Source organism: Panicum virgatum, chromosome 1N (assembly GCF_016808335.1).
Source record: "Panicum virgatum strain AP13 chromosome 1N, P.virgatum_v5, whole genome shotgun sequence".
In the NCBI taxonomy this organism is placed as follows: Eukaryota; Viridiplantae; Streptophyta; class Magnoliopsida; order Poales; family Poaceae; genus Panicum; species Panicum virgatum.
Genome location: NC_053145.1, coordinates 20,736,046 through 20,806,633, shown reverse-complemented (window position 1 = coordinate 20,806,633; position 70,588 = coordinate 20,736,046). Strand labels below are relative to the sequence as shown.

Below are 70,588 nucleotides of genomic sequence, written 5' to 3'. Positions count from 1 at the left end.
AACTTAGCATTATCTTTATTTCTAAATAGACGCTTCAAACATGGTATTATAGGCGAATACCACATGACCTTCGCAGAAACTCTCTTCCGGGGAGGCTCCCCCTCGACATCGCTAGGATTATCTTTTCTAATCTTGTAACGCAATGCACTGCATACGGGACATGCATCCAAATTCTCGTACTTACCTCAGTAGAGGATGCAGTCGTTGGGGCATGCATGTATCTTTTGCACTTCCAATTCTATAGGGCAAACAAGTTGTTTGGCTTCATACGTTGTGGTAGGCAATTCGTTGTCCTTAGGAAACATTTTTTTAACAAGTTTGAGTAATTCACCAAATCCCTTGTCGGATACACCATTTGTCGTCTTCCATTGCAGCAACTCCAAGGTGGTGCCAAGTTTCTTCAATCTATTTTGACAATCTGGGTACAACAACTTACGGTGGTCCTCTAACATCTTCTGGAACTTCAACCTCTCTGTTTCACTCTCACAGTCTACCTGCACATTGTGCAATGCCTGCCCCAGATCGTCGCTGGGATCATTTTTTGCTATATTTACTTCGGGCTCTTCCATGGGAATATCGTCATCGAATGCACCGAATCCAGCATTCCCGGAAAAGTGGTCGTCAAAATCTTCTTCTTCATTGTCTTCCATGGTAACCCGCTATTCTCTGTGCTTCGTCCAACAAATATACTTCTCCATGAAACTATTTGCGAAAATGTGGTTGTGTAGGATTCTTGAAGATGAGTAATCCTTGTTATTGTTGCAATGAACACACGGGCTGCACATAAAACCATTATGCTTGTCTGCCTCAGCCACAGACAAAAAATAATGCAGGCCTTCAATGAATTCGTTCGAACGTCGGTCAGCATTGTACATCCATTGCCGGTCCATCTGCATTTTAAAGAAATTGATTTGAATTCTTTACAAGTATCCAATAAATAAAATATATCAAACCTAAATTAAACTAAATGTAACAAAACATGAATAATTAACAGATCTGCAATATCCATCATACATCTTGATCAATTAAAGTAGTACTTAATCCATTACAGAACTTAACAAAAGAGTACTCAACATAAAACTTAAAAATTTGGACAACAACACATAGGTTTTCAACCGTCCTTGCGTGGGAACGCATAATGCTCTAACGGATTTCTTGCAGGCGCAAAAGAAGATGGCGGAGCTGAAACCTCCGAGTTTGGTGGTGACGAACCATAACGCCGCAATAAATCCTCAAGATCAAACGGAGGTTCCTCGTCCCTTGCCACGCATTCTCTATATTCTTTTTCCAAATAACGGAGCGCTGCCCTATGAAAAGTACTAGATTTCTTGGACCGACGACCTACTCTAGTTGTGCCCTTCTCTCCAGAAAGACAACGATCACCCCCACCGGCGCCACTCCCTCCAGCTGCTGAAGCCAGACAACGATCACCCCCACCGGCGCCACTCCCTCCAGCTGCTGAAGCCATATTTTACTGGAAAATACCTTTATTTTTCACAAAATTATAAATTCTTACCATTACAATGCAAATATTATTTACTATTACAATTACAATGATCAGATTAATAACTCTTGCAAATAACAATGAAATCATATAAAAAAGACGAAATCTTTATAACTCCTAATTATTTTGACACCCTTCAGTTCCAGGAGAACACTCTTTTCAATATCCAGAAACCCTCTAGAAGAAAAAAAAACTTTATTTCAGAAAATGTATATGTCGGTAACCTCGACCCTGCGGTGATGACACTGCCAACACCAATATTTACGATTGATAGGAACACAGTACTTGGCACAGGCAGCATGCTCATTGATATGCTCTCAGTGCAACAACGGCTATGCTGACTGTGCCAAATGCTGTGTTCGTATTAACCGCAAATGCTGGTGTTGCGACCAGCCCATTGGTGACGTTCTTATAACACATCGTGTATCCCCGAAGTGTAGTGCCACCACCGTTGAATGGAGATTAACGATGTATACTTGTTTCGAAATAAAGATTTTTTAAGCTTCTAGATAGTTTCAGTGTGAGCATGAACGAATACATCACTAGAGTGTCAAAATAATCCATTCATAATACAAAAAATTCAAATATACTCATTTCATTAATTCATTCATGAATACAAAAATTAACTATCTACAATATGGTCATATATACAAGTACATCACATGAAGTGTCTACACTCATTTTAAAAATTTCGACTATCCACATACTCATCTAAATCTAAAAGAAAATCACACCAACATATACAATCTAAATGTCCAAGAAATGAGCTAGCTACACATTTTCTCTATTTCTAAAGCATGAAATGAGCTATACAAGCCAAGGAAGAAGAGAAAAACAAGCCCCAAACCTTTAGCGCCGATGGATGGACGGGGGAATCAAAGATCTTCACAAATGTGGTGAAGAAATGAGCAAGAACTCCCCTCTCCCGAGCTAAGAACAGCAAGAACAAGTGAGCTGGATGGCTCGGGCGGGGGAGAGGGAAGGGGATAAGGGGCCAAGGCACCAACCGGGACAAAAGGGAGGCCTTTTATCCCGGTTGGTGGCTCCAACCGGGACAAAAGACCCATGTCCCCCCGCTGGCCCGACTAGTCGTTCGACCCAGGACAAAAGCCACCTATTGTCCCGGGCCCAAAGACAGTGGGGACAAATGGCCTGGAACAAAGACCTACTCTGTAGTAATGTAATTTTTGTGGCCTAACTGACTTGGGTTTTTCAAGTATCCCATGGACATATGATAATAAAAAGCTGGGCGCGCGGAATGTTAAAGTTAGGTTGGATAGAGCAGTTGTTACACAAGATTGGACTAATCGTTTCTTTTATGCTTCAATTACCCATTTAACATCCTCATGCTCTGATCATTGTCCTTTTCTTCTCTGTGTGCAACAAGAATAGGTAGAGCGACGTGGCGGAAAACAATGCTTCTATGAGATTATGTGGGAGAGAGATGCCTCCCTGGGAGAGCGTATTTCTCAAGCATGGGAGGGAGAAGCTACAAAGGGTGATCTCGGGACGATTAATGCTGCACTCAGGGGTGTAATGAAGACGCTGAAGGAGTGGAGGTCTGTACAGTTTGGCTCAATACGTAAAGAGCTGGAGCGGCTCCGTGCTCTGCTTGCTGAACAACAAGCTAATGGGAACGATGATCAAGCTGTAAAAGATACAATTAGAACAATGAATGAAATGCTTTACAGAGAGGAGATGCTTTGGCTGCAAAGGTCACGTGTCTCCTGGCTAAGGGAGGGAGACCGCAATACAAAGTTTTTTTACCAAAGAGCAGTGTGGCGAGAAAGGAAAAACAAGATCATGAAACTCAAAGGGGCGGACGGCAGCTGGTGTGCTCAGACCGGAGTATCATGATTCATGGAAGGTATGGTCAATGACTATTTTAGCAGCTTATATACTAAAGACCCTTCAGTTTCCCCGCAGGAAGTTGTGAGCTTGTTCGATCAATGCATAACAGCGGAAATGAATGAAACCTTGTGCTAGGAATTTTCAGGAGAGGAGATCAGTGATGCCTTGTTCCAAATAGGGCCTCTTAAAGCACCCGGGCCAGATGGGTTCCCTGCCCATTTCTTCCAAAGGAATTGGGGGGGGGGGGTGCTTAAGCAGGATATCATCAATTCGGTAAAAATCTTTTTTTTTTGCAGAAATAGTGTCAAAATGCTTAGTAAATAGGGTTAATTGGATCTATACCATTGCAATTTTGCAAGTTTACTGATGTACCATTGCAATTCGTCTATTTTGAACCATGCCATCACAAATTTACAACTCCTCAAAGCATACCACTACTTACCCATTCGATGTGTTTCTTAAAATTTATAGACCAAAATACCTCCATCTTCCTCTTCTCATCCCCTCTCTCTCGTTTCTACTCCCCTCTCTCTCCATGGCGCGGGCAGATCACAGCCACCGCACGCCCGACGGTTCGAACTCCAAGTCCGCGCCCTCTGGCCGACTAGCCTTGGCGACGTCCCCAGCGAGCTTGTCCTCTCCACATCCTCCCATCCCTCCCATCCCTCTCCCTGCTTCCTTCTTCCTCGAGCTGAGCCCCCGAGCTCAAGCAGTGGCTGTTGTTGGTCAATATCCACCAGCCACTCTTCGTCCCCTATCGATTCCTTGCGTCCCGAGCTTCCTCACCATGGAGGGTGTTGCGGGGCCAGGAATGAACGCAAAATTACAGGCTAGCCTGGAGTCACGGCGTCTGATGAAGTATGGTGGTGCCGCTGGACGCCGCCCGGCCGGGCTGGAATGTGCCGGAGGCTGGAAGTGCGCGTGGCCTGGATGAAGCACGGTGGCGCCGCTGGACGCACACGGGGCCGGGATGTAGTGAGCGGCGCCGGAGGTCGGACACCAGCGCCGCCACCCATCGCGGGCCGCAGGTGCGCCGCCCAGCGCCTCACCGCCGAGCGCGCCGTCAACCCTCCACCGCAGTGCGAGTTGGAGTGCAGCGCCCACGCCATGGAGAGAGAGAGAGAGAGGGGCACGAAGGAGATAGGGATGAAAGGAGGAAGAAGACGGGGTAATTTGGTCCATAACTAAGAAAACATCGAACAGGTAAGTAGTGGTATGCTTTGAAGAGCTGTAAATTTGTGATGGCACGTTTCGAAATAGATGAATTGTAATGGCAAATTAGTGAACTTGCAAAATTGTAATGGCACAGATCCAATTAACCCTAGTAAATAGGCTTCGACCACGTTGCTGGAAACTGTTATTTGTGAGAGTCAGAGCGCCTTTATTCCGGGTTGTTTAATTACTGACAATGCTTTGATTGCTTTTGAGTGTGTGCATGCTATTCAAAACCGCGCAGAAGAGGACAAGTTTTGTGCCTATAAGCTGGATTTAGCCAAGGCGTATGATCGAGACGATTGGAGTTACCTGCGACAAGTTTTGGTGAAGCTGGGCTTTCATCGTACATGGGTACAGTGGATTTTGGAGTGTGTTACCACTGTACGGTATTCAGTTCGCTTCAATGGTGTCCTTTTGCATAGGCGATCCGCTTTCGCCCTACTTGTTCCTTTTTGTGGCAGATGGCCTATCAAGAGTGTTGAAGCGCAAGTAGATGACGGGAGACTTGCAAGGATTGAAGGTATGCCGGCATGCCCCTTCCATTTCTCACTTGCTTTTTGCGGATGACAGTTTGTTATTCTTTAAGGCCACAGTTGAGCAGGCCTTGCAAGTAAAGACTATATTGGCAGAGTATTGCAGTGCTACAGGGAAGTCGGTAAATTTTGATAAATGTTCAATTATGTTTAATGATAAACAAGATGACAATACTGTTGCTGCAATAAAAAGTGTGCTGGGAATTCATAAAGAAGCTTTTGAAGCAAAATATTTGGGCTTGCCGACACCTGAAGGAAGAATGAAAAAGGAGAATTTTCAACCTATAACTGATAGGATGGCCAAGCGATGTCATGCATGGGATGAGAAGTGCCTGTCGAGTGCAGGCAAGGAAATTCTTATTAAGGTTGTCGCTCAGGCCATTCCTGTATATGTGATGAGTGTATTCCACCTCTCTGGATCCACCCATGAAGCCATGGCTAAGTGCATAAGAAAGTTCTGGTGGGGAGAAGCGCAAGGAAAGCGTCGGACACATTGGATCAGCTGGAATAAATTTACAAAGTCAAAAGGCGATGGTGGACTGGGTTTCAGGGATTTTAAGCTCTTTAATCAAGCTCTATTGGCACGGCAAGCGTGGAGGCTAATTGACAGGCCTGAATCCCTGTGTGCTCGGGTGCTGGAAGCAAAATATTTTCCTAATGGCCACTTGATGGATACTGCTTTCCCATGTAATCAATCACAGACATGGAAAGCCATAGTACATGGCCTGGAGCTGCTGAAAAGAGGTGTGTTATGGAGGATTGGGTCAGGAGAACGTGTAAGAATATGGAGGGATTCTTGGATTCCACGGAGCTGGTCGCTGAAACCCATAGGCAAAAAAAGCTCTTGCCGGCTCAAGTGGGTTTCTCAGCTTATTGACCCTACTAGCATGGAGTGGAAGGTGGAATTAATTAAGCATGTGTTTTGGGAACATGATGCAGAGCAAATACTAGGTGTCAAGCTCCCGTCCAAGCCCAGGGAAGATGTTTTAGCCTGGCATCACGACAGAAAAGGTTTGTTTTCTGTCAAAAGTGCATACAGATTGGCCATGGCTCTGGATGATGAAGAGAAGGGAGGGCGCCAGAGCAGGGTTTCAAAACCGGTGCTACTGTTCAAAACCGGAACAGTAGCACAAAAAATGGCTTTTGTATTTTTGGATTTAGAAACATAAAATATAAAAAACCGGACCCGGTTTACCGTCTCAGACCGGACCGGAAACGGGAAAAAAATCCGGAAACCGGCGGTTCCGTCCGGTTTTTGAAACCCTGCGCCAGAGTAGCTCAACAAATTCATGTGAAATATCATGTTGGAAGGCTTTCTGGAAGATACCTATCCCACACAAGATTCTTATTTTTGGATGGAGAGCCATCAACAATGGCCTGGCAACTCAGAGCAACAAAAATAGGAGAGGGATAGCCATCTCTAGTTCCTGCGAGGTGTGTGTGAAAGTGATCGGGTGCTCTAGCCTAAGAGGGGGATGGGGTGAATTAGGCACTAATAAAAACTTTGACCTATGGCTCCAACTAGATTGCACAAAATTTAAACTAAAACATGCTATTTAGATGTGCAACTAGGTTGTTCTAGTGTGAAACCCCTATCCCAAAAGAGTTTAGCAACCTATAGTTTTTTCTATCAAAAAACTATTATATGAAAGTAAAGGCACACAAATTGCTAGTATGAAATGCGGAAGCTTGATGAGCGGGATAGGAGATAGCAAACTCTTGACGCGGGTGTTTATCCCGTGGTTCGGTTAGCCACAAAGGCACACCTACATCCACGTTGTTGTAGCACTCACTAAGAGTATTGCTACTCGGCCACCAAGTCTCTTCCGTGAACACAATCACGGTCACCTTGGCCCCGGGTTCAACTAAGGAGCTTCTCCACAAAGGATGGGGGTCTCCACGTCCCCCGCACAAAGATGTCGTCGCCGCTCCACACCAAGTCGGAGGGTCGATGACGTTGCCGGCGAGCTTCACGCTCCAAGGTGCCGGCGCACCAAGCTCTTGAGTTGGTTCACTAGAAAACCACAGCACAAAGGCTCAAGGCCTTGCAATCTCACTCACTAAGAGCTAATCTAGCACTCACACTTTACAAAGCTAGTGCTAAAGACTAAGGATATGATCAATGGGCTCTTGTATGGCTTGGAGATGATCTTGGGTGTGTGTGTGACTTCCTTGGACTCCAGCAATCTTCAAATGGCCGGGGTGAGGCGTATATATAGGCCACCAAATCTTGTAGCCGTTGCTCCAACGGTCAGCAGAAATCTGCGTATCATCAGATGAACTGATGCATCTGGCTGAGGTAGCGTCGGTTCTTCCAGTCACTCATAACCCGAAGTAGCCGTTGAACTTATGACAGCTGACACGGTGATCACCGGTTGAACCGATGCTTTGTACCGATGCATCACCGGTTCATCCAGTGCTTAAGGATCTTCTCCTGGGCGCTGACGTCATTACACCGATGCAATACTCCGATGCACCGTCAGTTGAACCGGTGCTGAAGAAACTTCTCCTGGGCACTTGATATCATCTCTGGTACACAGTACGCCCAATGCACCGATGCCCTTTCTTGGACCGTCGGTTCAACCGATGCCTATAGACTGACTTGGCTTCGATTCCCTTCTGCACCAAATATCATAGCGTCGGTTCTTCCGACAAGCGTCGGATGCACCGATGCTTAGGCATCGGTTCTTCCGGTGCTCCTGATCCGAAGAGCTTTCAGGGCGCTGCTACGCCTATCTTCTCTTGTCTTTGTCATCACTTGAACCTAAACGCCTGAGAATGGTCATATTAACAATCATATTAGTCCAAGTGTTGTGTTGTCATTCGATCACCAAAATCACTCGAAATGGCATAAATGGTGCCATGTTCGTTTCAGTATGGCATGGAAACGAAATCAATCATGCATGCATGCTCTCGTCAGGTGCTCACATGCAGGGGCACTCAGGCAGAGGGGCTCTCGTCAGTTTGCCGGACGAGGAGCAGTTCAACTCCCTCTCGTTGGGAAAGCTACTGTGCTGGATTTTGGGATCTGGGGATTGATGTAGGAGCCCGAGTTCTCTTGCTGTTCTGGAGGACTTGGTATATTCAAAATAACTTGACACATACTACAGATAAATTATCTGTAGAGGGATCGGCCATGTTCCTTGCTAAGTATTGGACAGAACTATGCAGCATCCGGCATCAGAAGAACTAGAGACGTGTTTAGAAAATTAGTACTACGCATTTATTATTACAATTGCAGTAGTACTAGAGACGTGTTTATAAATTAATTACGATTTAGAATAGAATTTGGCATATGCAGTATAGAATTTGAGTGTCATCTCGTAGTTATGAATACTTATACGTTGTAGTTGAATTACATACTTAGTTTTTACGGATTATTGAATAAGGTAGTGAAGTAAAGAGTATAATTCGATAAGTATTCTGTGATATACAGATATGTCGAGCAAGATGCAGTTTCAAGTATTTTATGGTGACTACAATGTTTTGTATGGGCCAAATGGAGTAGACCTTTCTGTCTTTAAGTGCACATCTAGCGCCATAGATAAACCTCTGGAAAGGAGTTTTGGTTCCATATGTAAGTGGCTGCAGCGTGGGTTCCGTGTTGATCCGTTGACACATGTGATGACCGTCCAGACTCTTGTTAATTGGGAGGTAGAAAGTGATTTATGGGAATTGATGATGATACACAGCACTGATGACTTGCAGAAGTACATGCAAGCAGCTCTAGAACGTGGGTGGCCTCTGGCCATTCTTGTTCAAATCCGGGAGAAGACACAAAATGAAATCCGACATGATGCAGATCAAGCAACTCCGAGTATTCGAAGAGAGACCAATTATGTTGAGAAAGATGAGTCAGAAGAGATAGAGAACAAAAACATGGGACCACAGGGCCTTGCTGATGAGGGAGAGAGGATACATAGCATTGTGGACGAGATAGAGGCAGAAGACCAAACCGCAATAGAGATGGAAGAATATGAGGGCTCATCTGATGACGAGCAGTACTCATTGCCAAAAGAGTGGAAGGAGCATGGTTTTGGCAGTCATGTCGCAGAAGACGTACGAAATCAGGAGTGGGAGTACAGAGGGAATGAGGTAGTGCAAGGTGCAACATATCCAAACATTGAAGCCATAAAAGATGCTGTGAGACTATGGGCAATATCATTGAAATGAGAATTTAGAGTCGTAAAGTCTGGCAGTAAAGAATATGAGGTGAAGTGTGTGAATGATGGATGTCCATGGCGAGTACATGCATTCAAGGGAAAATGGAAGTCGAATTGGAAATGTTCCATTGTGACAGAGCACACTTGTTTACTGTCAGAAGTTCTTCCCTCGCATCGCAATATATCATGCGACTTTGTTGCAAAGCAAATATATGGGTTGATTATGGACAACCTAAATTATGAGCCAAAAATGATTGTTTGACACATTGAGCAGACTTACCAGTACACCATTAGTTATTTGAAGGCATGGCGGGCTAAACAAAGGGTGTTCGAGATGCGGTTCGGCACATACGAGGCATCATATGATAACCTACCTCGTATGTTATCCCAGGTTGCTGCTAGAAATCCTGGAAGCTTTTATGACACATACCTCGTACCAGCCGTGACTAGGGGGCAAAGAATTATGCAACGAGCCTTCTTTTGCATAGGTGCTTGTGTTAGAGCATTTCAGTGTTGTCTTCCGGTGATCTGCATTGATGGCACATTTCTGACTGGACGGTATAAAGGTCAGATACTCACCGCAATCGGGGTAGATTGCAACAACCAAATAGTTCCGCTCGCATTTGCATTTGTTGAGAATGAGAACTTAGACAGTTGGTATTGGTTCCTTGAATGAGTGAAGGTTCATGTTGTTGCTGCACGTCCAGATGTGTGCCTTATTAGTGATAGGCATGCAGGTCTGCTGCAATCAATACTGAAATTGCAACGTGGAACTGCGATAACGCCTCCATTGTGGCCCGATGTCCAAAACATGTGGTGCATTAGGCATATGGGTGCAAACTTCTATGACCACTTCAAGAACAAGGATCTTAAGAACCTATTTAAGAGATTGTGCACCCAAAATCAACAGAGAAAATTTAATGCATTATGGCAGATGCTTGATCAGTTGACTGCAGAGCTAGTGAAGGTAAGGGCATCAGGAACAGGCACGAGTCAGGCTGCAGAGGCTAGAGATTCAATGGAGAAGCCATTTTCACACTGGATTCGAGGTGCAGCTAAAGAGAAATGGTCATTCCTTTATGATACCAATGGAATACGGTATGGTATTCAGACAACGAACCATGCGGAGTGTTTCAATATGGTTATGCGTTCTTATCGTGCCTTTCCTCTTGTGGGAATTATTGAGTTCATCATGTATGGGTGCATGAAGTATTTCAGAGAGTGTTATATGGCTGCAAGCATAAACATCAGCAACTCCCAAATTCAGTTTTGCACAAGAGTGACACAATATATGCAAGAGAAGATTGAAAAGGACAAACTGCACCGCGTCATATCGACAGGTACAATGGAGCATAGATTTGAGGTTCTATGCAAGGATAGAACTGGTCGTGGTATCCGTAGAGATAGGGTGGTACAGGAGAGTTTGATTACAGTAGATGGCAAAGCCTTCTGCTCCTGCATGAAGCCTAAGTTATTGCATTTGCCATGCTCGCATCTCATTGCGGCATGTGCAGAGTCTGGGTTGCAGCCAGGAGTATTTGTTTCACCTTACTTCAGCAAGGAAGCAGCTGTATCCACCTAGGGACATGAGGTATACGGGATTGGAATAGTGGGGCCTTTCATTCAGGATAATGAGAATAAGATGTTTATTCCTGATCCAGCCACTAAGAAAGGCAAAGGCCACCGTCAGACACGTCGTATTCGGAATGGTATGGACGAGTCCGAAGCAAGCAAGGCACAAAAGCGTTGCAGCCAATGTGGAGCATTGGCTCACAACTACAAGAAGTGTCCTCAGAATGCACTTCACGATGCTGCTGATGTCGGTCCTTCCGGAAATCCCAGAGATGGAGCACCTCCTACGTTCAGACGACCATCGGCGAGAATTGCTCGTGGAAGGCATTCGGTGTCATGATCCACAATTGTATCGAACATATCTATAATATGTAGTAATCGTGCGTCCAGTTTGTATGGAACATATCTGTAATATATAAATATCGTGTGTGGAGTTTGTATCGAACCTATCTGTAATATATAGTAATCGTGCGTGGAGTTTGTATCGAACCTATCTGTAATGTATAAATATTACGCGTCCAGTTTGTATGAAACATATATGTACCTATGTGTTCTCATATATTTTTGAATGCAGATATGGAGATGGACTCCTTGCTAGACCCAGTTATCGACTCGAGCCACAGGTCTTAGTTTGCAGCAGTTGAGCGCCGAGCCCTAGAGGTGCTACGTCCTCATCCACCCGGGGAGGCGATCTCTATACACCACGATTGGTGTGACAGGTATGTAATGAAATATTATTTTTTATCACTTATGTATTCGTCGGTATTCCTTTGTTTCGAAAATTTTGTTTATTGCAGGTTACGTGAGACCGGTCTACTGACTATGAGCCGTCTTGTCGAGGGTGGGGCCTATTCAGCTCGACCGATCCCTCCTGATGGCGCTCGTTGACAGATGGAGGCCGGAGACACACACATTCCACCTCCCGTGTGGGGAGATGACTCCTATGCTGCAGGACGTGGCCTACCTCCTCGGCCTCCCTATCGTCGGGGAGGCTGTAGGTCCGCGTGTGGTAGCGGCCTCGTGGAAGGATGACCTGGAGGCCCGTTTTGCCCTGGTTGACCACGTGGAAGAAGCAGGTCCGATCAACCCGCACCCGCGAGCAGCAGGTCCTTCGAAGACCTGGTTCCTATAGTTTACAATATGTATTCATTGCATATTTAAATTTAATTGTTACAATTCACATGTTCTATTGTCAGTTGAAACCATTAATCTTAATTGTTTATGCAGCCTGCCCTATTGGCTGCGGATGCCGACGAGTACAATGTGACCAGATCGCTGGAGGCGTACCTACTTTGGTTGTTTGGTTACATCATGTTCAACAACACTCATGGCAACTCGGTCGATAGGATTCTCCTTCCGTATGCGCAGGAGATTGCGGATGGGGACGAGGACGTACCGCCCTACAGCTGGGGTGAGGCGGTACTTGCAGCCACTTACCGTGGACTCTGCGACGGCTACATGAAGACACATGGGAACGCTATCCTGACAGGGTGCCCACTACTGCTACAGTTTTGGTCGTACGAGAGGCTAGCCGTTGGTCGGCCCATGGTCAGCCACGAGCCTTACCACGGGGCCATGTACGGCGACGAGGAGGACGATAGGCCCACTATGGGAACTATCTGGATCTGGCGTCAGGTACGTTCGCAACAAATCTAATTTTGTCATTCATTGTTACATGATGCATTAGCGTACTTTTAATTTTACTTATTCGGAATGCAGAGGTCCTGGGCGCATGCTCAGGTTAGACACGCATATCCTGAGTTTGTTTCGGAGCTCGACATGCTGGCACCCGAGGATATTGTCTGGGAGCCTTACAGCCCAGAGGCTGTGGCTACCCGTGCACCAGCAGGCCTGTCTTCGCACTGCTCCGCGAATGCGAGCCTGTGGCTTACTACAGCCGTCCTGGTTTATGACATCGCGGTTGAGTCATATTGCCCCTGGAGAGTCAGGAGATAGTTTGGGCAGCGCCAGGAGTTTCTGGTGCCCACCGTGTTGGAGCGTGTCAGTCGCCAGGACCACAGGTAATTATGAATGAACTTGGCTCATACATTCGTGTCGAATCTAACTATTCTTCGTGGTCCACTTTTGTAGGTTGTCAAGGAGTGGCTTGTCGTGCTCTGATGATTGGCTCACCACGATGCAGCCGTGGCTGGACCAATGGGAACAGACAGACGAGCACTTGGTCCATCCAACAGGACCACACACAGACAGCTCCTTTAGGGCTTACCTCACCTGGTACTTACCCCGGACTCGGGCTCGTCTGGTTTATGTTGACACTCACCCGCAGCCACACCAAGCGAGGCCTCAGGATGGCTATGCGCGGCACCACGTGGAGGCACTAGCTGGCGTGGTTAGTCTCTTAATCATATTTGCATATATATATATTAATATTCATAAGATAATTCATGTGTTTCTAACTGTTCCTTTACTGAATGGATGCAGTTTCGCTTTTGCAACATGATGGAGACGGACTGCTCGATTTACCTGACGAGGGTACGTGCCGGATCCCCAATGACCCAGTTTGAGCAGACAGAGACATGGTCGAGGTAGCGTGACCAGTTGCGTCAGGTAGTGCACAACTTGGGAAGCCGTGTGCAGTACGAAGACAGCCACGGGTCGTCCCAGGCCTCGTCGTCGTTCCCGTGTCCGCCGACTGTGCATGGGCCAACGTCGCAGTTCTTCCCAAGTGCAGGTAACGTAGATATCTCTTTAAAATTAGATCAAGTGTTCCTACATATTTACTAATATCACAAACAGGATACGATCCAGCTACTGCGTTCGGCCATACTGGAATGTTTAGAGGGACAGCACCAGTTGGCGGACCGTATCCAGGGATGGTACCGGGGCCACAGATACCGGCCTACACAGGTTAGTTTATATTTCGTATTCCGGTTTCTACATGTCATGAAGAAATACACGAGCGTACGCTAATATCCGCATTTTATGCGTAGGATTCTACCCCGATGCGGGCGCCGGACCTTCTTCTTCCTCCTTTCCACCAGATAACGAGGGCTTCACCTTAGACGACCTCGACAGCTTGACTCCAGACGAGCCTGCCGTGCAAGGTGACCCCGATGTCTTGGGGTATTCACAGCTAGGAGGAGCACCACTTGGGATCTCTCAGCAGCAGACACCGCAGCCCCTTTCGCGTCCTGAGCGACAGGTGAGGTCTCCGGATGTTCTCACCTACTCCGAGGGCCATGTCCGTGCCCAGCAGAGGGCTAAGAGGGTCCGATGCCCTAGGGGTGGTTAAATATATCTGATATTTGTATCTCTGATGTTTATTTGTAATGAGATAGCTGTGGACCGCTTATTTGTATCCGATGTTTATGATTGTGCTAGTTTACTTGTCATTTGTTTCTATAGATACTATTGATCTGAACTTGTTATGTTTATGGGTTCCATAATGCTCGTGAAATAAGGGAAGTTCTGGCAAATTTTTTCCGTGATTTAATGAAGGACAAGTTAGGTGCGGTAGGAGTTAGCGGCCGAGATCCCGCCGACGATGATGACGACTACCGCATACAGTGTAAACTTCGTGACACGCTCGAATAGCTCAAAATAGGAACCATAGTGTATCTAGCTGTGAGTACGAGATCACAGGTTGCCACTGCTCAGCACGGCGATCACGGGTTTCCCAAATGTCGCATTCTTTGCCTAGACATACGTGACAAAAGACGACAACCCAATAGCAGTGCCCTTCCACCATTTCAAAAAGATGTGACAGCACGGCAACCACACCAGCTCACCTTCAAAGCAGTCTCTCTTGCGAGGACAACGGACCTGTCATTCTACAGCGAAGGTTTGTGGCGTGTAGTGGGGAAGGCGGCATCTAGGCGCGATCGACCGAGCCGCAGCAATGCAGTGCTGTGAGTCTGCATGCACAGAGATGCATCGAGTAGTCATTTCGAGAATCGAATCTAGCCTTTTCAGTGTTAGGTCAGCTAGCCTCTTCACTGTGTTGTCATGTAGGCTTTTTAGGTATTTACACTCCACACTCCGGGTACCAGACCTTTGTGCGCATACAAATACTCCGAAGTTTGTGAACTCCCAGCAGCACTCAAACACCAAAGCTCATTGTATACCCAATGTCTGGAGGTGGGTCTAGCGGGAAGAATTACAACAGTTTTGGGAAAGGAAAAGGGGGAAGAAAGGGAGACCCCATAATATGGGAGGGGCCTCTTGGACCTGATTCCTTTCCGGAACCAGTTTCTGAGTTTCCGCCGCAGCACAAGAGTGAATTTACCAATGAAAATCCTCTTCGACAATATGATAACCGTAGAGAACCGTGGCCAAAATGCAGACATAGTGAGGATTGCTTAGTGCAGATGTGCACCGACGGGATGGATGGCGGTCGGCGTTTCTTTAAATGTCCACACGCATAGGTAATACTCGGTTATTTCATTTCTTTCTCTTCAATGAGACACCTTACATGAAATTTGTTTTGCAGTCTTCCGATGCTCCAGAAAACTGTGGTTTTACTAGGTGGGTCGATGCTGCACCAATTGATTCTGTTCAGGAGTTCATCGAGTACCTCCAGATAAAGATGTTTGATCTGGAATGCAAAGTGAACCATTATGAGGAAGTGAGCGAGGGAAACAAAGTCGACGAAGATGATGATACCAGCAATGCTGCCGGTTCACAGGATGAATCATGCACTATTTCTTACTGCAACTGCCCTTGTCACAAGAAGAAGGGCCCTGCGCCTCCGGCACCACCGCGCTGCACCACCTGCAATGGGTGGATACTGCGGAGAACACTCAACGCAGTTTGCTACGTGGGGGTACGGCTACTAGGACTACCCTAGTGCTAGTGACATGCTGCATCGTTGTGTTTGTTGTGTTTTTTTTTTAAAATTACCTAAGGCATGTTAGGTTAGTCCAGAATCTGTTTACCGTAGTTTGCAACGGGTTCTGCCATGCCACTGCATGTGTGATGTGTGTTTCATTATCGTTGTATTGTGATGTAAACTTGATGGTTCATATTATGTAATGCATTTCTTAGTTCTTATTTCTTATCGTTATATTAATTAAATGTGTGCTTTTTAGTATTCTAGTGACATGAAAAGCTCCGAAAATATTAAGGACAAGTTCAAAGATTTCATAGATTTCCGGCTACAACTGCAAATTAATGGTAAAAGTTACAACACACAGAGTCAAGCTCTCAACTGAAAACATAAACAACTAATTGCAGTGGCATGTGCACGCGACAAGGTAATTTCTTGTTGCATCTAAAGTCTAAACCTACCATGCCTTATGGAATGTAAAATGCCAGGATTATATGGTACTACTCTACTGAGTGCACCGAGGATATTTGCCCTTCCTAATTGCTTCGGGCCCGGCTTTCTTCGCACGGCATGCCCTATCTCGCTTTCTCTCTTTGTCAGCTTCACGTTCGGCCGCCGCCTTACGATCCACCTCCTCCATCCTCTTGCAGATCTCTTCTTGCTCTTTCTTGCGCTTCTCCTCTTGTTGTTCCTCGTGCTTCATTTGGCGCCAACGTTCTGCAGCCCACCTTGCTTGTTGTTCCACAAAGTCCTTTGCCTGCTGCGATTGCACGGTGTCGAACCACTGCATAAAATCACAAAGAGGCAGAGGAGACTTTGTCCAACAAAAGTTAGAATCATAACTCAATGTTAGGTCACAAAGAAAAATAGCGTATGTTGTCCTGCTACCTTGGCCCGGTCTTTGCCGTATCGATTAGGTGGATCATATTTGTAGTTCTCACACATAAAGAACCTCATGCCGTAGTCATCTCCTAAAACCTCAGATTGCATGAAATTGCATAACGAACCGCAGAAGCACATTGGCACATCAATTCCTTCGGGTACGGTGGCTACACACTTACTCCACGGAATGTAGGTTGATCCTGACGAAGACATTGGCGCTATAGTATGGTGTGCCAAATGACGAACAATGATTTAAATAATGCACATATCGTATACCAAATCGATGCGTGAAAATATAGATACTATCATAATTCTATTGTCTTATGCTGCAATATCAATAAGGTATTGTCATAATTCTATTCTAATGCATAATTAATTTAAAAACAAGTCTGTAATAGTACTCAAATTGTAAAACTAAACGAGTGTTCTAAAGCACCAAATCTAATTCAGCTAATCCGCTAATTAAATTAAATTGTTATACAATATCAACGGATTCATACAGAAGTTACCGGTAGATCACAAGTGCAGAATTCGGCAGAGCTTCGCCGCTTTTCTTCTCCTCACCCCTCTTTTTTTCCTGAATTTTTAGGCTCAAATGACAAGGGAATGGCGGCCAGGGCTTATATAGGGTGAGGGACCCTGTCGCCCCTGGGGGGCGATAGGCCCCCTTGCATTTTTTTTGCCAGGGACCTCGTTGCAAATTTGAAGAAAAAAATTACACTTAGGGCTTGTCGCCCTATGGGGGAGCGACCGGGGGTAGTTTTGAAATATTTCAAAACGGACATATATTTTTGAAATTTTGATTTTTTTTAAAATATAAAAAAGAAAAAAGCGCCTGGCTAGGGGCTTTAGCAAGGCCCCAGCTACGCAATCTCATTCCGGGCTTGTGCAGGCTGTCCAGCGCTTGCTGAGGCCAACCGAGCAGATCGCGTCGTCTCGCTCCCATCTCGCATCTCCCTTGTCTGTTGCTAATGGTTCTTTGCAGCCGCCCCCCCCCCCCCCCCCCCCTCCCCGCCTTCTTGCCGAGAGCGACGGGATCTCAACAGCATTTCTTTCCCCTCCCTCTTGCAAACCTTGAAGCATCGTCTGCTGCATGCCGAACGCATTGCATCGGTGGAGGACCCAAACACGAAGACCACGACGTCCACTCTGGTGGAGTGAACCATGATGGTCCACGTAGGTGGATCGACTGAGCCATCCAAAAAGAAAGAGAGAGGGAGATGTATAGGCCTTGGGAAGGACACATAGCCCTGCACTCTCTCGTGGGCCTGCAAAGGACAGCTCGTGGGCCTGAGTATGCAGCACCAGCACATGGGCGTTCACCACGTGCAGTCGAAGGGAAAGGCCCAAAATTTTCCACGTAGCCAACCTGCTCACCACGTAGCCAGCCGCCACCAGGTGTGTCTCGCCGGGTCTTTACTGCAGCGCTGCGAGGGCTACCACAGGCCATGTCGCCATGGAGGAGGGCCATGTCGCCATGGAGGAGGACCACGCCGTCGTCGGGGAAGAGGGCTACGGAGCCGGCACCCGCACCGGGCATGGGATCGCCGGCACCGACGTCAGCAACGCCCACGACACTCTGCGATAGAGGAAGGAATCCCAGAAGGATCCCCTCCGCTGTGTCTGTGTCTCCCGGTGGTGGCCCGTATAGATTGGTGCGGCGTCGAGGTGCGTACTGAGGAGGTCGTGCCATCCCCTCGCCCACGCCATCGCGGTGGCACTCTAAAGTGTGGTAGAAAGAACGATTTCGCACTGAAGGTCGCCGCGGAGCCATCGTCGATGATTGCCCAAGTGAAGAATCTGGGCAACCGCAGCTTTCCTAATTAAGGAGAAAGAGAAAATTTATTTTATTCCATACCTGAGGCTTGCTATGCAAATCCGGCGGCATGAGCACCATCGGTAGTGATGATGCCGGTCACCAAAATAAAAGCAGCCCTTACAATAAGCAGCCCTTGTTTCAGGTACACATTTATTTATTGAGCACACCACCGATCGATTATTAATTGACGGAAGAAAGCAAAACTGAGTGACAGAAGGGATCGAGGCTCGCTCATCGTAGGACGATCGTACACACACGTACGTAACGCGACGAAACGTGATCTCACTTGGAGGAGCACACAACACACTACCGAGCAAGCAGGACCTGCTGGTACGCGAGCACCTTGTCGACGTCGTCCGGCACGACGCCCTTGGCGACGTCGGCGGCGCGGAACCGGTCCTCCCACGCGGCCAGCAGCGGCGTCTTGGCCGGATCAATCAACCTGCGCCCGATGATCTTGCCGAAGGCGCCGAACCACCCCAGGTACCCGCCGAGCACGAGGTCCACGAAGCCGATGCCGTCGCCGCCGAAGAAAGGCTTCCCCTTGGAGCAGTCCCTGAAGGCGCCCTCCAGGGTGTCGAGCGCCTCGCCGGCGCGCGCCACGCCCTCCGCCCACTCGTCCTTGTTCTTATACCTGAACACCATCACGACCCACGCCGACCTCACCTTGTCGTCGATGTACGCCGCCCAGAACCGCGCCGTCGCGCGCTCGTAGGGGTCCGACGGCAGCAGCGCCGGCGTCCCCGCCCACAACTCGTCAATGTACTGCAGGATGATCTGGGACTCGTTGATGGCGCGGCCGCCGTGGAGGAGCACCGGCACTTTCTTGTGCACCGGGTTGGAGCCCACGAGGAGCAAGCTCTTGTTGTACAGGTCCTCCTCCACGTACTCGTAGGACAGGCCTTTCATGTTGAGCGCGATGCGGACAGGGATCACGAACGGGCTCGGCCACACGCCCAGCACCTTCAGCTCGTCGCTGGCTGCGGCTCCCGCTCCCGCCATTGGCAGCTCTAGCTAGCTTTCGGTTCTGTGCTCGACGAGATGCACCGTGCACGCAGAGGATGAGGATCGGGGGTGTGTGTTTTGGCTCTGTGTTGTTCTGCCTGCTGTAAGTGTGCCAGAGCCAATGGGCTTTATATAGGAAGAATGTGAGCAGCGAGCTGTTGCCTTTGGGTACGTTTTACTGTACACGGGAAGCTTCGTTTGAGACTTGTGCACGAATTCTCGATTGCATCTGTACCTGGCCGTCTTGACGGGTATGTTGCGGCTGCGGTGATACATGCATGTGCGTCTGGGAGTCGTGATTTCGACAGCATGGTCGTTGCTCCAGTGGGCCTGTGGCTGCTACTGTTACAGGAGCAAAAGTAGATTTCGACGGCTCTAATTATGGTGAAATCCGGTAGATGCCTTGTTGGCCCGCCCCAGCAAAAGTAGCAGCCACAGGCCCACAGCTGCCAAAGTGCTAACAGCATTTCTTTGAAAAGTACTAGCAGGCTAGCAGCCACAGAATGGTCGTCGTCCTTTCATGGACGAAGGTGCATGCTCTTCCCGCCCTTTTCTTTACCAGTTTAGGAGGTGTTTAGTTGGTAAAAAACTTTGAGTGTAGTACTTTTCGTTTGTTTATCATGGGGTAACTAGGCTCAAAAGATTCGTCTCGCAATTTACAGCCAAACTATGTAATTAGTTATTTTATTTATCTACATTTAATGCTCCATGCATGCGACCAAAGATTCGATGTGATGGAGAATCTTGAAAAAAAATTAGGGTGAAAAATTTTGTGTTCGGCTACTGTAACACTTTTCGTTTGTTTGTGGTAAATATTATCTTACCATGAGATAACTAGGCTCAAAAGATTCGTCTCGCAATTTACAACTAAACTATGCAATTAGTTAATTTATTTACCTATATTTAATGCTTCATGTATGCCACCAAAGATTCGATGTGACGGGAAATCTTAAAAAAAATTTTGCAGAGTGGCCATTGGTATGATGATAAAAAGTTAAATATCCCTGTGCAGCCAGGAGGCCACGGTGTGCCGCTGTGTCTGGCCGCACCCCTGTGGTGGATGTCGGCTCCTGCTTGAGGCGGGTTTGGCGTGGCTTTGGGCAGAACTCTTGCGTTGGATCGGGTAGGGGCGGCAACTACACGCTTTACTACTCAACTAGTGATAAGCGCGCGCTCTCGCGCGCTGTGTGGCACCACATCACAGCAAGGCAAGGAAGAAAGTCTCACGTACGTGATAGGCGCGCGCTAGTCCATGGAGAACCCAATCCTTGCCGCCGGGATGATGATGCCCCTGCAGACGGTGGCGCGTTCCTCGCCACGCTGCGCCGCGAGCGCAGGGCGGAGGCACCGCCGCGTGTTCCGTCGCTTTTCTTTTCTATTTTTTCTTCCATTTTGCTTTGCGTGTGTGAACAGAGACTACCATGGCTACGATGGGGCTCTGCTGCGTGTGTAAACAGAGACATCTTCCACTGCTGCGGTGTGGATCAAAACTCTGACTGACATTGCTTCATTTGAGCTGAACTGGACTGCACTACAATATGCCTTGCCCGGTTGCACTTCAGAGGTTGGTTAGCTCATTGTATTCATAAGTAGTGAAGTTGGGGTTGGGGAAACTTACCATGTAGCAAAAATGACCAACATGTTACTAAGTTCAAATAAGATATTTGTTTCTGGTAATATTTCAACTAAGAAACATGTTGGTTGGTTGAAATCTAGTACACATTACTCACTAATTTCTATTACCGTCTGGTGTTTAGGCTCTGCCCGCTGTCGAATATTTATTTGCAAACTAATACAAACAGCAAACATAACTGCGCAAATGACCATATTAGTTCCTGAGCAGAGATGAATTCTGTACAGATAATAATATTCTAATTGAACAGATTGATCACAGGCATTGTACATTTGTACACAAAGTAGAGAGACATGACCCTGTGATTACTGATTACCCACTCATATTTTTTTCAGTTTCCTCTGCATCTATGTTACCTCACTGCAGAACAGAAGTTCAGAATTACAAAAGTTATGCCAGTAAAGGAATTATTAAGCGTGGTCTACTCAGGCAAACAATAAGAGATCCAAGCACTCTACAAAAGTCACAACTCACAACTAGGTAAGCTTCTGAATCAGCAGATGTATCACAACCATACTGAGATCTTTTCAAGTCAAAGACAGGGAAGGAAATACATACACAAAGTGGATAGCGGTCATACAGTTAAGAGATCATCCATCAAGATTGTCGTCATCCCTCAATGCTGGGAAGACCGGAGGCCAAACCATCATGAAGGGGTTGATATCCAAGAAGCGCCCGTCACGCACCTTCAATTCGTCATACACTTTCTCGCTCCTGCTCTTGAGATGCATATGCATGAGAACCGCACTTGACCTCAGCCACAGGAACACAAGCTCCAGATTATCATCAACTGCCAGCACCAAAACATCCTCACGACGACGGCACGCCTCACGCACAGGAACTCTGTCATGCACCAGCGCCCAGTCATGGGCATCGCTGCTGGTCGTCGGAAGCTGCCAGATGCTGAGCAGATCCCCTTCAGCGTGGATGAGGAACAGCATCGAACCCTCCTCGCCACTTGAGAGCGTGAAGTTGTCCGTGCTCACTCTTTCCGGCAGCTGGAGAAGAGAGCCCTCCGCGGCGTTCATATCCAACCGGAGAATACGCCCAGACTTGGTCAAGCTGTAGATCTTGCCTCGGACTGGTGGAAGCGTGTACGCGATTGGAGGCAATGTCTCCGGGAGATCTATCACCGCAGTGCGGCGGACGACCCAGGCGCCAGATCCTGAAGCGAGCAGATCCACTTGGAGCTTTGCTTTCGTACTCGTACCAAGAGGCAGCATCAATACCGCGACGGCGCCGCCGCCGGCGGCTTTTTCGGGGAGGAAGAACCATATCAGACTCCGCTTCGGCGCCGGCGGGAGGACGGTCTTCCCATGCGCAGGGCGCAGCGGGCTGAGCACCGCGTGTCGGCAGGCCGTGGGGTCGAAGTCCGTGACGAGGAGGCGCCCGTTCCGGCAGTCGCTGATGAAGAACTGGCCCGCGGCTGCGCCCGCGCGGCGGATCGCGGTGGCGAGCTCCGGGGCCCGCGAGACGGGCACGAACCGAGGGGCCCGCGCGCCCAGTTCCCTGAGGTAGAAGCCGAGGAGCGCGGGCGGGTGGAGGCGGCGGAAGCGGCGGAGGAAGGCGGGGTCGGAGGCGTGCCGGAGCCAGCGCCTGGAGACGAGGGCGGCGCGGACGAGGGTAGTGGGGAAGGCGAGGCGCAGCAGGATCTCACGGAGGAGGTCGTCGTCGCCGAGCACCGCTGAGATCGCGGCCGACGGCGGCACTGCGGTGGGCTTCGTGCTCTCCCTCTCGGTTTCCATCGCGGCCAGGCTTGAGCTAATCGGTGCCGGGATTCGGAGAGCGGCGGCGACGAATTCTTGAGTACAGCAAGGAAGAAGACGCCGTGCAAATGAGGGGAAGAGGAAGCCATTGTGTTTCGCATTCTTCTGTGCTGTGTTGAGACAAGTACGTGTTTAGCTTTCCACCGCGAAGTTTGTTTTTCCGACTTCAAAATTAATGGCAAATATATCCTTGTGTTGCCACAGTAAATGATCTTATATATTATAAATATTATTATTCGATATAAATTTTCGTATCTTTCTATATTTTTATTGTACTAGTAAAATGTACGTGCTGCCGCACGTATTTTGAAAAATCTTTAAGACTGGTGGATCCATCATACTTATAATTTGATTATTGTGATAAACTATTGATCCAGCCTATAAACTATTGATGGAACCTATAATTTGATTATTGTGATAAAGAAAACTTGAATCAGATGACAATTCTTCTACACAAAACTATACAAAGATTAGTAGTTTAAATTTTTGTTGCCCCAAAAGTAAAACCTCACTAATATTGCAAACTTGCACATAGTAAGATGTGGGCCCTATGTATGATCACTAAGTGGCTTTCTTGAAGGATGGGATTTTTATTCCTACTGGCAATATGTAGGAACTATAAGAAAAAAGGCAAAAAAAAATTCAACAAATTCAGATTATTCTAGCTTTGTAGTACACTTGATCTAATCTGAAGGTAGTTGTAGCCTTTTCTTACTCATCTTCCGAACCCCAATCCTGAAAGTTTCCATGATTTTTCAGATTGGAAATATAAAACATAGAGAATGGCATATTAACTGCAGATATAGTAGTTTGTTTCCGTGGATGAGTGTAGCAGATTACTTCATCTTGATTGTAGGAATATAACATGACATCTTAATCTGAATTCATTAAATCCTAAATTATCAAGCACATTACTTAGGAAGGCACACTCTGTTGCTCATGAAAAACTGAGGATCCATGAAATTATCATGATATGAAACCGAGAAGATGAGAAGTATTATTAACAAATTTCATTCAGTCAACTTACGTGCCTAACCAGATTTCTAGACCCGAAGAAAAAAAAAGGGCAGAAATTACCTGTTCATTTGCAACTCAGTAATCCACAAGCAAGCACACAAGCAGCTCTAGCTTCCAGCAAAGCACGAGAGCACCACGAGCTCCTTCTCTGCAACAAATCAGCGGCACGGGTGGCAACAGCTCCGCCGGCAGGATGCTGCTGGGTGGCGAAGGGTCATGGCAACGCGGCAGCAGGCGAAGCGGAAGGCATCCCCTCTCTCTCCCCCCATGCGCCCCGCCCGCTCCGAACACCTCTTCCCCTCTAAGCGCCGGTTGGCCGGCTGGCGCCTAATCGCCGCTGTAGCCCATCCGTCCCCCTCTTCCCTCGTTCCTCTCGACGAGCAAGGCTCGCTGGCCGCCTCCGAATGCGCAGGTGGCTCGCCGCCCTCGGGCCAGCCGGCGGCTCGCCGCGCCCGAGACGTCAGCCCCCAAATCCGCTGCTTCTTGCCACATCCGAAGTCCGCTGTCGGCTCGCCGCCCTAGGGTCGGCCGCACCTTCTCCTCACCGAGCGTGCCACCGTGGGGGCCCCCTCCTAGTCCTGAGTCTGGGCGATGGCAGAGGCGGGGAAGCACGGCGTGCTAGGTGAGTTGGGGGAGCGGCACGGGCGGGACAGCGGAGCTGCACCGCGCTGCAAGACCGGGCGATGGCGATGGCGATGGCGATGGTAGGGAAGCGGCACGGGTACGCGGGCGGGTACGGTGGACAGGCGGTGAAAAAAAAATTAAGTTTTTGACAGAAACTCCCCAACATGCGATTTTTATGGGTCTCCACTCCTTCCCAACTCCCTCGGGCCTGGCAGGTGTGTCCGGTGTGAGGAGTAAGACGAACCCAATATGGATGAGAAATGTTTTCAATTGATTTCGATCAATATAATACAGAAGATAGATTCAGATCCGTTTAAGTCAGTATTGTGTTGTTCGGTTCTCAACTTCTTATTATACCCAATGCATAGATTCAAATCCGTTTAAGTCACAGTATTGTGTTGTTGTTCGGTTCTCAACTTCTTATTATACCCAATGCTCAAAAAAATTCTTATTATACCCCCACGGTGGGTGATATATGTTGGATCAAACTATAACTTTTAGTCGTTGGTTATAGACACGTGTTTAGCGAAGTTTATACTATAAGTGAACAGTATGAAATTAAAGGTTGGTACTTCGCCGTTCCAAATTTTGGTTAGTTTTGATTTTCTCTCTCTATATTTACATTTTTGCTACAGTGATATTTTGCTAAATATACACTCGATCTACAATTAGACATTCGGAATTGAGGAATTCGCAATAATCTTGAAGGAAATTGATGTAGTCAATTGTTGTCACGTGCACATTTCCTATCAGCTCCGTGTACACCATTGCCACGACTCAAAAATTCTCTGACTGTATTTTTTTTCCTTTCTATCTACCAGATCAGATAAATGGATTAGATGTAAACCTATGTAAATAGATTCGGCTTGAGCCCAACGGACTAAGCCTAGCCCAACCCTAATTTAGGGCTTTATTTTATTGAACCAAAACAATAACACTATTTATTTTTTGAAAACGTTCAACTTACTCACTTTAAATATAGCCAAATCTAAATAACCTCCTAAACTATAACTTGATTCTATTTACCCCCTGAACTATACAATTTAGTTCACTTTACCCCAAATATAATTTATCTTTTTTTATTTTCCATGCATAAGTTAAATAAAATTCAAATATTGCATGATAGTATTGGGCATCACAGTGCATATTAAAAAAATTAGTTATAATTATTTTATTATTATTTTTATATAATTAAAAATTAAACTCCAATGATTAATTTATTATTAACTATATAATCTATTAAAATAATAATAAATAATTATGATATATTTTCTAGCATATGTTATGATGTGTAATGTTATTTCTAGAATTTCAACTAAAAACTCCACCTATGCATTGAGAAATAAATTGATATTTTTTATTATCCAGCGCATGAAATGCTTAGATCTAAGACGACACTGTAGGTAGGAGGCATTCTATTTACGTCAATATTATTAAATTGGTATACGTTATCTGTACCGAGCATGTGTGTTGTGCCCTTGTATTTTCTCTCAGCTTTCTCATGTGTGGTATTTTAGTTTTGGGAAAAGTCCGGTTTACACCCTCGAGTTATCGCAAAAATCTGATTTTCAATCTTAAACTACAAAACCGTATAAGATAAACCATTCAACTATTGGAACCGGAGAAATTTGACCCGGTGGTTGCGAAGGTGGTTTTGTATTTATAAAAAAATTAAAAGGAAATATATCAGGTGCAAACCAATCTCTCTCCGTGCAAACTCCAATTTGAGCCACCGGATCCACATCCAAGGGGCAAGGGGGAATTGTGTAATTTTACAATTAACCACCCACCCTTAAATTAGGTAATTACACTTTTGCAAATCCCCCTCCCACTCCCTCTGCGAGAAAATTGGTATTTGATACCTCTCACAAGTGGGCTTCGCCGAAATGTACCCTTTAGAGTGGGCTTCGCTGGAAAGGGCTTATCAAATGGGATCAAACTGCTAGAAAGGACTATAGGGATTTTGTAACTTTATTTACACAGGTTGAGTCAACATGAGCATACAACATTACTACTTTGCCCCTGCCCAGTTTGTAACCGACCGGATCCCTTCTTAACGTTATTTTTTCCCGTTTGGACGTACAGGTGTTGTAAAAAAAAAAGAAAGAAAGGCCAAGCGGCATCCTGGACACCTCCAGATGCTAGCCGCACATCCCTGTCCTCACAAAGCCAATTTTTCTGATTGATTGGAAACCTGGAATTTGATATAGGTGCAAATTGTCATTGAAGAACATAGACTACTTGTTCAATTCACATCTCACATAGACAATATGTGAACAAGAACATACGAAAAAGATACATGCACAGTGAATGCACAAATATTTTTAGTTCTCATTTCACTTGGTCTTCAACTTCCTTGGAATCAGCTTTTTTGCTGGTGATCTCTTGGGGGGTGAATTTTGCATGGTTGCCTGCTCACCTCCACCTTCTCCCATTAGCATAGCAAGTCGACTGCAAAAGTGATATTGTCAGACATATTTCAGCTTTTAATTACATCAACACAACATCAATAAATTGATAGTATTCCTAACCTTCTAGTCAGCCTGTGGGGGCTGGCTTGCATTATTGACTCTTTAGTTGGCTTTGATGGACTTCGGACAGCAACAATGTTTTCCTGGGCATTTGGGGCTGCACCATTGTCATCTATATTTGCTTCATTTTCATGTACATTTGGGGCTGCACCATTGTCATCTATATTTGTCTTGGTCTTTTGCTTTTTCTGGCTTGGTACTTTAGCTTTGTCACCATACTTGGTGGTGTTCTTTCTTGGCTTTCTCTTCCTGCAAAATCAATTAAAATGGTTGTAGCTAGTTTGGCACAGCAATGAATTAAAGAGATGTATTGTGTACTTGCCTTTTCTTTGTGCCATTAAGTCGGCACTTGTAGCTAGTTTCACCGTGACCCAACTCTCCACATCCGTTGCACCTTCTTTTGCCTCTAATCATCTTCTTTTTAAATTTGTCAGCCTCCTTGGCATCCTCCTTGTCAGCCTCATTAGCAGCCTCCTTGTCAACCTCCTTGGCAGCCTCCTTGGCATCCCTTTTTCCTTTGCTGCCTCCACCCTCTAGGAAGCCTTTGATCCTCAGTTTTCTGTACCTTCCTGCAGTCTTTTTATCTAGTGGTGCTCCAACCACAAAAGGCAAATCCACATTTGGCCAATGCGTCCGGTCAGGCAATGGCTCAATTATTGTATAGTATGCATTTTTGAATCTCTGAACTGAGTAGTACTCATTCACAAAATCCTCCAATTTCACATCCAAAGCTTGTTGTGCCGTAATCAAAGCTAAAGCATGCTGACAAGGCTTACCAGTGTGTTGCCACTCGAGACATGTGCACTCATTCAAATATGGCTTCACAACATGCCTATTATGAGTTGTGGTGCTGTCCCATACCTCAGCAACCAAACTATCAGCCTTCACAACATACAAGTGTCCTAATCCTCTTGTCTTCATTTTTAGTTGATGCAGGACAGCGGGTAGTATTTTCCCATGAAGCTTTTCTGCAATCCTTCTCCTCTTGTTCCACAAAATCATTATCATCTCTCTAATCTTGTCTGCAAACTCAACAACAGGAAGGTCCTTCCAATCTTTAATCCAATTATTAAAACATTCGGCAAGATTGTTGGTAACATAATCACATTTGATAGCAGGGTCAAAGGCACTCCTCATCCACTTTAACTTATGATGATCGTACAGCCAATGCAATATTTCAGTGGAAGACTCTACAACAGAATTGAAGAAATACTGAAACACTTGAACTCTGTACGCTCTTGCTGCAGGATACATTTTTGAGTAAGCATCCCCACCCCACCTCTTTATAAAATTCTGCATTAGATGTCTAAAGCATTCTCTTTGTTCAGCATTAGGAAACACATCCTTAACTGCCTTTTCAAGGCCTTTGCATGCATCTGTGCAAATAGCAAGTACAGGAATATCACCTAAAGCATTATGTAACTGTGTCATGAACCAAGTCCAATTATCTGTTGTTTCACCATCTATGAATCCAAAGGCAACTGGATACATCCAGTTATGGCCATCTATAGCAGTGGCTGCAGCTAAATGTCCATTCCACCTACCATTGAGTGCTGTTGAATCTATGCTGAGATATGGCCTGCATCCATTTCGGAAACCCTCTATGCAAGGCCCCAATGCACAAAAGAACCTATGGAAATACACGTTTTCATCTACCTGTTGAATGCCAATCTCGATGACACTACCAGGTGACCTCTTCATGACCTCAGCCTTCCAATTAAACAACATCTGAAAGCTGTCCTCCCAGCTGCCATATAACTTTTTCAGAGCTATTTGTCTTCCCTTGCAAACTGTGTCATAATGAATTACACATTTATGGTCATCTTGTAGCTTGTCCCTCAACTCTTTAGGTCCCATATTTGTATGTTTTCTAAGGATGACAACAGCCTTTGAAGCTACCCAAGCACTTGTAGGTGTAGTAGTCCGCCTCCTTGCACTGGATGTACAATTGTGTCCAGCAATCAAAGTTGTCACCTGCAACCAATAACCAAATGAAAACAATTAACAACAGCTCATAACTCATAACTAAACAATAAGCACATTGTAATCAGTAAATAAATACCATTATAGTCTTCCGATCTGGCTGTCTGTTCCCAATAAGATGCCATGGGCATCCTTCAACTCTACAGTCAGCAACATATTTTTTGGGGCATGTTTTAACAATTTTTAATTCAAATTCCTCATTTATCGCAAACTGTCTTACTGCCAACCTAAACTCCTCCATGGACGGGTAAACGGTACCCAGATCCATGCTAGGCTTGTTTGGGTCATATAAGATCATCCTCTCCCCTGGCATGTCATCATCAACAGGAATGGCGGCACCATGTGTATCTTCCATAGCAGGAGCTTTTCTTTTATCACCATCAGCACTAGCTGCTGCGACAGCCTCCTTAGCAGCCTGCTCGGCCTTATCATCCTCATCCCTTAAACCCAAAAGCACATACATCTGGTCTTCATCAATGAGTTCCATCCTTCCCTCTTCTTCATCTTGCCTCTCAACAATCTGCAGTGTATCCCAATCAACAAGCTGTCCTTGGTGTGGGTGTTCCGCATTTTGGAAAGTATTATCACCACCACTACCACCACCACCATCAGCAAGAGGACTCACGACAGCTAAACTAGGCTCAGGCTCCCCATCGAGCCTGGATAAAATATTTGATAAGTAAAATGAAGTTAGATGTCTAATTTCCATAAATTTTATGTGGAACTACTCAAGTTATCTGCTACTATAGTAATCTATTGCATGTTACCCACCTTGCAGACACAGAGATGTTTTCTGGATCAGATATCTCTGAAGAAAGTAGTTCAAGCCAGTTGAATTCCATGGGCCTCCAAACTCTAGGGTTGATGAGCACAGCGGTCGGATTCATAGGTCCTGGCAAATTGAATCAAATGCACAAAATCAAAGCAAATCTGAGTACACACCTCAAGATCGAAATGAGTTCAACGCGCCATGGCCGCCGCCCGCGTGCAGAAGCGCCACCATGCCGGAGCTGCGGGCCCAAATCCGGCAGGACGAGCGCGGCGCTGCAGGCCCAAATCCGGGGCCGGACACGCGCGCCGGAGGCGGAGACAGGGACGGGCCGGGGCGCTGCCGCGCCGGGCGAGGACGGGGCGGTCGGAGAGGTCGGCGCCGGCGCAGCAAGCGGCGGCCCTCAACTCCCTTTCTCCTTTGTTGCGAGCGCACGAACGAGACTACGAGAGAACAGAGCCCCGTCCAACAAAACGGATCTCAAGCTGGTCAGGGGCAAAAGAGTAATATCCCATGTTCATGTTGACTCCAATGATATAAAAAAAATTAGAAAATCCCCAGAGTCCTTCTCGGCAGTTTGGTTCTCTTTGATGTACCCTTTTGAGCGAAGCCCACTCCAAACGGGACATTTCAGCGAAGCCCACCTTCGAGAGGCATCGAATACCAATTTTCTCCTCCCTCTGCACCCCCCTTGGATGTTGATCCGGTGGTCTAGATTAGAGTTTGCGCGGTTTGCCCGGAGATGTTGGTTTGCACATGATATGTTCCCAAATTAAAAAATTCTAGTGAGATCTATAAAATTAAAAGTAATTTATTTTAAAATAGAAAAATATGAAATTAGTATCAATTTTTCTAAAATATAATTTATCTATTATTGCATTATTTGAATCTTATTTATTCAAAAATAATAGGCATAACTACAAGCAATCAAATACTATGAACATAAAAAAATGGATACGAATAAATGATAAAGTATAGTGCCAATAGATAGGTTACATTTTTAGAAAAATTTTGATACCTATTTTATATTTTTTTATTTAAAAGGAATTACTTATGAATTTTTTAATTTAAATTTGAATATTTTAATTTTCATAAAATGGAAAACCACCTTCAAAGCCACCTAAAGGGCAAATTTGCCTGGTTTCGATAGTTGAATGGTCTATCTTATACGGTTTTGTAGTTTAAAGTTGAAAATCTGACTTTTGGGATAGTTCAAGAGTGTAAACTAGATTTTTGCCTTTAGATTTTAGTAGAGCATTCGTGAACAAGAGTAGGTTCCACGAATAAAAAAGTTGCTAAATAACCTGATGGAATGCAATGCAAGTTATCAAAGTATAGATTCCTCAAAAAGTTATTCAAGTCTATCAGAATTTCTATTAACTGACGTATAATTTTTTTTCATATAGTGTAGTGTCGTTCTGACATTTGCTTGTCTTGTGGGGGTGTCTCCAAGAGGCATCCTACCTGTTCGGTGGATATATATTGTACACAATACATCAATGAGAATCAATCATTCCTATTCTACTCTTACTTCTAACAGAGACCACCCCATTATATATAAGATTATGGATTAATTGTCTCCTTAGCACAAATACTTATGCGTGATTTTTTCCAACAAATGCCATGTCGTTTTCTCTAAGAAAAAACATATACCTCTCATATACTACTATTACCTGAAGTTTCGTCAGAAAAAAAAGTGATCTGAACATTCATTAAAAAAAAAGGTGATCCAATAGGGTGGATCCCTTCCTACTAGGCGAAGCATAGTACCCGCGCCTGCATGCTTTCCGAATAGACTCTATGGGGAACATGTAGCTTATTGTAATGCTGCTAAATGCAATAAATTTTTTCTTTGTTTGTTCAATATCGAGGAAATTGACAGTTGTATGGGAAAAGAATCAACCGATTTTCAGTTTCAGAAATTTGCACTACTGCTTTAATCTCAACATTCAATTGGCTATGGAAAAAAAGCTGAAATTCTAAAGAAAATCCTCTGCTTACAGACTACAGTCAAAGTAGGGAATAATTTTTTGCACGCTATTGCAAATTTGCATGATCCTGAATGTGACATTATCAGCGACATAGGTGAACCCGTGTGCATTGATACATAACGCCGATGGAAAATAAGGGATTATATATTGTAAATTTCTTCATGGACAAAGAAGGAAAGTGTCCCAGCCAGCACGGACGAACACCCCGGATATCCTGCTGGCCGGGCCTCACGGACGAGAACAAATAACGTAATCGACATGGCTGCTTGCCGTTCCGGCGGCAGAGATGGGCGGCGTGCGTGCACTAGCAGACCACCTTGCAGAAGCACTTCCTGGTGGCGCCGTGCATCTTGCACTCGCCGCTGGGGAAGTTCTCAGACTTGCACACGCTGGCGCAGTTCTCGCTGCTGAAGCACATGCCCTTGAACGTGTGGCTCTGCGACAGGCAGTGCGTCTCATCTGCGACCACCCTCGCAGTCACCGTCTCTGCACGCAGTTCAAATTAAAGATCTGATATGGTAAGGTATATATGTAATAAAATGACTGACGAATAAATATAGTACATTGATCGTGAACACCAAGAACTGTTTAATGGATGGTCACCACCTGTGGCGGCGACGACGAGGAGGACGACGACGAAGAGGACGGGTGCGGCCATGCGGCGAGACAGCGCCATCTCCTTTACCCAAAACTGAACGATCGACAGACACTGCAAGCTTGATGTGGAAGATGGACTTAATTTGTGGGAACCGGGGAGCGATGGGTCTATAAAAAGGGCTGAGATTAGCCAGCAGTGTTTAATTTTGGAAGGGATAAATATAACAGCGGGGTTACGGACAGTCACAGAATGCACGGCTGCTGCTGCTGATCAGGGATGGCCGTTCAATTATTATTGGCTCCTCCAGACACGGCTGCTGGGTTTTCAACTGTGGCCATTCAATTAATTATTGAACGACGGTGGAGCTATGAATGCTAGCTTGCTTGGGCAAGTATACGTCAACAGCTGCACGCGAAGTGTTCAAATAAATTTGTTAAATTTTGAGAAGATGGGGGAAAAGATGAATGAGTTTATGTCACTGCACAAACATGCATACCGTTGTTACATTGTATACAATAATGTAGCCAGTAAGCCACATGCATACCATTGCATGCTTTTGGCCGCAAACACAGCTAGAGAATTGATCTCTAGTACCGATAAGGAACCCCTCCTTAGTACTGGGCGTCTGCTAATTGACCTCTAGTACCATTCAGGAACTCCTCTTTAGTATCGGGCACCGGACCGATACCGGTTGTTCGATACTAAATGAGATGTCATTTAGTACCGGTCAAAATGCCCGACTCTAAATGACTTTGCATCCAAAAAATAAAGAAAAAATTGGGGAAACATACGGGAGGCCCCGAACACACGTACTTTTGCAAGTCATGCGTAATATGCACATGCGCGGTTCGCACGAACCTTACTTACCATCTCACCAACATAGCACATGGGATGGAGGTAGATATGCTTTCCTTTTGAAGTAACCCGTGGAGGACCATTTAGTACAGGATCAAGACATGAATCCGTACTAAATGGTCGCGCCATTTTAGTATCAGGACAAAACACCAATTGGTACTAACAAAGTGACATTTAGTACCGGTTGGTGGGCTCTGAGGACCGGAAATTTCTCCACGAAGTATGGGGGTCTCTACGTCCCATGCAGAAAGCCGTTGTTGCTGCTCCACACCAAGCCAGAGGGTCGAAGACTTGCCGGCGACAAAGCTCCAAGCAGCCGGCACACCAAGTACAAGTTTTGTTTACTCTAGAAACAGTGCACATGACAGCCACTACTGCTGACGTTGATGCGCCGACAGTTGCACCGACAGTGTATCGGTTTAACTGGTCCTGAGGGCTTGTTCTCCTGCACCTTGACATGCTCTCTGGACAACATCAGTAATAAAGCACCGACGTCCCTTGTCTATAGCGTCGGTTTAACTGGTCGCTTAGGTTTTTGCTGCTTATTCTTCTAAGTGTTGCACCGACGCCTCTAACTGACCCGACGGTTTAACCGGTGCAAAATGACTTCTTGTTCACTTGGCTTATCAAGGCACAACCCAATACACTGACGCACTATATTCTCATGTTGTCGGTTTAACCAACGCTACTGGGCTTCTCTCCACTTGATCTCCAAATGCACAACCAATGCACCAACCCGTTCATTTTCTATACCGTCGGTTTAACTGACGCCCTATCTTCTGCTGACAATTCGACATTTCTTGTTTTGCTAGGGCTTTGTACTTCATCCTTGGAACCTAAGATCATTCACTCGACACACTTGTTAGTTCCATGATCATATTGTCAGACAATCACCAAAATCACAAAATTGTAGCCTAGTGGGCTATGTTCTTCCTGTGTATATCTGACATGTGCAGAGAGAAATTGGGGGGGTGGGGGGGGGGGATAGAGAGAGAGAGGGGGGGGGGATGTGTTTTGCTTCGTGTGTGTACCTGTGTGTGTGAGAGAGAGGGGAGATTTTGAGAGCTGTGTGCTTAACTGCTTATGTGTGTGTGTGTGAGAGAGAGAGAGATGCATTTGGTATTGATGTAGTTATTTTCATCTAGATTATATTATTTATTTAGCTTTTAAAATGATTTCCTGCTTAGTCATACCAACATGATATGTAATTTGATTCATGAAAAAGGATTTCATATTACCAAAATAAAAATACTAGATTTGAATTATATTCCATTAGACTTATTTCCGGTTGGAAATTAAATTGGAATTTGAGTATCAGGAATAGATCCCTAAGTACCTGCAAAGAAGGAAGAAGACATACTCCTACTAGGATTACTATGTAATCCTATTAGGACTCCTACTTTATATCAGACTCGTAATTCTGCCCCTGAAGTATATAAAGTAAGGTAGGGGTACATAGATCTGCAGAACAACCTCAAGCTTAAACGAGGGCAAAATGGCAACTTCACACAATACAAATCACCAAATATGGCGTTGGGTATTACACTAATCAGCGGTGCGAATCTGTCAAAATTTTAAGTTGTGTGCACCATTAAGTTTCTAATATTGGCGACACCCTGCCTACAAAACCTTAGGGTATTCTTCAGTAGCTTGGCGGATAAAACACCGGCACCGAGGGCTGTTGACGGTCGTTAAGTGCGAAACATGACCGTCAACTATACTCATTAAAGAAGGAAAACTATACCTCTTACTCGTATATTTGTATCACTAACCTAGCTTCACAGTTATTTTTGAGAATTTATGTTTTCAGGAGCACAAGTCCGGAATAAGATGAAAACACGATGAATATGTAGACAGAAGACACAGACGATCGTGTCCTGCGTAACATGAGCAAAGGAGGCCCACAAACAAGACCAAACCGACAAACCAAGCCCCGGCACCGACCATCTGACATCAGGACCCACCAGGCAGTGTACCAGAGAAGTTCGGTGGCAAATGGCGCCAAGGGGGGGGGGTCGGCGGACCCCACCTGGTAGCCACTGAGGCTGAGTTTTGGCGGGAAGCTTGATCCTATCCTCTAGAGGTCGGTTAGGCATGTTTCCATGTATAGATTTGGCGGGAACCGACCTCAAGCACTATATAAGGGGCCTCCCACCACTCTCTCATACACACACCAGTTGAAGGCCTCTCTCTCTACAATCTCTTGTGACTTGTACTCCTTAGGGTAGTGGAGCTAGGCTCGTACTTCATCTCCTTAGCGAATCCAGTCGTCCTCGGGGTCGGCGAGCAATCCTCGGCCTCTGGTATGGCTTTGTATTCCGACTTTCATTATATTATTCATATCGAGTTCGTTCTTGGTTATCTTGCTATGTTCTTAGCATGCTTAGCCTTGATCTGTGCTTCATCAAGTTATTCTAGTTGCATGTTTAGACCAGATGATCAGGGAAAGGTTATCGGTTCGTTGTGCTTTCGGGCTTCCCTTAGCATCTTACCTGTCCATCCGAAGGGTGGGGGATCCGGGGTGCTAGGGTAGTGACCTCAGATGCGGGCATGGTGCCCGGGTATGCGGGATCCTTTGGATATGACAGTGCTCCATGGTGTGATTGGGGTAGAACGCAGGTAGTGACAGCCCTGTCGGTCCGCCGGGAAGCTGCTTCTCGGTTAGCGTACTCCCCGACGTTCGGGTACAGTGTAGGAGTTTATGCAAAGATGAAACGGGACTGGATGTTCTCCAGTGCGGGTCATTCTCCCCGATGTCCCTAATTTCTCGAGACCTGCAGCTCTAAGCAATGTGGCTAACATAACTTATCCGCTAACATGAATAGTATTCTAGGAATCTTTGCCTATGCTCCCACTAACCTTAGGATTGCTTGTTAATTTTTTATTCATGAGAGTTGGCTGTTCTCTATGTGTCACATTACCCCTGATTATCATTCATTTATCACTTACCCCTGTATAGTCAGTGGTCTTCGTCTTGCTTCATACGTGTCATGGTTATGCAACTAAGTAAATACACTTTACACAACCTAGCCATCCCTTGGGAAAATATAAATAACAATACCATGAATACTTCCGGGTGAAATGCTACAACGGTATATCCGTGCGCTTGCCGATTTTTCTGTAAACATTAAGACATACCAACACCAGCATTTCTGGCGATGTTGCTAGGAACTAACCACTCCTAGTGGCGACGCTAAGAAATGCCAAAAAGGGCCTATTTGGAAAAGAGTATTTTCAAAGGAAAACAAGGAATGGATTCCTTAGGAAAGTTTCTGGTTTTGCTGAATCCCTCTTAAAAGGCTCGTGCTCCGTCACACACATAGGGGAAAAAAGCATCCGAAGAAACCCCAAAAAATATTCACTACTATAAAGTAGAAGATCGGTTGTCGGTACCCTGTAGCAGGGATACCCACTCTTACTGCAGTAAGGCAGGACTCGCGTAGTCATCCGTAACTATGCCATAAGGGGCGGAGGAGCCGGGCCCCACAGGTCAAGCTCTTTCCTCACCAGGCTAACGGCCCCGGACCCGCTCCCCGCTCTGGGAGGGGTCCGGTGACGCCACGTGTCCCTGAGGAAGGGAAGCTCCGAGCCAACAACCGAGGGCTCGGATCCCCCATAGGGGTCCGGGACTTCCTCGCGCCCGTCCAGACCTCCCGCGCGCGTAGAACTAACATACCACCGGGGGGGGTCCTAAGCCGCCACGTGTCCCGCAGGCGCGGGTGCGGGTCTTCCGCTGGAAGACTCGCCCACCCACCGCATTCAATGCGGGAGGTTGAGGAATGCTCTGCCACCGCGGCATGCGGGGCAGCCTTTGCTAGGTCTCACTGTAGACCGCGTATTACCGAGGTACACAGTGCAGCCGCCTGCACCGCGGCCATGCAGAGCCCATCTACCGCATTAAATGGATACGATGGCACATCACTTTTCTATCATGCCGCCTACGCTGCAAGCTACATGGCCCGTTCAGCTACGTTACAGGCGACGCCGCACGCTACACCCTGATGCCGTTTCGATAAGACAAGGTAAAGCACGCCGGTCGGAAGATTCCCACGGACAAACCAGGGAAATCCAGGAATCAGATCTTCTCCGCCTGTAACGACATAATGTATGAACAATATGTTATTTTATACTATATCGTTGGGCCCACCTGTCGGGGACCCAACGGCCATGTACACACCTCCCTTGAGATATAAAAGGGAGGCGCTCGCTATACACAACAAGCTCTCAAGCACTCGGGAGAACAAGCTCACCCAGACTCAAGCAATACAGCACACAGTGGACGTAGGGTATTACGCTCCGACGGCCCGAACCACTCTAAACTGGCTGTGTTCATTGTGTTTTTCCAGGAGATCAAACTAGTCCTAGCTAAACCCCGAGTACTCACCCTCTGGGCTTAGGCGGGTGCATTCCGCCACCCGGCTATGGTTTGCCACACCATGACATTTGGCGCGCCAGGTAGGGGGCATAGCTGGTCTCAGTTCATCGCTTGCTCGTCTCCATGGTTCGGGTGGACGACGTGGAGATGACGGAGAATGTGGCTTCATCTGCGCCACACGCCTCTCGCCTTCCTGCTCCAGGGGCAACCGTGCCCGTGGAGCAGCCACCGTCGGCGGCGGCGCGCGCTGCACGTCGGCAAGAGTCAGGGCGCCCGTCAAGGGCCTCCTCACAAGCTGCGAGCAGCGGAGTGCTGGCGGCGGCTAGGGAGTTGCTTCGCAACCCTCCGGCTGCTGCAGCCTCGCCAGATGCCCTGAGGCAGTGGCGGGATGACGTTGACCATCTCCTCCATCTGGCTCAGGCCTCCCCCAGTTCTGCAAGGACTGGGCAACGACCTCCGCCTGGTAATGCGGTGGTACCCTACCACCGGCGCCAGGGCGGTGCGTCGGCGTCCGTGCGCTCCCCCACAGTGAGGGGTGCGTGAACAGAAGACCTGCGGGCAGAGCTCAACCGCAAGCGCGCGGGTGAGGACGCCCGCATCTCCGTGGAGAGGGCGCAAGAGCGCCGCCTCAACATTGAGGGCCGCAACCTCAATGCCAACTTGGACGTGGTGGCACCCAAGCCTCCGGTGAACGCCCGGATACAGGCGGGCACCCCGATGGCTGGGCTGGGCTGCGCTGCACTGGCAGAGCACCTCCGCGCAGTGGCATGGCCATCCAAGTTCCCCCCGCACCTGCCGGAGAAGTACGACGGTACCACTAACCTGTCAGAATTCCTGCAGGTGTACATTACCGCCATCACAGCAGCTGGTGGTAACGATGCCGTCGTGGCGAGCTACTTTCATGTAGCCTTGACCGGGCCAGCCCAGACTTGGCTCATGAATCTTACTCCTGGGACGATTCAGTCCTGGGAGGAGCTCTGTGCGAGGTTCACTGCGAACTTCGCCAGTGCATACCAGCAGCATGGTGTGGAGGCTCACCTCCACGCTGTGAGGCAGAAACCCGGAGAGACGCTCCGGGCCTTCATCTCGCGCTTCACCAAGGTACGGGGTACCATTCCTCATATCTCTGACGCATCTATTATCACTGCTTTCCGCCAGGGGGTACGTGATGAGAAGATGCTCGAGAAGCTGGTGACGCACGAGGTGGAAAGCGTTACCACGCTTTTCTTCCTGGCAGACAAGTGTGCCAGGGCCGCTGAGGGCCACACATTGCACTCAGCCCCCCAAGACGGAGACGCCAAAGCTGGTGGCTCCGGTGCTACCGCCCAGGACGGTGGCAAGAAGAAGAAGAACAAGAACCGGAGTCGCGGGGAGCCGCAACCCGGTAGTCCAGCTGTTGCAGCAGCAGGACCAGCTACTGCGGCAGTGGCTGGGGGCTAGAATGCGCATGGCAAATGCCCGCACCCACAAGGTGGCAGCGAAGGTTCATGCCCAGTGCATCCCACCGCTCGCCACAGCGCCGCTGACTGCCGCGAGATCCAGAAACTCGCAAAACGGGTCAGTGGGCGGTGTGAGCAGTCCTCCAAGGACGGCTCACCCCCTCCTCGCCAGCGGGCTGGCAAGGAGAAAGCTTTCCACAGCGAGGACGCTGCCGGGGAAAAGGAGCTGGGGTACCAATCCGCTCGGGAGCTGAAGGGCGTGTACCACGACGACAACTCCAACTCTGACAACAACGACCGCCGTAAGAAGCTGTACGTAATGTACGGTGGAAGCTGGGAGCTTGTCTCCCGGTGGGACGTGAAGACCCTTCGCCGAGAGGTCCTTTCGGTGAAGCCGGGGGTCCCGAAGGTGGCGCCGCACCACAGGTGGATGAACACCACCATCTCTTTCGGGCCGTCCGACTGCCCGGTGAACATGGCTGGGGCTGGTGTACTACCTCTGGTCACCACCCCTGTCATATCCAACGTCAGACTCTATCACATGCTGATAGACGGTGGGGCTGGCCTCAACGTCATCAGCTATGCAGCGTTCAAACAGCTGTAGATCCCGGAGTCCAAGCTGACTCCCTCTCGCCCATTCTCCGGAGTGGGCCCGCATTCGGTGTTCCCTCTGGGGAGCATCACCTTGCCGGTCACGTTCAGGACCGAGGAGAACTTCCGCACAGAGAGCGTCCAGTTCGATCTTGCGGAGGTGAACCTCCCGTTCAATGCCATCATTGGCCGGCCGGCTCTCTACCGCTTCATGGCCATTTCCTATTACGGGTATTTGGTCCTGAAGATGCCTTCCCCTGCCGGTGTCCTCACCGTGCGGGGTGACCGCACCGTTGCCGTCGCTGCAATTGAGAGACTACATGCTCTGGCGGCAGAGGCTGCATGTTCCGAGGAGGACCCATCCACCTCGCAAGCCAGGGTGCCTGCAAAGGCACCTAAGGTTCAGTCGTCTGATCTGGACAATGTTCCCGTGAAGACGGTGCAGATCGGAGCGGACTCCTCCAGGACCACCCGCATTGCGGGAAACCTGGAGGAGAAATAGGAAGACACGCTCATCACTTTCCTCCAAGAAAATGTCGACGTGTTCGCCTGGGAACCGTCACAGATGCCCGGGATCCCCAGGGAAGTGATCGAGCACAATCTGAGGATCTACCCCGACGCCACGCCGGTGCACCAGAAGCCTCGGAAGCAGTCCGTGGAGTGGCAGAACTTCATCCGTGAAGAAGTCCGCAAGCTGCAACATACTAGCTTCATCGAGGAGGTCCACCACCCCGAGTGGTTGGCCAATCCGGTCGTCGTCCCAAAGGCCAACAGGAAGCTTCGGATGTGCATCGACTACACCAGCCTCAACAAGGCATGTCCTAGAGACCCCTATCCTCTTCCACGTATCAATCAGATCGTGGACTCCACCTCTGGGTGCGAACTTTTGTCTTTCCTAGATGCATACTCTGGTTTCCACCAGATTTAGATGTCTAGAGAGGATAGGAAGCATACTGCTTTTGTAACAGTGGATGGGCTTTATTGCTATATTATCATGCCATATGGTCTGAGGAATGCCTTACCCACATTTATACGAGCTATGAACAAAACCTTCTGTAATCTAATTAGAGATATTGTTGAGGTGTATGTTGATGACATTGTGGTCAAGACTAAGGTAGGGTCAACACTAGTTGAGGACTTGTTCCTTGTCTTCGACCGACTGCGCTCCACGCGCACGAAGCTGAATCCCGAGAAGTGCATCTTCGGTGTCTCGGCAGGGAAGCTGCTGGGTTTCCTGGTCTCACATCGAGGCATCGAGGCAAACCTAGCCAAGATCAAGGCGATCGAGGCGATGAGGCCACCTGGCCGCATCAAGGACGTCCAGAAGCTTACTGGATCTCTCGCCGCTCTTAGCCGCTTCATATCGAGGCTGGCTGAGAGGGCCCTCCCCTTCTTCAAGCTATTGAGGAGGTCTGGTCCATTCTCTTGGACCGAAGAGGCTGAACAAGCCTTCCAGGAACTGAAGCATCATCTCACCTCACTGCCAGTATTGGTGGCTCCAGATCCAGGTGAGACGTTGTTTCTGTATCTTGCTGCGTCTGCAGAGGCGGTTAGTATGGTGCTGGTCGCCGAGAGGATGGAGCAAGCTCGCCAGGGGGACACCAGGGTCTCCCCAGCAAAGGATGGTGAGCCGGACCCCGGACATGGGGGTCCGGCGGCCACTCCTCTGTCTGAAGTTCCGGATCCCAGACAAGGGGGTCCGGAGGAGCCTCGTCCCAGTGGGAACCCAGATCCATTGGGGGCCCAAAGACCTGACGTGGTGGATGAAGGCGAACCGGACCCGGTCGCCAGGGTCCGGACCATCCAGAAGCTGGTCTACTACGTCAGTGAAGTACTCCATGAGGCAAAGGCCAGGTATCTTGAGACGCATAAGCTTATCTATGCCATACTTGTTACGCCATTACTTTCAGGCACACCGAGTGGTCGTAGTGACCTCTTACCCGCTAAGAGCGATCTTGCACAACTCCAACGCCACGGGCAACATCGCCAAGTGGGCAGCAGAGTTGGCTGAGTTCCAACTGGACTTCCAGCCTCGCCATGCAGTCAAGAGCCAAATCCTGGCTGATTTCATAGTGGAATGGACTCCTTCCCCAAGCAATTCTGGGGGTCCGGACCTCAACGCCGGACCCCCGGAGCCGGAAATCAGGACACCAGTCTTCACCGAGCCCCACTGGACACTCTTCTTCGACGGGTCCGTCCGCAAAAAGTGGGCTGGAGCTAGTGTAGTCCTCATTGACCCAAACGGAGATCAGCTAAAGTACATGGTGCACCTTGAGTTCAAGGCCACCAACAACATGGCGGAGTACGAAGCTCTGATCTTTGGCCTGACACAATACCTGTCTCTGGGGGTCCGGCAGCTTCTGGTGAAGGGGGACTCTCAGCTAATCATCAAGCAGGTCCGAGGGGATTGCAGCTGCAACAATCCCCAGCTCGCGGCATACCTCATCCACGTGAGGAAGCTCGAGAAGGACTTCGACGCCTTGAAACTGCAACATGTTCCCCGCGAACTCAACTCAGCAGCAGATGATCTCTCCATGAGAGCATCCACCTGGGCAACATGTTCGAAAGACGGTTGCTGACACATACCGCCCAGCCTGCCGAACTGGGTGAAGGGGATCAAGCTAGCACCTCGAAGCTAGCAGTCCCGGGGCATTCCACCTGTGGTGCCCGCCCTGGGTTGTGAGCTCTGTCGAGGATCCTGGAGACCTCGTAGAGCCACTCCCACCTGCTCAGGGAGCTCTCGATGCATGGATCTCCGAGATCCGGGACTACCTGAAAGACAATATCCTTCCTGATGACGATGTGTCCGCTGAGTGCATAGTACGATTGGCTAAACACTACGCGGTGGTAGAAGGGGATCTCTACCGCCGTGGCGCCAATTGTATCCTTATGCGGTGCATTTCCCAGGGAGAGGGCCGCGAGTTGCTCGCGGAGATCTCTGGAGGCGAGTGTGGAAGTCATTCCTCATCTCGCACGCTTGTTGGTAAGGCCTTTCGGTATGGCTTCAACTGGCCGACAGCACTCCAGGATGCGGCTGAGCTGGTAAAGTCCTGCAAAGCATGCCAGTTCCATGCAAAGCAAATACACACACACCGGCTCAAGCTCTGCAAATGATCCCGCCCTCATGGCCATTCGCCGTATGGGGCGTGGATATCTTGGGGCCGTTCCCCCGGGCCGTCGGCGGGTATCGGTTCCTCTACGTCGCCATCAACAAGTTCACAAAGTGGCCGGAGGTTACCCCTGTGGCGAATATCACTAAAAAATCAGCAGTCGCATTCCTCAAGTCTATTGTGTGCAGATTTGGCGTCCCAAACCGCATCATCGCGGACAACGGGACCCAATTCAAAAGCAGACTCTTCCAAGAGTACTGCGAGGACATTGGCATCCAGCTATGCTTTGCATCCGTGGCACATCCCTGCAGCAATGGACAGGTTGAGAGAGCGAATGCAGAGATCCTCAGGGGACTCAAGACCCACACCTACAACTGTTTGAAGAAGCATGGTGCCAAATGGGTTGATGAGCTTCTGTGCGTGCTATGGGGGAACCGGACCACACCCAGCCGAGCCACCGGGGAGACTCCATTCTTCCTGGTCTACTGGGCTGAAGCATGCCTTCCCCGGAAATTCATCTGGGCTCACCACGGGTCTAGGCCTTTGACGAATCCATGCAGGAGCAGCTGCGGCGTGACGATGTGGACTTCGTTGACGAACGAAGGTGGCGAGCGGCAATCCGAAATGCAGGCTACAACCAGGCGCTCAGGCGCTATCATCAACGGTTCGTGCACAGTAGGGAGCTCCGGGCTGGCGAACTTGTCCTGAGGCGGATTCTGAACCAAGTGGGGCTCCACAAACTCTCCCCCAGCTGGGAGGGGCCCTTCAAGGTTACAGAAGTATGCTGGCCCGGATGCGTTCGCCTTGCCACAGAAGATGGGGTGCCGCTGCCCAACCCATGGAATATTGAGCATCTGCGTAAGTTTTACACTTAGGCAGAGCAGGGAAATGAATTTTTCCTTTGTAATAAGATAGAATTAGTGTGCGGCCCAGAGCGGTGGGGGTCCATCCCTGTAAACCTGGCCTCTGGCATCCATCGTACCTTCGGCTAGCATTAACACGCGGCCCAGAACGGTAAAGGTCCTCCCTCATAAACCCGGCCTCTGGCATCCATCGCGCAAGCCATGTACATCAAGTTGCAAAGGAAAGATTTGCTCCCAGTTCTGTCTTTGTGTTAAATTTTATTTCGCATTTTGATTCTCGAGATTTTACTTTTCTAACCCCTGCGCGGACTTCCACTTTGGTTGCTACAGTTAAGATCCGTATTGAGTAGCTGGACTACCGTACAGGTCCGGACCCCCTAGCTGCTGGGAGAGGGGTCTGGACCCCTAAGAACCTGCTCTGGAGAGAGGGTGTTTGTTTTCTGGGGTGGTCCGGAGTCCTGTGTAGCCGCTTAGCCGGTTCCGTACCCAAAAGCCTACACACTCCACCACCTTGTAACGAGTGCTCTAGTACTCGGAGCTGGGTAATTAGGGGCCCGAACCTCGTTCTAGCTCAAGGGTTGGCTTCCTAAGTCCTACACGGCAGGTCCAGCTCCATATCTCAAAGGATCGAGTACGACAGAACCTCACCCACTACTAGCAGGGGTCTGGGGCATCGGAGCCAGGTCTAGTAAAGTCGTGTTGTTTCCTGGAGTGGTCCAGAGCCCTGTGTAGCGCCTTAGCCTGGTTCCGCACCCTAAGCCTACACACTCCACCACTCTGTAACAAGCATCGTACAGCATGGACCTGTGCAACCGGAACTCCGAACCTCATACTAGCCTGGGGGCCGATCCAGAATAAGTCCCGCGGGCCTGCTACTAAGCTGTGACTTTGAAGTGGTATGCAGGTTAAGCCTAGACTGGTGGTAGCTAGCCTCAAACCATTGAGCCTACCTACCAGGGGGTTCCGGCATCCGCTTTAAAGGTTTCGTGCAGATCGAGGTCCAGTCTCGGTGGTAGATAGACTCAAAACAACTGAGCCTGTCTCCCAGGGGGCCCGGAGCATTCGCTTTGAGCCAGACATCACGGATCGATTCTGCATGCGTCAAACAGCTAAGTTGTAGTATCATTACTACCATACAAGCGAATTTGGTTTTCCTCTCTGCAGTTCTTTCTGCTACACAGGGAATAAGTTGCTCGTTCTACTTGCAATTATGCTACACCTATGCCCAAGGACTCTTGCTCAACCTCATATGGGGGTCCAGGGTGTCTTCTCCGGCTCCGGTGGCAGATAGGTCCTAACAACTGAACCTATCTGCCAGGGGGCCAGGGCACCGGGGTGCTACATACCGCAACCAGAGCAACTGACAAACAGCTAAGTTGAAATTTTCCTTTATTAAAATTTCAACAAGTACAATGTTTGTTACATAACGCAAAAAAAAAACAAAAGTACAATGTCCAGCTCAGGAGTCTGCAGGCTCCCGCTTGAAGTAGGCGGCTACGAAGTTGACGACCTCCCGCACGCTTTCCCGAGCGGCGGCCTCCGTCTCCGCCACTGGACCATCAACCACGGGGGCTAGCGAGATGGCTGGGTCGTGGCTCCGGAGGCAAGTCAGAATGTGCTCCGCCACCATCCGGATCAGCTCGCGGCCCTCGGCTTCAAGCTGGCCAGCAAGGACCGGCTCCAGACGCCGGAGCCTATCCGAAGCGGAGTTCAGCACTCGGAGAGCGTCAGCAATCGAAGCTGGCGGCTCCACCACTTGGATTGGGCTCATTCCAAGTGGCACCAGCGCTAAGCTCATTTCGCTCGCCCAGTCGACGATCCGCTAGGCCCCCTAGCGCTGGTCCTCCTGCAGCTTCCGGACTGCCTCCTGGACTGCCCCCAACTCCCGGGTGTCCAGGGCTGCCTTGGCCGCCTCCACCTCGCGGGTCCTCTCCTCGAGCTCGGCCTTCTTCTTTGCCGCCATCTCCTTCAGGGACTTGAGGGCCTCGCGCTGGCGCTCGAGCTGGAGCTCCATGTTGGTGGTGAGGGATTCCCGCCTTGCCAGGGACTTCCTATCCTCCTCAAGCTCCATCTTGGCAGCAGTCTGCTTGCTGGCAGCCTCCTACAGCTCCTGGCGCCATTGGTGCAGGGACCCAGAGAGCTTGTCGAGCTCCAGCTTGCGGACCTCAAGTCCCTGGCAGCGAGACTCGAAATCAGACCGCTGGGCTGCGAGGCTGGCCTCCGCCTTGGCAAAGGCCTCCTCCCGCAACGCCAGTGCCTTCTCCCGGCTCGCCACTGCAAACTCTCAGTCGAACACCTTCCGAAGATTGGCTCGGTAGGCCTCTTGGTCGGCCTTGAGTTCGGACTGAACACGCGCAGCAAGGGAGGCTTTGGCCTTCGTGCGCACCTCCAGGCGGGTGTGCCAGTGGCCTTCTCCCGGCTCGCCACTGCAAACTCTCAGTCGAACACCTTCCGAAGATTGGCTCGGTAGGCCTCTTGGTCGGCCTTGAGTTCGGACCGAACACGCGCAACAAGGGAGGCTTTGGCCTTCGTGCGCACCTCCAGGCAGGTGTGCCAGTCGCCGAGGCGATGGCGCTCGCTCTCTAGAGCAGCCCACTCCCGCCGGAAGGCCGCCTCGGCGGTAGAGGTCGCCTCCTCTATCGACTGCCGGCCCCGGACTAGCACATGGGGGAGGGGAGCTACTTCCTCCTCCGGGGGACCCTGTAGGAGCCGCCTTCCAGAGACCACCTCCAGTTCATCCTCTGCTGCAGGTTCGGAGCTGGGGGTGGGAACTTCCGGCATAGGCGTCGGGACCTCGGCTGCCAGGGTGCTCGCCATCGCTGCGCCTGGTATCGGCACAGCTGCCGCCGTAGCCGGAGCTTCGGGGGCCATCACGTCGGGAGCTTCGGGGGCCACCACGTCGGGTGCAGGTGCGCCTGGGACTGGCATATCCGCCATCGCCGCGTCAGGCATTGCTGCACCTGGCACTGGCGAATCAGCCGTCGCCGCGTCAGGCGTTGCTGTGCCAGGCACTGGCGCACCCGCTGTCACCGCGTTGGGCGTTGCTTCGCCTGGTACTGGCGCGCTAGCCATCGCCGCGTCGGGCGCCATCGGGTTAGCGGAAGCTGCTGCACCTGAGCTCCCCACACCCGCCGTCGCTCCCGCCATTGCCGTCGCTCCCGCCGTCGCCGTCGAGGCCCCGGTCACCTGGACCCCTGCTGACAAGCCAGCGGCGGTGGAAGAACTGCTTGAGCGAGAGGCCCTGGCAAACAAAGAGAAGAAGCCTTCAGTAAAAAGCGGAGCATCAAGAATAAGGGAAGTGAACGGAAGAACACTTACCCTGAAGCGCTGGGTCTCCAGTGCCCACGGAGGCTCGGCGACTGCTTCTGCTGCTGCTGCTGCTCCTGTGGCGGTGGTGGAGGCGCATCTTGTGGCTGCTGCTGCTACTGCTCCCGGGGTGGCGGCGGAGGCGCACCAAGCTGTTGCTGCTGCTGCGGCTCCCGTGGCGGCGGTGGAGGCGCAACCCGTGGCTGCTCCTGCTACTGTCGCTGCTCCTGCTGCTCCCGTGGCGGTGGCGGAGGCACAACCCGTGGCTGCTGCTACTGCTGGGGGGAGGCATCTCTCGGCGGCGGTGGTGGTGGCGCGGCTGCTTCGAGTGTCCCGCGAGATCTGGAGGCCCGGGAACTACCCTGGCCCGCGTCCTTGGAGGTCCTCTGACGCTTCACGGCGGGCTCCACAATTGGGGTCCCATCGCCCCGGTGCAACCTGCGCCGGCCCGCTTACCCCGACGACGCGCTAGAGCTGCTCCGGGCCTGGCTGGGACCGCTCGCGGCGGTGCTACAAGCCACGACCTACTTTCCGTTGGCAGAAGGGCCAGACCCCGTGGCGCTCGGCACGGCTTGCTCCCCGGACGCGCTAGGGATACAGATCCAATAGTCCGGGTTGCCCCCAGTCTGGCGTGCGGCCAGCCCACCGTCGTCGAGGGTCGGCAGGGTGGCCAGCACCGCAGTCCTTAGGCGTGAGTCCTCGCAGAGTGGGATGACACCCTGAGGAAGGATCAGGTGCTCCGAGATGAAGATTTCCCCCATCACCGCCCGCACCAGGACCTCCAGGGCTTCCTGGGTCAGGTCACTCCCCTCTCCGCGGTGGGTCCTGCTGCAGTCATTGAGGCCGGTGAAGCTCCAAGCAGGACGCGGCCGCTGCTTCAGGGGGCGATCTGGTGCTTCAGAAAGTCCCCGAGCACGTGTAGCGAGGTGAGGCCGCCCTCTACCAGCGCCCTAATCTTGCTCAGCACAGAGTCAAAATCCGGCGGTAGGGACGGCTTGGCCCTCCAGGACAGACGGTCGGAGGCGGGCCCCCCGGTCGGCATGACCAGGCGCTCGTTGGCTTCGGTGGTGGCGATCACCCACTCCCTGCGCCACTCCTCCCACTTCCCGCCAGTGAGCCCGGGGATGTACGGCGTCCGCAGGTCACTTCTCGTCTGGAAGTAGTACGTCCCCACTTCATCTTTGCCCTACCCGGACTTCACCAGGACGAAGAAGTGGCAGAAGAGGATGACGCAGGGCCGCACCCCCACGAACATCTCGCACAGGTGCACGAAGATGGCCGTCAGGAGGATGGAGTGCGGCGTGAGATGTTGAAGCTGGAGGCCGAAATCTTCCAGTAGCAGCAGAAAGAATGAGGAGATCGGCAGCCCCAGGCTGGTGGAAATGTGCGAGATGAACAGCACAAATTCCCCGGCGCGCAGGGTGCTGAGGGGAAGCGAGCCTGCTCGAATCCACCAAGCAGTCTCCTATGCACTCCACCCAAGTAGGCGGCGCACCGTGTTCAACTCTTCCTCAGTCTGGAAACGGCGGGGACGAGCAAGGGATGCCATCTCGCTATGGAGGCGAGGAGCAATCTACGCAGGAGAGCAAGGTGCGAGAAGGCTCGAAGGCAAAGGGGCGCAGAGGTTGGAAGGAAGAAGGCGAATGCGGGAAAGTAACCGCGGTATGCGGTTCATCCCTTTATGTAGCCTAACCCAGCCGGCGTGCCCCGGAACCGTCGCTGGAACCCAAGCGATGCTCGCGCATGGAGTTAACCGCCCAGTCCATGGCAAGGGGGCCAGGGCCCGCCTGTCAGGGAGGGCGGGTAACCACAAAGGTGTGAAAAGGCGGGATCTGAACCGTCGCCCGCGCGCGAAGCGAGGCGGAAGCTGAGCTGACGTGCGCGTATTAAGCGCTGGCATGACCAGGCTTTTTCGGGAACTCCGCTGGTGGTAAATATTCCGTTTACTCCGGCCGCAACAATGCCGAGCGTCGCGCGCGACTAGGTGAACCACTGTACGTGGGGGCACGAGTCAGTAAGCCGGTGCGATGTGATGAGGCAGTGAAAAACCCGATGGATGGTTAAAGCCGGACAAGACTCCTACGGTAAGAGACTTCAAGTTAAGCAGAGCCAAATCACAGTAGTGGCCCCACCTGCGGGTTCGTCACCTCTCCCGAGGTGGGCCTGGGGGCCACTGTCGGTACTCTGTAGCAGGGATACCCACTCTTACTGCAGCAAGGCAGGACTTGCGTAGTCATCCGTAACTACGCCATAAGGGGCGGAGCAGCCGGACCCCACAGGTCAGGCTCTTTCCTCACCAGGCCAACGGCCCCGGACCCCCTCCCCGCTCTGGGAGGGTCCGGTGACGCCACGTGTCCCTGAGGAAGGGAAGCTCCGAGCCAACAACCGAGGGCTCGGACCCCCCATAGGGGTCCGGGACCTCCTCGCGCCCGTTCAGACCTCCCGCGCGCGTAGAACCAACATACCACCGGGGGGTCCTAAGCCGCCACGTGTCCCACAGGCGCGGGCGCGGGCGCGGGTCTTCCGCTGGAAGACTCTCCCACTCACTGCATTCAATGCGGGTGGTTGAGGCGTGCTCTGCCACCGCGGCATGCGGGGCAGCCTTTGCCAGGTCTCACTGTAGACCGCGTATTACCAAGGTACACAGTGCAGCAGCCTGCGCCGCGACCATGCAGAGCCCGACTGCCGCATTAAATGGATACGACGGCATGGCACTTTTCTATGATTCCGCCTACCCCACAAGCTACACGGCCCATTCAGCTACGTTACAGGCGACGCTGCACACTACACCCTGACGCCGTTTCGACAAGACAGGGCAAAGCACGCCGGTCGAAAGATTCCCACGGACAAACCAGGGAAATCCAGGAATGAGATCTTCTCCGCCTGTAATGCCATAATGTATGAACAGTACGTTATTTTATACTACATCGTTGGGCCCACCTGTCGGGGACCCAACGGCCATGTACATGCCTCCCTTGAGATATAAAAGGTAGGCGCTCGCTGTACCCAACAAGCTCTCAAGCACTCGGGAGCACAAGCTCACCCAGACTCAAGCAATACAGCACACAGTGGACGTAGGGTATTACGCTCCGGCGGCCCGAACCACTCTAAACCAGCTGTGTTCATCGTGTTCTTCCAGGAGATCGAACTAGTCCTAGCTAACCCCCGAGTACTCACCCTCTGGGCTTAGGTGGGTGCATTCCGCCACCCGGCTGTGGTTTTCCACACCACGACATCAGTCTTAAATATTCATCTCGGCCACATCTAGGCACGAGACTAATCTATGTATTAGTTCTACATCTAATGGTTAGGAGTCATGTCAGGCCTCTAGTCTCAGTTGCAAGGGCCCAGTGGCTAGGACTAGCAGACCCTTTAGTCTCGCTTTATGGAGCTTTATAAGGTCGGGGCTACTAAAGCCCGTTTGTGTACTTAGGGTCTGTTTGGCAGGACTCCGGCTCCTACAAAATGGCTCCGGATCCTACAAAAATAGCTCCGGCTCCTCTGGTGGAGTGGCTTTTCTAGTAGAGTTAGAGTCATTTTGAAAAATGTTTGACAAAATAGTTTTATCCGATGGATTGATGTGGTAAAAGATCTAAATTACCCTTCCTTTTTGTCCTCTCCTTTTTTTCTCTCGCTCCCTTTTCTTTTTTCCTCCTCTCTTCCTTATCTATGCGCCCCACCTCCTCTTGCCGCCCGCGCCTCCTCCCGCCGGCCGCCATCGCGAGCTCCAATCAGCCCCTGCACCCGCAGCCTCGCCAGCCTCCACCTGCGCTCCTCCTTCTGCCGCCCGCACCTCCTCCCACCAACCGTGCTGCGAGATCCAGCCGGCCCCTGTACCTGTGGCCCCGCCAGCCGCTGCCCCTCTTTCCATATGGCGGTCTGCCCAACCTCCCTTTCGGCGGCGGCCCTGGGCTCTATCCACCTAGCCTACCGCGCCTGGGGCTGCCACCGCGGCGAGTTCCCATCGGCCAGCCTCCTTCCCTACACTCTTGCTAACCCACCCCGCCATGCCTCAGGCTGCCGCCACCGCACGACCTCCCTCTGCCGCAGCGAGCTCCCATCGGCCATCCACCTCCCCGCGAGCCGCGCCCCTGTGATGGCCATCGGCCGCATGGCCGCCCGGGGTCAAGGCTAGCAATTAGTGCTATGGAGCCGCTCGGAGTCGGATAGAGCCATGATTTCGTGGCTCCGCCAATGCTAAAGTGTTCTAGTGAGCGGGTTTTGCGGGGCTCTACAGCTAGAGCTAAGGGTGAAGACCAGTTTGGCAGGGCTTCGGCCTGAGCCGGTCTTGGAGCCGCTCGTGGAGTCCTGCCAAACAGGACCTTAGTGTTTCCTCCAACTTTACATGGAGCTGGCATCCATGCAAGGTGTTGGTGTCTCTTATGCTCAATCTGAATAGGTATTCTGCAAGCGCACATAATTCACCGGTGTAGCACTTCACCATGGAGTATTCCAGGGTATCGTGAAATCCTCAGGGAAGCACTATGGTAAAGTGTATCGTAAATTATAGTGACAACCCTTACTGAAGTTATCGACCGACTAATTCAGCAGGGGTAAGCCAGATAACTGATGAGATAAATGGCCAAGCTATGACCGTGTGACACACAGGAGATTCTATACCTTAGAGTGGTAGCAGCTAGGAGGACAACGAGCGAGAAAGGACTCCTGAAACACTTCTAAACTACTAAGCTAGCCTCACTAGAACTAATCTAAGTTTCTAACTTGATGTCAGAACTACGAGCTTACTTCGGCGGCCTAAGCGAAGGGCGTAGACAGGGGTGAGAAGGGGCCCAACATACTTTTGGCAATCCTACTGCTATTAAAACATCCGAACGTGGTGGACTACGAGGGACGGACAAGGCTGTGACCACTTGCCGCCTACCACTGCAGTACCGTTGGGTGTAACACACTTTCTAGCTAGCACCGAGTCAGACACCATGTCTGCTCTTGGTACTAGGATTTCTCTTGAGGCCTTCAAGAGAAATCCCCCTCTGCAGGTACCCTGTGCATAACATATTACTCTATCCGTATGTACTTCGAGTAAGTTGGCTCATACCTATATGTTCTGGTTGATGGGGCTTATTTCACATTTCATCCCTTGTCTTGAGCGGTTGGAGGATTGAACAACCTTCACCGGAATATTTTCCTGTCTTCCCTATTCAGGTTCATTCTCGGAATATTTCTTAAGTATGTATATGATCAAAGTTCCCTGAAGGTAATCTCAATCGCTCAAGGTGTATGATTCCTCACCAAGGTCAAAAACTTGACCATCTTCTTCCTATTCTAAGGCTAATATCTGGAGTTATGGGTAGGAAGAGTATGACATACCTTGTTTACCTGTGTTGGCGAGCCGAAGAGTGGTTCGCAAGAGGTAGGTACTTGATCAAATTCCGATCTTATGGAGTCACAAATGTTTAGGGGAGAGGGAGAAATGGACTCACACTTTTGGAAATATTTGTGGGTAATTTTATTGAACTCCTCTTTTGGACTATTTTTGCTAAGGATCATGGGCACTTCTTCTTTCTTTCTTTCTCTCTCTTTTTTTTAAAGAAGATAACCCCAGGTCCTTCCTGAATTTAGTATTTTTAGAGGGAGCTTTTGAAGAATTTTTCTGACCCTTTTACAAATGGATAGGCACACAGTGGAGATTTTGGGCTGAGTTGTGGTGGAACTATCTGGTGAAAGTGGATGACAATACCCGGAGAAGGTAATTGTCTTACCAGACACTTTGAGGCTAGCAATGAAATGGGTACGCAAAGGAGAAGGACCGGCAGACGACAATTAGCTTTCCTCAAGCGAACTCACCACTCGACAAAGCTCAAAGTAAATCAAGATAGCCTATAGTAGCTCATGTATGAAATGTCTATGAAATGTCAATATGGCTCTGGATGGGGCATGTAAACCAATAGGGAAACCCTTTTATCATATTTTAATATTACTCCGAGAATTTCCCTTACTGAGGTAGATAGTTTTAATTCCAATGTAGGCCATCTCGAATCACACAACAACTTAGACTTAGAAATCATGTTAATTCTCCCACACAAACAGATTAATTGTGTCTCTTATGTGCCAACTAGCTCTGGTACTAGATGAGTAAAAAGCTGTAAACGGGGAACATGCAAAGCTCAAACAGAGCAACTATTCATCATTTCCAAGATAAGAGTTTGCACGGATTTTCACACATTTATTCTAAGCATGGCAATTCTCCTTTTTTTCTTTTTTTTAACTAAGTTGAACTGAATGAGCGGGTATGACGACATACCTGGGTACTGACGATCTCCCCCCCCCAAGCTTCAACAAAGCTCAGGGCTACTGGTCTGGCTGTGGCGGGGGGTAGTACGCACCATGGTGCCAATCGTAGGACATGGAGGATATCAGCCCCCAACTCTCCTGTGTGAGACTGGTGTTGTGATCGAGGCTATGTCCCAACTCCTCCTGACGTAACTCTAAGGCGCCTATTCGGGCAGTGAGGCCCGACAGCTCCCGTGTGAGCGGGTTGTCGTACTCGAAGCGTGCTGACGCAGATGGGCCAACCTGCGGGCCATGGGAGGTCCCCATACCTGAGGGATAGTAAAATCCCTGGCAGTGCCCATACCCCGTCCTACCCTCAGGCTGGTACGAGGGCTGGCCACCCTGGTCATAAAACCCGTAGGCCACCTCGAAGCTCATGTGAGTAGTGTCTGGGTGAGGCTGTGCTGAGGCATCTGGTGAGGGTGCAACGTGTGATGGTTCGACTTCCTGAGAAGCACGGGCCTGACGGGAAACTCATGCCTACCGTGATGTGCCACCCTCAGCCAACTGTGCATCACGCCGAATTCTGCCATGTGTCATAGGACCAGCTGTCCTGTGGCGTGCTGGCTCCTTCTTTTCCATCTGGAGGGTTAGACATTTCATGGAGTAGAGCGAGAGTTTCGGGCATGGCAGCTCGAACTCCCTCTCATACCCCGGAAAGCACATGAAAACTGAGTTCCCAGGACCTTCACGCATCATGTGCGCGTGAACAAAGTGATCCAGACCAATGAAGGTTTGGTACTCATCCGTCGCGGGCAGATATGTGACTTGTGCATTCTCCAAAACACTGACATACCGCGCAATGTGGGTGACCAGTGAGGTTATGTTGATGGGAGATTTGCACGTGATCATTTTCTGCCAATGTGCGACCATGCCCATGACAGGTGAGTAGCAAATCTTCTTTGCCATAGCATAAAGGCACATGAGCTCTGAGGAGCTACATAACCTGAGGTCTGCTCGGGAGAATACTACCATAGCCAGGAACTTGCCTAGAACTCTCAGAGTTGGATTATTGATGGAGACTATGTTGTTTTTACTACTCACTGGTTCAACTGGGATTTCATTTCACCAAGCACTACGGTCATATTCATGATCATCTGTTAATGCATTAGCTTCTAATAGGCATTTCTTACTGAAGCCTAGTGCATTACTAAAGTCTTTGGGTAGCATTTCAAAGAACTCGTTGAAAAAGCGGAAGTGGATTTTAGTTTCTTTTCCAAAAGTTTCGACATGAAGTGTTGATAAAAATTCCATGGTGAGAAGGTATGAACATGGTTCGGTGATGTCGGTGAAGCGTGACCATCCCACGCTGTGAACGCGTGGTTCATGTCCTGGCGGAGTCCCGTCATCATGAGGAACTCTGTATCGAACCGCTTGGCGTGGCCGTACGACTGCTTCTTCAACAGCTCGAGGGCATCCCGCTCATAATCAGTCCGAACGACGATCTGATCGACCGACGTCAGAACTCTGATTTTGAGAGGAGGCCTCGAGACTGCTGGAGAGGCAGGGGCTTCCTCCTCTTCTTCCTGGGATCATGACGGTCGGCGGACAGAGTCCACTGACATGTCATCCCGGGAGCCTGATGACGCTCGCCAACTCCAGGATCGGGATGACGAGCCCAGCTTCTTCACCTTGCCTTTGATGTTCCCCCACAGCGACATAACTCCTGCAAAAGATTAGTACAGAGAATATGCAGGACAAAATAATTGGAGGGGTCAGTGGTTAGTCATTCTTGTGGGGATCAGTCCACCACAAACGTTCTTCGTTCAGAGCTTGATTATTCTACTGGAGATATATTTTTGTGATTTTCATTTTTTAGGAGAGGGTTATTACTAATTTTATTAGATTAGTACCGAGCTAATCTCAGCACTACTATTCTTGTGGGGCTTAGCACTTGAGTTTCTTAACTTAATTAACGCCTAAGAGCTTCATTAAGCAAGAAAACTCAGAAGTGGGAAGAGAGAACTCGAGTACGGGAAAGTGACATGCGTGCTCGGAATGGTGGTGCGACGATCGACGACGGCGTGATGGCCTTTTATAGAGGGGCGCAGGGGCCAGGCCGGACGGCCTGCATGGCGTCGGCCGGCACCTCCCACGGCCTTCCTTGCTCCACGTCGTTGCCTAGCTTGTAGACCTGCAGGTGATGATACTCCGGTGGGTGACGACACGACGGGAGCAGTGGAGAGGCGCCGGGCGGCCGTGATTAGGCCAGCCGGCCTGCCCCCCCCCCCCTCTGCACCATGATCACGGCTAGTTTTCTTTGCTCCCTGAGCACTCAAAGCTTCAGAATCCTACTGCCCCTGGCTAGATGAGAGAGTGTCGGGCTGGCCGGCCTAGGTGGGACCGGCCGGCCTAAACTTTGGCTGATTTTTTTTATATGCAATGTAACAAAATTTGATGCAAAACAAAGATTATGCAAGGAATTAAACTATGCAAACATGCGATGACTTTAGAAAAGAAAGATTATGCAAGGAATTAAACTATCCTATATGCAAGTGCAAGAATGGATACGTACCATGGTTCTCATGGCGATAGCTCGGGTTTTGAGTCCGGAGTGGAACTCTCCATACCTCGGGTTCTGTTGTCGTCGCCGGATGGAGTTCCAGACGAAGACACTTTTCTCCGCCATTCCTTCTTGGTAGCGGGTTTCATTTTGATCGCTTTTGCCTCCGATTCCTCAAATTCTCTTGCATTCCTATAGTTATGCACTCTGATTTCCCTGTCGATTCTTAGTCGTTCCAAGAGCTCGGCAAGGATATCGATTATGGGTGTTGATGGCTTCTCCTGCTCTTTCTCGGATTTCTTCCGGTTGAATGCTTTGACCTGGGAACATTGTTCGAGCTTTGGTCGGAAGGCGAACCTCTCTGTCTGCCCATTGATGTTGGGCTGAATTTCTCCAGCTCCGACATCAATGTGTGCATTTGCGGTACTCAAGAACGGCCTTCCCAGAATGAGAGGCGTCTTGGCATCGACCTCCATGTCGAGGATGACAAAATCAACGGGAATAAAGAAGTTCTGGATTTTTGACCGGGACGTTCTCTGCAATTCCCGCAGGGTAACGGACCGTCTGGTCCGCTAGCTGCAAGCACATACCAGTAGGGGCAAGCTCATGATAGTTTAGTTTATCGTAAACTACCTTGGGCATGACGCTGACGCTTGGTCCCAGATCACACAGAGCGTGTGAGAAATGTTGACTCCCGATTGAGCATGTGATTGTGGGGCATCCTAGATCTTTCTTCTTCTCCAGGAGAGGATCGAGTATAGCTGCGCTACACTCCTCTGTGAGTTGTACGACCTCGGTGGTGGGCAGGATTCTCTTGTTACTAAGTATATCCTTGATGTACTTGGCATTGGTTGGGACCTGCATAGCATCAAGAAGCGGTATATTGACATACAACTTCCGTATTACCTCGACGAACTTGCCGAATTGCTCATCGGCCACCGGCTTCCTTAACCATCCCGGAAACGGTAAGGCAGTAGTGTCATGAAACTCCCGTGAAGTTCTAGGGGGTTCCACGGTTTACTCCTGGGCAGTAGTTGTGTTGGATTCTTCTGCCTCCTCCTGGTCTTCGTCTGCAGCAGAGGTATTGCTAGCGGGTACGGCTTTCCGCCGAGATCCTGCATCTGTAGGGTATGGTGGTTCTTGCGTGGACTTACCTATCTGCGTAATTACCGCACTAACATTTTCCTTCGGTGGAACTTTCGGTTGCCTAGGAAGTTTTACCAAATTATTGTTAGGACAAGATGAGGCTAGTTGACCAACCTGAGTTTCTATCATTTTGTTGAAGCTCAATTGGTTTTTAATAACTGAATTTATGCCCTCTAGTTGTCCGGCCAAAGACTCCAAAATTTTATCATTAGTAAGGAATTTCTTACTAATGTTGTCATTAATTTGTTTCTGGCCATAAACTAGGTCCTTTAAGGAAGGCTGAAAATTGTTATTAAAGTTCATACCTTGCTGCTGACTGAAGGAGAGGTTGGGTTAATTCCAACCCTGCTGAGGACAGAAGCCTGAGTTGTTGGAGTTGTTCGCTCCAACGAAGTGAGCTTCCTCCTGAGTGATTGGGCAAGAATTGCCCATGTGTCCAGTTTCTCCACAAATCTTGCATGTCATGCGAGAATCCATAACTTGGTTAGCCTCCTGGTGCGGAGACTCCAGTCTCTTCATGAGAAGGTCCATCTTGGCAGCAAGCATATCAATGTTGTCGATCTGGTGAACTCCCTTGCGGGGTTGTTGCTATCTTTCACCTTTCCAACTTTGGTTGGAAGCAATATTCTCTACCAACGCCTTTGCTGCAGCTACGCTAAGTGAAAGGAAGGAACCACCTGATGCTGCATCGATATGGTTCTGAGCTGGTGTGTTCAGGAAAATAAATAAACTCTGAATAATCAGCCATTCCTCCATGCTGTGGTGGGGGCATGCTGCGATGTATTCCTGGAATCTCTCTTCTCAAGTCTAGATTAGGTTAGTAGTTGGGAGTTAGAGTCGAGTCGAGCTTGTCTCGGGGATCCGGAGTTATCATCGAAGCTCGGTAAAGCTCTTGTATCTTTTCCTTTGACTATTTTTAATATGAGTTATCTTCTTTATTTACATGAGTCAGCTTTACTTTCTGCAAGCATTTATCTTCCCAAATACTTGTACTAGTCTGCGAGAGTAAGTTTTACCTCTAGTTCAGTTTAAGTCCTCTTTCTTGATTGTCGGAGTTAGTCTTACGGGTTTTCTCGCCCGTACTAGTGTAACTCAAGTTAGTTCACTCGGTTGAGGGCGATTTCTCTTGAAGGCCTCAAGAGAAATCCTAGTACCAAGAGCAGATGTGGTGTCTGACTCAGTGCTAGCTAGAAAGTGTGTTCCACCCCACAGTACCACAGTGGTAGGCGGCAAGTGGTGACAGCCTTGTCCGTCTCTCGTAGTCCACCACGTTCGGGTGTTTTCATAGCAGTAGGATTGCCAAAAGTATGTTGGGCCCCTTTTCACCCCTGTCTACGCCCTTCGCTTGGGCCGCCGAAGTAAGCTCCTAGTACCGACATCAAGTTAGAAACTTAGATTAGTTCTAGTGAGGAGTAGTTTAGAAGTGTTTCAGGAGTCCTTTCTCGCTCGTTGTTGTTGACGCGAGATGATCACACACCAAGCCCAGGAGCCCCATACGCCAAGCTCGGACTGCACTAGATTTGAACCAAGGCGTGCCAGTCAATTTGACCTGTAAATTGAGAAGAAAACAGCGTACAGTCAAATTTAAGAGTGTATCGGCTAGATTTCCGAATCACTCTTACGCGGGGTATCGGCAAAGCCCTGCCGATACAGAAGACGACAAAAGATTGGGTATGATGAGTGTGTAATAAAAGCGATCTGCAAGAGATCGGCAATGAGCTGCCGATGCCGATAAGCAACTAGACGGCTAGATCTAAAACCGACACGTGCTGGGAAATAGTGTACAAACCCACGAATGTATGGATCTGGACAAAGCTAAACTTATGATTCAATCTAATCAACTTTACAAGATTTATCGTAATAAACAAGGAGCTTACAGCCGATTAAACAGATCACTAAGCCGGATGGTTTGTGAATGAATCTAAACGAGAAAACAGCAATGCGCCCGAGATAAAAGCTTAGATAAATTCGGTAAATTTTGAATAGATCTGAACGGAGCCACAGCGATGCACCCGGAAGCTAAAGCTCAGATTTACTCGGTAAATGAAAACTTACCAGCAAACCAAGTCGCTCGAATGTGAGACGTCCTTGATCAGCTTCAAAGAACTCGCAGAAAGAAAAAAAGATGGCGAAGCCACCGACGAGAAATTAAATTGCAAGTAGAGTAAAGTTTGTTTGTTGGATGTGTATCAATCTTTACAATAGCCCAGGGGTTCATATTTATACCCCACGCCAACACAATCCAAGCCGATCACGGCAAAGCACAATTCTATCCTATGGAATAAAAACTGTTCTAAAAATAAGATAACTCTTGCCGAACCGAAGCCAAAATATTTGGTCAACTTCCCCTTCTTCGGTCGGCAAGATCTTTGACCGTGGCACACAATCACCCCTCCAAATCTACCGATCATACAATATGGAATCTTTTCGCCTCCGCAACACGCCTCCTTGACACATGCCAAAATCTAGTGTCAACACATGCCCCCCAATTTCGGAGTAAAATGTCCTTTTTACTTTGAAATTAAGCCTTGTCATGATTACGCTGCCGAACGGTCTCTTCACTTACTGCCATCTCGCTTTCTGTGCGGGTGGCGAGTGAAAATCTCTTCTTTGCCCTCAACCCTTCACCTTCTCATCCGCACAACGGGAATCTACCAATTCACCTTCCGTTTTTTATCCTTATATCCCTCGATTAGACCCGGGAGTAAAGGCCACACCGGCGCACGCAACCGATTCATCTCCCTAATCTTGGGCTATAAATCACCCCATCGGCACTGTAGTCTCTTCATCGACCAGAGCTTCCTTTGCCTTCTTCTTCCTCAAGCCCCAAAAACCCTAGCCTCCTTTCTTCCATCTGAACAAATGGCCAGCAACAAGCGCGCCGGTGAGGGATCCTTCGGCGCTCCTCCGCCGCTCTGTCCCCATCTCGGGTAAGGCAGTCATCTTTCTTATCAATGCTGCACTTTAGCTTTCCATCTGACTTCATCTCTGTAGAGATGCCGCCATCGAGCTCCCGGACAACTTCCAAACCCTGGACGAGGGTACCCAGGGCTACATCCGCGACCTCCTCCGCCAACTCGCCGGGGCCCGCCGTGACCTTGACCGAGCGCAGACGGACCAGGTCATCGTCCGCGGCCAGCTCTCCAGCGCCGACACTAAGGCCGCAAGTAAGTTTTTCGGCCATGTCTTCTCCGGTGATATAATCCATGTTTTTTTGCTCTAATCTTTCTCCTTCCAGACTTGGAGTCGCAGGTCCAGACCCTTTTGGCTGCCGCCCAAGTCGCCATTGACTCGGTGAATGTGAGGGGAAGCACCGTCGCCGCACGCCTCCGGAACGTCCCGGCCCGCGTCACGGAGGTCGCCGAGCACGGAGTCCATGCGGGCGCTGCCAAAGCCATCGCCATCATCTCCACCATGTCCGGGGCGGACTACCGGCAGTGGGAGTCGGTCTTCCCTGAGTGGGGAGCGGCGAGGGAAGCCTTCGATGAGTTAGTTGACGACCTCAGCCTTCCTACTGACACCATCATCGCCGACGTGAGATTGAAGGGGGTTGTTAGCAACCTCTTCAGAGCAGAGTCATATTAGGTTGTATATGTAACAGCTGTCTGGATCTTTTTATAAATATAATCAATGGAGTGGCTTCCTCCCCCTTTGCCTCTATCCTTTGTCCTCACTGTGCTTTGTGTTAATTTCTATCCTGCAATTGCACTGAACAAACCAACACATCTTCGCGATCCAAAATCGAATAGAAAATGCAAATCAAACCTGAACCATACGTTCTGGATTTGATTTTTGGACCTAAGGGCGATACATGTCGTACCGGCCACGAAAACACTCGAACGTTTTACAATATGATCTAGTCTTTTCTTATCTTGCGCTAAAGGCGATACACTTTTCGTATCGGCTATTTCAAAACCAACCGATCTCCTCGTGTAATCGGCTATGCATCTACCCAAACACTTGGGTAATATCTCTTTAAATATTTTCCATTGAGTGCACTGAAAAATTCTTCTCCTTCTAATGTCTCTAGAATGTATGTGTTCCCAGGAACACATTTGCTAATCTTGTACGGCCCTTCCCATGTTGGAGACCACTTGCCGAATTTGGGGTCTTTTGTTCCTATCGGCAAGACCAGTTTCCACGCCAAGTCTCTTTGGTCAAAAGATTTGGCTTTGACTTTCTTATCATACCATCGGCCCACTCTAGCTTTGTTAGCCTCGATATTGATGTGGGCGTTCAGCCGATGCCCAGCCAAATCTTCCAACTCATCCTTCATTAATATGGCATAATCTTCGGCTGTTAACTGATCCTGGAACGTAACCCGTCTAGAACCAAGCCGTGTCTCCCATGGAAGTACAGCTTCATGCCCATAAACTAGCTGATACGGAGACACCTTAGTAGCCCCATGGCAAGACATCATGTAGGCCCACAAAGCTTCATTAAGAGTTGTATGCCACTTCTTTGGTTGTTCTTCAATTTTCCTCTTAATCAACTTGATGATCCCTTTATTAGAAGCTTCTGCCTGACCATTGGCTTGAGCATAATACAGAGAAGAATTCAAAATTTTAATTCCCATACTTGCAGCAAACTCTCCAAACTCCTCTGAAATAAACATACTGCCTTGATCGGTCGTAATAGTTTGTGGAGTACCAAACCGATAAATAATATGCTCCCTCACAAATTCAATCATCTCTTTGGATGTCACAGTCTTCAGAGGAATCGCTTCAACCCACTTGATGACATAATCTGTTGCTACTAGTATGAACTTGTGATTCTTGCTGGATGGCGGATAAATTTGCCCAATTAAATCGATTCCCCATCCTCTGAATGGCCACGGCTTAATGATAGGATTCATAGCCGATGCTGGTGCTCTCTGCACATTTTCAAATTTCTGACACCCCTGACAACCTTTATAATAAATGAAGCAATCTTCTAACATGGTTGGCCAAAAGTATCCATTTCTCCTTATTATCCATTTCATTTTGTATGCCGATTGATGTGAACCACAGACACCCTCATGTATCTCTCCCATCAAGACCTTAGCTTCTTCTTTGTCAAGGCATCTGAGTAGAACTCCATCAATCGTCCGATAATACAATTCTCCTTCAAGCAACACATATTTAGTCGCCTGAAATCTGACCCTTCGGCTTACTTTCTTGGAGGGATCTTCCAAATACTCCACAATTTGTTTCCTCCAATCATCAGCAGGTAACTCCAAAGCCATTACACCTTCCATCGGACGATAACCAGAAGCATGTTGTGCCAGCCGATTAGCATCACTGTTATAAAGCTTGGGTACATGTTCTATGGTTACCTTTTTGAATTCTTTCAGTAAGCGGCAACACTCTTCATGATAAACCCACAGGATATCATCTTTACACTCATATATGCCGATCAACTAATTAACCACCAACATGAAATCCCCAAATATATCAACCGCATCAGCTCCGATTTCTTGCAACAGCCGAATTCCTCTAAGTAAAGCCTAGTACTCAGCCTGATTGTTGGTAGCAGTAGCTTCTATTGGAAAAGACAACTCAAACGTTGCCCCCCGAGGCGACACCAAGACAATGCCAATACCAGATCCAACTCCACATGATGAACCATCAAAGAATAACGTCCATGGAACTAGATCAACAACTCCCAATTCTGGCCCACAATGCTGAATAACAAAATCGGCCATGACTTGCCCTTTAACTGCTTTAGCTGATTCATACCTTAGATCAAACTCAGACAAGGCCAGAATCCATTTTCCAATTCTCCCACTCAAAATCGGCAACGAGAGCATGTATTTAATAACATCATCTTTGCTCACCACAACACACTCAGCCGATAACAGATAATGTCTAAGTTTGGTACAGGAAAAGTATAAGCAAAGGCATAATCTTTCAATAGGAGAATACCTGGTTTCAGCATCCAAGAGTCTTCTACTGATGAAATATATCACGTGCTCTTTTTCTTGAAACTCTTGAATAAGGGCCGATCCGATAGCACGCTCATCAGCCGATAAATATAATTTAAACGGCTTGTGCTTTTGTGGTGGAACCAACACAAGAGGCGATGTTAGATATTACTTGATTTCATCCAACGCCATTTGCTGCACTTCTCCCCACACAAATTTCTGATCGGCCTTCAACTTCAATAGAGGACTGAACGGCTGTATTTTACTGAATAAATTAGCAATAAATCTCTGAATAAAGATAATTTTACCGATCAATGATTGAAGTTCAACTTTTGTTTCTGGAGCCACAAGTTTGTTAATGGCTACAATGGTTTTCTAACTGATTTCAATTCCCCTTTCATGAACAATGAACCCAAGGAACTGACCAGCCGACACACCAAATGCACACTTGTTAGGATTCATCTTCAATCCATGTCTTCTGGTACACTCCAAAGCTTTGCGTAGGTCGGCTAAATGTTCTTGATACCCCTTGGATTTCACCACAACATCATCAATGTAAATCTCAACAATCTTGCCAATGATCTCATGGAAACTATAGTTCATGGCTCTCTGGTATGTTGCTTTAGTGTTCTTCAATCCAAAAGTCATGACAATCCACTCGAACAAACCGACATGCTCCGGACATCTGAATGCAGTTTTATGAATATCTTCCTCAGCCATGAATATCTGATTATACCCACCATTCCCATCCATGAAACTGATCACTTTATGTCCTGCAGCAGCATCCACCAACATATCGGCAACTGGCATCGGGTAACCGTCCATTGGCGTAGCTTTGTTGAGATTCCTGAAGTCAATGCATACATGTAGCTTCCCATTCTTCTTGTATACAGGAACCACATTGGATATCCATTCAGTATATCTGCATCGCCTGATGAACTTTGCTTCTATCAATTTTGTAATCTCGGCCTTTATATCTTGCAGAATTTTGGGATTACACTGCCTTGAACCTTGCTGATGTGGCCGATACCCAGGTTTGATGGGCAAACGATGTTTGTATTCTTTGTATTCTTTCAACAGCTTAACTAACTCTTGCTTATACTCAGGATCTCATAATATTCCCAAGCAAAACAATCTTTGTATTCTTTCAACAACTTAACTAACTCTTGCTTATACTCAGGATCTAACTTAGCACTAATAAACATCAGCCTTGGCCTATCTCCATCTCCAATGTCTACTTCTTCCAATGCATCGGCAGACGTGAACCCGTGCCCCAACTTCCCTTCATCTTCTAGGAACTCATCCATTAGGAATGGTTGGGAGAACCGACAGCTTGCATCGGTAGAAGCATGGAAGCTATGTTAACCGATGTGGCCGATGATCCTGACTGCTGCCCTTCATCAGCCTTTGGCTTGACACGCCAAACTTCTGACCTGACTCCTCTCCTGGGAGCCTCTTTTCTTTCCTCTTCCTCTAGTGCCTCTATTTGGCGCAGCCTCTGAACCCGTCTCTTCTGTGATCTGGTCAATCCTCTTGGGCACCATCGAGGCCGATCAACATTATCATGAACAGGCCCTCTTTCCGGATCTCTGCGGTGTGGGTATTCATCTGGAATTTGAGCAGCAGCAGCCCGCTCACCTCGCTCATCGGCAGAAATCCTTCCACCTACAGGATCATGTAGCATGGTCCTGCCCCCCAGCCGATCATGCACTAAAACCTTGCCACCCAGCCGATCATGTACATAGATGCGTTTATCATCACTTCTCTCTCTAATGATCGGCCCTCGAGGCCTCTGGTCGAAACGTGGCTTCTTATGTGACCGGTCTTTACGATAGAAACTGTTGCACTCTGGATAATTATCCACTGTCGGCAGGGTCAACCCTTCTTCCCAACAGTACACAAAGAAAGGACATCTCCAGTGCACTTCATGTCGTCGTGCAGACTCCTCCCTGTACTGTCTTCTTTCTTGATCACGCTAGAATTTGTTTAGTAGCATCTGAGACGTGACCTTCTTTTTTGGCGCCGCTGATTCCTCTTTCTGTTGTGGCTCTTTACCTTTGGCTTCATCGGCCGTTATCTGTGCTTTGGGATCAACAGCACCAGATTCCTTGGCCGATTGCGATGTGAGCATCTTTGTTGTAATGTGTTTCTTTTCTTTCCAACATCCACCATGTTTGCTGGAAACGGATGCCCATCAATCTTCATTGGCCTTTTGGGTGTCTCAAACTTGAGCCTACCCTGTTCTATAGTCGATTGTATCTGCTGACGAAATACTTTGCACTCATTTGTGTCATGAGACGTTGCATTGTGCCACTTGCAGTATTTTATATTCTTCAAATCTTGATCTGTCGGGATTGTATGATACGACTTCAGCTTGATCTGCCCCTCTGACAGTAACAGGTCGAAGATCTTGTCAGCTTTGGTAATGTCAAACCCATACTTTTCGGGTTCTTTGTTACCGAAAGGACATGAGATCGGCTTTTTATTATTCTAAACCCACTTAGCCAATCCCTCCATCTGATCATCATCTGAATCAGAAGTATCTGAGTAGTCAACGAAATTGACTTTCTTCTGGAAGTTGCTTCTCTTCTGCTCATACGGTCTTGCCTCCCCTGTCATCCTATTGGCCATCTGACTAATGCTGTAGAACTCCTGAGAAGCATACTTCTCCTTGATGTGTGGCAGGAGTCCATGGAAGGCAACCTCTGCAAGCTGCTGATCAGATAGAACCAGACTAAAGCACCGGTCTTGACATCTCTGAACCTTTGAATGAAGGCAGTGACCGATTCATCATTCCTTTGTCTCAGGTTGGTCAAATCGGTCAATTTCATCTCTTCTATACCAGAGTAGAAGAACTGGTGGAACTGCTTTTCCAGATCGGCCCAGTATATAATGGAGTTGGCTGGCAATGTCGTGAACCACGTGAAGGCCGATCCAGACAAAGACATAGAAAACAAACGCACTTTTAATGCGTCTTGCTAAGCTGCTTCTCCACACTGTATGATGAATCTGTTGATGTGTTCCACCGTGGAGACTTCTCCCTGTCCAGAAAACTTGGTGAAATCTGGAAGCTTGTACTTGTGGGGCAATGGCAGTTGATCATAAGCAGGCGGATATGGAGTTCTGTACATCAGATTCTGCTACTTTGGCTTCAAACCAAACTGATCTCTCATCACCTCAGCAATTTTGGATGCCCAGTCAATCTGCTGACCACCAGTTGATGCTGCATGTGGTACTAGTAGAGACAACGGCAATGCTGCCGATGCTGGCTGGACATTTGGTGTGGTCATCGGCTGAGCAGCCGATGCAGTCTGTGTGACTTGCTGAGGGGGTTGATTGGAAGGTGATTGGTAGAGCACCATCTCATTACCATGACTGCTTTGTGCTGTCTTCTGACTAGGCTGTTGCTGTGATGTAGGAGGCACGTTCACGTGACGCACAAAACCAGTCGCAAGATCATGGAAAACCCAGGTGACTCCATTGGCATGTGGAATCCTATTTGCCAGAACTTCTGTAGGAGACTTGGGCTGCAGTATCATCGCCAAATTCTATTGTAGAGGTGTCGACCATGAGGCCGACACGTTGCTTGGGCTTGCTGGCGAAGGTACTGACGTAGGTGTAACCGCCGGTTGTGAAGCTGGTGCGGTATCTTGAGGCTGGGTCGGCTGTGAAGCCGACGCATTGACTTGCTGATTCATCGGCTGAGAAGCCGATACACTTGACTACCCTGTTGGAGATGGAATCATGTATTCTGGAGGCATACCAAGTCCAGTAGTTGGATCCTAACCAGCTGGGTATCCTGTCATGAAGCTTCCCTGTGCATATGTAGCCATTGGAGTAGAATTGGTGTACACAGGAGGGAACTGAGTTGACGCTACAGTACTAATCAGCTGTGCATCTATAACGCTCTCATCTATCTGAGCTTGAGGATGAATCTGTGATGTCCCAGTAGCCGATCCAGTAGGAGAAAAGACCATCTGACTGACCTGAAGATAAGCTGGTCCCACAAAGCCAGGTGTTCCCCTATCTTGTAGCGTCTTGAGCACAGCATTATGGACATAGTTAGCCATGATCGGAGCATGATTCACAAAAGCATGTCCAATCGCTTGATTCATCTGATGTATCATCCTGTCCTCCTTCTGTGACTCATTGTAGGGTGGAAGAGTAGGAAAATCGTACTTTTTGATTACCTCTCCACTCCTGTTGGTGTTGTAGGATAAGAGGCATTGCTGCTCAAAAGCTTCCACAACCGCCCGGAGTTCTGCTTTTTGCTCTTCCTTCAGCTTATCCTTGTCGATCGGGATCTGGTTATGCTCAGAAACCTCTGCTTTCCCGTCAGTTGACATCTTGATGTTTCTTGTCCCACCGGGAGTGCCAAAAGATGTGTTGACGCGAGATGATCACACACCAAGCCTAGGAGCCCCGTACGCCAAGCCCGGACTGCACTAGATTTGAACCAAGGCGTGCCAGTCAATTTGACCTATAAATTGACAAGAAAATAGCATACAGTCAAATTCAAGAGTGTATCGGCTAGATTTCTGAATCACTCTTACGCGGGGTATCGGCAAGGCCCAGCCGATACAGAAGACGACAAAAGATCGGGTATGATGAGCGTGTAATAAAAGCGATCTGCAAGAGAACGGCAATGAGCTGCCGATGCCGATAAGCAACTAGACGGCTAGATCTAAAATCGACACGTGCTGGGTAATGGTGTACAAACCCACGAATGTATGGATCTGGACAAAACTAAGCTTATGATTCAATCTAATCGACTTTACAAGGTTTATCGTAATAAACAAGGAGCTTACAGCCGATTAAACAAATCACTAAGCCGGATGGTTTGTGAATGAATCTAAATGAGAAAATAGCAATGCGCCCGAGATCAAAGCTTAGATAAATTTGGTAAATTTTGAATAGATCTGAACGAAGCCACAGCGATGCGTCTAGAAGCTAAGGCTTAGATTTACCCGGTAAATGAAAACTTACCAGCAAACCAAGTCGCTCGAATGTGAGACGTCCTTGATCAGCTTGAAAGAACTCGCAGAAAGAAAATAGATGGCGAAGCCGCCGATGAGAAAGTAAATTGCAAGTAGAGTAAAATTTGTTTGTTGGATGTGTATCAATCTTTACAATAGCCCAGGGGTTCATATTTATACCCCACGCCAACACAATCCTAGCCGATCACGGCAAAGCACGATTCTATCCTAAGGAATAAAAACTGTTCAAAAAATAAGATAACTCTTGCCGAACCGAAGCCAAAATATCTGGTCAACTTCCCCTTCTTCGGTCAGCAAAATCTTTGACCATGGCACACAATCACCCTCCAAATATACCGATCATACAATATGGAACCTTTTCTCCTCTGCAACACGCCTCCTTGACACGTGTCAAAATCTGGTGTCAACAGTTGTCCTCCCAGCTGCTACCACTCTAAGGTATAGAATCTCCTGTGTGTCACATGGTCATAGCTTGGCTATTTATCTCTTCAGCTATCTGGCTTACCCCTACTGAATTAGTCGGTCGATAACTTTAGTAAGGGTTGTCACTACAATTAACGATACACTATCCATAGTGCTTCCCTGAGGATTTCACGATATCCTGGAATACTCCAAGGTGAAGTGCTACACCGGTGAATTCTGTGCGCTTGCAGAATACCTATTCAGATTGAGCATAAGAGACACCAACAAGCATTTCTAGAAAGCTTGTTGGCACTCCTTAACCTAACGAATTACTCCGCAAGCGTACAGAGACCGATTGTAGCTTTCACCAGGTGAGTAAGCCTGAGATATCGAATCCAAGGAATGATAAGCATCGACTAGTTGTCTGAAGCGATTCAGCTGGACCCGCTAAGGAGCAGAGGTACAAGGGTAGAGGGCTTATCTCTAGATAGAATCCTAATTACTAAGATAACTTGAGAAGCTACTGACTTGATCTGTTTCGGCGGCCTAAGCGAAGGGCTCAGAAGGGGATGAGAAGGGGCCCAACATACTTTCGGCAATCCTACTGCTATGAAAACACCCGAACATGGTGAACTACTAGGGACGGACAAGGCTGTCACCACTTGACGCCTACCACTGCGGTACCGTGGGGTGGAACATAACACGAGGCAACTACCAAGCCTAAGCACCACGCTTAAACTATCGAGTCACTGACTTCTGCCTCGCACTAAGGCAAGAAGAAACCCCAAATGGGCAGAACTTGCTGCCCACGCAGACATGGGATCCCACAGATCAAAGAGAGTAACTAAGCAAGTAACTTAAGTAAAAAGTAAACTAGCAAGGAACTAAAGATAAGCGAGGAGAACTTACTCAATTATAAGATTCCCCCGAGGTGGGTACAAGATGGGGTAAGCTCGAGAGAACTCGACTCCGCCCCTTTAGCCCGGCTTTCACCAAAGCTCTCACCTCACACTCTCCCTATTCTACAAAGGATGAAACTGAAATTGTGAGGCACTCAAACTTCCCATGTGGTGAAGTCTGCTTTGTTGGTGTAAAACCACGTCTTCGCCTTGCCTAGCAAGGAGAATGGGAACAGTCGAGGACGAATGTTATCCATCGTGGTACCTTTGAGGTTGATGATGCTGCTCACTTCTAGGAAATTTTGGAGGTGAGCGTTGGCATCTTCTGATGCCTTGCCACAGAATAGACTCGCTTGAACCATGTTTACCAGTCCCGACTTGAGCTCAAAGCCATCATTGCCTTGGTCATTGTTCAGTCCAGTAGGAATGTGGCTGCTGGATGGGGCCGAGTACTGCCCGAGAGTCATGGCCATGGGTGGTGCTGAGACTGACAAACGAGGATTCCAAGTGGGTTTCTTCTGGGGTGGGACGACGCGGCATCTCACAATTCGCCCAATTCTCTGAGGATTCGGATCGAAGTTCGATGGTAGATCAAAACCGGTCATGCACTACTCTGCATCGAATAAATGGCAGAGAGAGCAATGGTAAGCCTGCTAAAACTAGCGGTGATAAAACAGTAAGGTTTTCCACTCAATTATACGATAACTATAGCCAATTTCTTCCCCGGCAACGGCACCAAAAATGCTTGTTGGTGTCTCTTATGCTCAATCTAAATAGGTATTTTGCAAGCGCACAGAATTCATCGGTGTAGCACTTCACCTTGGAGTATTCCAGGGTATCGTGAAATCCTCAGGGAAGCACTATGGTAAAGTGTATCGTTAATTGTAGTGACAACCCTTACTAAAGTTATCGACCGACTAATTCAGCAGGGATAAGCCAGATAACTGATGAGATAAATGGCCAAGCTATGACCGTGTGACACACAGGAGATTCTATACCTTAGAGTGGTAGCAGCTGGGAGGACAACGAGCGAGAAAGGACTCCTGAAACACTTCTAAACTACTGAGCTAGCCTCACTAGAACTAATCTAAGTTTCTAACTTGATGTCGGTACTAGGAGCTTACTTCGGTGGCCTAAGCGAAGGTCGCAGACAGGGGTGAGAAGAGGCCCAACATACTTTTGGCAATACTACTACTATGAAAACACCCGAACGTGGTGGACTACGAGGGACGGACAAGGCTTTCACCACTTGCCGCCTACCACTGCGGTACCATAGGGTGGAACACACTTTCTAGCTAGCATTAAGTCAGACACCACATCTGCTCTCGGTACTAGGATTTCTCTTGAGGCCTTCAAGAGAAATCCCCCTCAACCTAGTGAACTAATTTGAGTTACACTAGTACGGGCGAGAAAACCCGTAAGACTAATTCCGACAAGAAAGAAAGAGGACTTAAACTGAGCTAGAGGTAAAACTTACTCCCGCAGACAAGTACAAGTACTTGGGAAGATAAATGCTTGCAGAAAGTAAATCTTACTCAAGTAAATAAAGAAGATAACTTATATTAAAAATAGTCAAAGGAAAAGATACAAGAGCTTTACCGAGCTCCGATGACGACTCCGGATCCCCAAGACAAGCTCGACTCGACTCTAACTCTCAACTACTAACC

At 48.7% G+C, this 70,588-nt stretch overlaps 4 protein-coding genes across 5 annotated transcripts; all 4 read right to left on the bottom strand.

Moving 5' to 3' along the window:
- Nucleotides 1-18,337: 18,337 nt before the first annotated feature.
- LOC120655495 (probable glutathione S-transferase GSTU6) lies at nucleotides 18,338-19,440 on the bottom strand. The gene has a single exon (XM_039933342.1). The coding sequence runs from the start codon at nucleotides 19,325-19,327 to the stop codon at nucleotides 18,632-18,634; it is 696 nt and encodes a 231-aa protein (XP_039789276.1). The 5' UTR covers nucleotides 19,328-19,440; the 3' UTR covers nucleotides 18,338-18,631.
- A 1,745-nt stretch (nucleotides 19,441-21,185) lies between these two features.
- On the bottom strand, nucleotides 21,186-24,424 carry LOC120655494. 2 transcript variants are annotated; one of them, XM_039933340.1, is made up of 2 exons: nucleotides 23,807-24,424; nucleotides 21,186-23,464 (listed from the first exon to the last, which is right to left on the bottom strand). In XM_039933340.1, the coding sequence occupies exon 2, from the start codon at nucleotides 22,706-22,708 to the stop codon at nucleotides 21,554-21,556; it is 1,155 nt and encodes a 384-aa protein (XP_039789274.1). In that variant the 5' UTR covers nucleotides 22,709-23,464; nucleotides 23,807-24,424; the 3' UTR covers nucleotides 21,186-21,553. The 2 variants fall into 2 exon arrangements, with proteins under 2 accessions (XP_039789274.1, XP_039789275.1); XM_039933341.1 differs by having other exon boundaries at nucleotides 21,186-22,839.
- A 2,261-nt stretch (nucleotides 24,425-26,685) lies between these two features.
- On the bottom strand, nucleotides 26,686-29,999 carry LOC120653417. The gene is made up of 7 exons (XM_039931167.1): nucleotides 29,656-29,999; nucleotides 29,143-29,543; nucleotides 28,801-28,875; nucleotides 28,558-28,691; nucleotides 27,224-28,323; nucleotides 26,902-27,150; nucleotides 26,686-26,821 (listed from the first exon to the last, which is right to left on the bottom strand). The coding sequence occupies exons 1-7, from the start codon at nucleotides 29,769-29,771 to the stop codon at nucleotides 26,707-26,709; spliced, it is 2,190 nt and encodes a 729-aa protein (XP_039787101.1). The 5' UTR covers nucleotides 29,772-29,999; the 3' UTR covers nucleotides 26,686-26,706.
- Nucleotides 30,000-31,782: 1,783 nt separating this feature from the next.
- LOC120654017 (defensin-like protein CAL1) lies at nucleotides 31,783-32,347 on the bottom strand. The gene is made up of 2 exons (XM_039931634.1): nucleotides 32,251-32,347; nucleotides 31,783-32,130 (listed from the first exon to the last, which is right to left on the bottom strand). Exons 1-2 carry the CDS (start codon nucleotides 32,318-32,320, stop codon nucleotides 31,949-31,951), a joined length of 252 nt encoding a protein of 83 aa, XP_039787568.1. The 5' UTR covers nucleotides 32,321-32,347; the 3' UTR covers nucleotides 31,783-31,948.
- Nucleotides 32,348-70,588: the final 38,241 nt, after the last annotated feature.

Excerpts from the sequence above, each read along its gene's own strand:
- LOC120655495 (XM_039933342.1), bottom strand. The coding sequence starts at position 19,327 with ATGGCGGGAGCGGGAGCCGCAGCCAGCGACGAGCTGAAGGTGCTGGGC.
- LOC120655494 (XM_039933340.1), bottom strand. The coding sequence starts at position 22,708 with ATGGAAACCGAGAGGGAGAGCACGAAGCCCACCGCAGTGCCGCCGTCG.
- LOC120653417 (XM_039931167.1), bottom strand. The coding sequence starts at position 29,771 with ATGAATCCGACCGCTGTGCTCATCAACCCTAGAGTTTGGAGGCCCATG. Across the intron at positions 28,692-28,800 it reads CTACACCTACAAGTGCTTGG|TTTGCAAGGGAAGACAAATA; the intron begins GTAGCTTCAAAG and ends ATTATGACACAG. Across the intron at positions 26,822-26,901 it reads CCCCACAGGCTGACTAGAAG|TCGACTTGCTATGCTAATGG; the intron begins GTTAGGAATACT and ends TCACTTTTGCAG.
- LOC120654017 (XM_039931634.1), bottom strand. The coding sequence starts at position 32,320 with ATGGCGCTGTCTCGCCGCATGGCCGCACCCGTCCTCTTCGTCGTCGTC. Across the intron at positions 32,131-32,250 it reads CCTCGTCGTCGCCGCCACAG|AGACGGTGACTGCGAGGGTG; the intron begins GTGGTGACCATC and ends AACTGCGTGCAG.